Source organism: Cryptomeria japonica, chromosome 9 (assembly GCF_030272615.1).
Source record: "Cryptomeria japonica chromosome 9, Sugi_1.0, whole genome shotgun sequence".
NCBI lineage: Eukaryota > Viridiplantae > Streptophyta > Pinopsida > Cupressales > Cupressaceae > Cryptomeria > Cryptomeria japonica.
In genome coordinates, this window is record NC_081413.1 from 189,204,356 (window position 1) to 189,276,444 (window position 72,089).

At 36.1% G+C, this 72,089-nt stretch overlaps 3 protein-coding genes across 4 annotated transcripts; all 3 read right to left on the reverse strand.

The window, feature by feature from the left end:
- Positions 1–20,000: 20,000 nt before the first annotated feature.
- Positions 20,001–23,813, reverse strand: LOC131038385 (L-type lectin-domain containing receptor kinase S.4). Of its 2 annotated transcripts, none has more exons than XM_059210883.1 (3): positions 22,978–23,813; positions 21,635–21,789; positions 20,001–21,125 (listed from the first exon to the last, which is right to left on the reverse strand). In XM_059210883.1, the coding sequence occupies exons 1-3, from the start codon at positions 23,714–23,716 to the stop codon at positions 20,259–20,261; spliced, it is 1,761 nt and encodes a 586-aa protein (XP_059066866.1). In that variant the 5' UTR covers positions 23,717–23,813; the 3' UTR covers positions 20,001–20,258. The 2 variants fall into 2 exon arrangements, with proteins under 2 accessions (XP_059066866.1, XP_059066865.1); XM_059210882.1 differs by having other exon boundaries at positions 21,488–21,789.
- A 2,611-nt stretch (positions 23,814–26,424) lies between these two features.
- On the reverse strand, positions 26,425–29,893 carry LOC131038812 (L-type lectin-domain containing receptor kinase IV.2). The gene is made up of 3 exons (XM_059210903.1): positions 29,060–29,893; positions 28,114–28,409; positions 26,425–27,474 (listed from the first exon to the last, which is right to left on the reverse strand). Exons 1-3 carry the CDS (start codon positions 29,796–29,798, stop codon positions 26,641–26,643), a joined length of 1,869 nt encoding a protein of 622 aa, XP_059066886.1. The 5' UTR covers positions 29,799–29,893; the 3' UTR covers positions 26,425–26,640.
- Positions 29,894–63,186: 33,293 nt separating this feature from the next.
- On the reverse strand, positions 63,187–65,821 carry LOC131040945 (L-type lectin-domain containing receptor kinase S.4). The gene is made up of 3 exons (XM_057973909.2): positions 64,844–65,821; positions 64,403–64,704; positions 63,187–64,305 (listed from the first exon to the last, which is right to left on the reverse strand). The coding sequence occupies exons 1-3, from the start codon at positions 65,571–65,573 to the stop codon at positions 63,448–63,450; spliced, it is 1,890 nt and encodes a 629-aa protein (XP_057829892.2). The 5' UTR covers positions 65,574–65,821; the 3' UTR covers positions 63,187–63,447.
- Positions 65,822–72,089: the final 6,268 nt, after the last annotated feature.

Genomic DNA, 72,089 nt, shown 5'->3' on the forward strand with positions numbered 1-72,089 from the left:
CCCAACCTTGAAGCTTACGCTTCCCCGGAATTCTTGGTCAATCAAGAATACCCGGCCCTGCACGAATTGTTTTAACCAAAGAATTTGAAAGCAAGAGGGAATCTAGTGCATGCCTAGATAATATATGCATTTTTATTTTTCTACTTCATTCTAAGAAACAAACATTCATTATCATACTAGGATGTGGTAGAGAGCATAAATAAGGAATTTCTATCAATTTCTATGGATAATTCAAATAATAACTCGGTCGAGTATAATGCCATGCACAGCAAAATAATAGTTGGAAAAAGAAACTATTCTCCCTAAAAACATCCACATTCGGCACCCGTCCCAAAAGGTAATTTTCTAACTCAAGCTTAACCCTAGCTTGGTTCCCTCGAAAACAAATTCAATTGTGAATACAATCTTTCTTTTTAACCAAAAATAGAGATATCATTTTCCTTACTAATCATTACTAATATATCTATTGAGACAATCTTTTATATTTTGGAAAACGATAAACTTTCATAAGCAATAATCTCATAATCAATCTTTTAACTAAATAAGGTACATGCAAAAGAAGGTGTTATACATGTATGAATTTAATCTCATATATAACCAAAAAGTACGCAAACACATTTTTAATAGAATTAGAACTAATTATTTTGGACAAAATACGTTATTAACAATTAGTTAACATTTTTTTCTCTATATTCTTTTCTTCTATTCTAAAATGATTTACAATGCATTTCAAATAAGATAATGACATATGAAACAAATTTGGATAATCATACCTAATATCTAAAGCTTCTAATTCTATACATTCTCATACCAAATAATAACAAATAATAACCATAAACAAGGAATTCTGACCTCTTGTAAACTTGGTCCGGTTTGTACGACCTTGACGTTCTTTCGTCAAATAGTTCCTCGCCTTGTTCGCAAGTCTCTCTCAAAACTATTCCTATCAAATCTATCTCTATTTCTCTCTTCGATATTATCAAAGTATCTTCTCCTCTACTCTATCCTTCTCTTCTTGATTCTCTCGTCCTTTCTTGCTAGCAAAGAAAAGATGATCCTTTCTTCTATCTTCTCCCTCTATTTATCTAATTTTTCCCTAAGATTACTCCTTTATTAAGGGCTCGGTGATTGCAAAGGTTAAGAAATCTTTTACCTTCATCTCCTCTTACTCTTCCACGTCTGAGAGAGATGGCATCTTTTGTTATATTTCTGCTATTATTGTGCAAGATTAACACCACGATAGAAGTATATCTCTACGTTACCTCCACGATATGAGTTCAATTCTAAGTTGTCTGCTGCTTCTATTCTCCCTTGATCATGATTATAGCAGTTCTTATCGGTCGAATGGAGAGGTTGGAAGATGTAACAAACTCTTATGTGTTTGTATTTTGTAGTTTCCTTGCTATATATGCCAGGTCTATGCCACATTGAGGCTCACTTTGCTTGGTTTATGCCACCACTACGGTTCTTTCTCTTGCTGTGTGGAATGGAGAAGTAAACTAGGGTTTCAAACATGTGCAATGGCAATTTTATCGCTCCATGCATGGCCACGTTCCCTATCTTTGCTATGAACTGACTATTTTGTATTACACCCACATTGGAACTCTTAATTCTGCACTTAATTCCACTAGTCTATGCATATTCTAATGTTAACCATGGTCTATTTCCTTTGCATGCAAAGTTCCTACGTTAAAATCATCCAATTCATGCATTTAGTCGTTGATTTTTGTATCACTGATGTTAACTAAAGTCTTTGTTTTAAGTTCCAACGTTTGCATGCCATCAACTCCACGTTAACATCCTCAAATTTTTGCATTAAAACCTATATCTTCTACGTGTTAATTAATATAGATTTGTTTTATGCGATGTCACTCGACTCATATTAGTCGTTATTTTAACTCCATGTTGTTTGGCCATATGAATTTGTTGACTGCAGTCTAAGCGGCCACCTTTTGGTCATGCGACATAGTCATTTTTTTCTCAAACTAAATCCACCACCTTTTATTAAGTCATCATTTAACATGCGACTTTATGTGATATTTAACTTAGAAATATTTAAAGTTTATAATTTATGTTCCTAATTTTATATATATATATATATTAATATTCATAATATGTTTTATGTAATCGCTTTTATAGCGTATGACCATTTCCGTAATGATTAAATTTACAATTTCACCTATATATATACGTAATCGATAAATTTCAAGTTTCCTACCATCTATATAACAATGACTAATCAATTTATAAACTAGGTCATATAATTCAATTTATTCAATGACTAATTAATCATACTAAAATATTCAATATAAATCATGAACTATATTCACTTTTGAATATACAAGTTTATAATCTATTCCTAATTCCTACGACTTAAATGTAATTCCGAAAACCAAACATAATTGATAATTTCACACAAAGCAAATGAAATCATGGAATCGCTATATAATTCAATCATTAATAAATTTTTCATCCTATATAGTCGAATTTAACATAAAATTATCATTCATAAATGCAAAGATAAATGTATATGCAAATGTGGTGTGTGAGATTCCCTTTTTCCATCGAAGTCATTTAGTTAAAAACAAGTCTACCTGATTCGTGTTCTCGCCTTCGACCTCGTTCACCTGATCTTGCATTACTTGCACTCAATAGTTTATCAGTATTGACAAACCCAAAAGAATATTAAATGTCGAATTTCATATCAATTGCAAGAGTAAAAATGCATACAATATTTTCTCACAACTAGATTATGAATGATCAAATCTATTTTAATTTCAATGCATACATAAAAATCACATTAAATCTTTAAAATGCACATTATTAAAAAATACGATTCATGACAACCTACAAGATGAAAATGGTGTGTTTGTGGCTATATAGGGTTTTTCCTTAGTCAAACCCCTTTCTTTTGGTGATTTCCACCTCCACAAGTAAACAATGTTGTAATTGAAAATGTGTGTGTGCTCTTGAATCTTATGTGCCTATAGATTGCTATGAGCTAAATGCAAACTAGAATTCTACCATATGTTTTGAGCAAAACCCTAAAATGAGTGTAAAGAGAATGCTTTAAATCACAAATGCAATGCAGAACTAAAGCAATAGTGCAAATCCGAAAATAAATATTATGTAGATTTGAAACTCAATATAAAGACATGAAATCATACCAAATCCTAAAGAAGAGGTACAAGCCAATCAATAGTAAATGAATTCCTTATCATTCTTCAATATCTCCTGAAGCTTCCATAATTAATGAAAATATTGATGAAGACTTGATTGATGGATGAATTGTAGATCTGATACTTCATGAAACAAAAAACACTTTCACTTCACAACCTGATATCCTTTCGAATTGCTAGATTGTAATCCTCAAATGAGGAAAAGAAATTCCATATATATGAAACCCTAATTTTGAATTTGATAAAAGGCCAACTTAGAATTGATGAAATTTGACACCAAGCGGGATTTGAATATGGTAATACCGTCCAATTAAGCTCCCAAAACTTGGGGAAAAAGTATGGGACCAGGTGGTATACTACCTGGTCCAATCGAATTTTTTTCTAGGGATGTGAGCTATCATTAATGGCACAAAGTAAGATGTGTAGATGTGCGAAATATATCTTGAAGATTTAAATTAGGGTAGGATTAGGATTAAATTGGGATCAAATAAAAAGGGGCACACCTAGAATTAAGGGCACAATTTTAAGATATGTAAATTGATGAGAGAGAACTAGGGTTTAATTAAATTAATGATTTAATGCCTAAATAAGTCATATAATGTAAAACGAAACAAGACACACTAAGGCAGGTGCTAACCTAAGTGTAGTCACATAAATCTATCCAGTTTAATTAAATGAATATTTGCCATTTATTTGATTAAAAACCCACTAACCATCAGTTACTTAAATTAATATTTAATTAATTCATTTTGAAACATTCTCCTATTAATTAAATAAATTATTGAATTTATTTTAATTAATTCATTAAACCAAAATCACAATCAATTAAATGAATAAATTCTATTTATTCAATTTAATCCCCTTTCCTCTTTTAAATAAATTAAATCAAACATTTATTTAAATCATTTATCCCCCCCACTTGCATTTTCCTACAAATGCAACTTGCACACATTTATTGAAATAAATTAATTTATTTTAAATAAAAATCCTATTTTCCCTCACCCAATAAATCCACTTGCATTCCTAAAGCCCCTTCTAGATTCTTCTAACCCCTTCCTAATTAGCTTAATCCATCCCCTAATTATTGTCACATTCCTAAGCAACTTGGAGTCACTTCTCAAAGACTTCAAAGTCTTTGAAAAGCATTAAATGCTTTGTGTGTTCAACAATTTAACCTCCAAAGTCTTCCAAACTACTTATGGCTCTTACATGACCATTAATGGCTCTTACATAACCATTTATGGTTATTTCAACTTGCACTCATGTGTCTCCTCAAGCATTTATTGCTTTGACAATGGTTATCCCTTTTGCCTTTGCACAAAAGTTTACCCATTGGATAAAAGCTTTATTCTTTGAATAAATAATTTATTCATTCAACTAACCTTGACCTTAACTCTCATGTTAACTCTCAGGTCATGTCAAGCATTTAATGCTTATTCCCTCTCCTCTCAACCTATCTCACATTGACACTTGTCATCCTAGGATTGGGTTGAAAGCCTTCACATGGATTGAATATCATTCAATCCTGACCCTTGTTGAGATTACTCAATCTCAACCATCCATTGCTCCATTTTACCTATAAATAGAGCTCACATTCCTCATTTTCAAATCCTCAAGCATTTAGCATTCATAGTCATAATCCTGAAAACTTGTATGCATCTAAGATATAGAGAATTTTAGAGAGCATTTAGCATAAATCACTAAATATCTTGTCACCTTGGCTTAAAATAAATCATTTTAGCATCATAGCATCTAGTATTAGCTTTTTATTCACATTTAGAGCAAATACTTCAAATCTCAAACCTCCATAAGCATCCATAGTGCAAAAAGTTGTTGAGAGCTACACTAGTTTGGAACTTGGAGAGAAGAGGAACAAAGGAGAAGGAGCTAAGAGCATGTTAGGAGGCATTTGGAGATGCCTCATCATATTTACTTCCTTAGTTAAATATTCTCTCATGCTTTTAGTATCTCGCAAAGACATCCCTGTTTATGGAGAAGCACAGATAAAGACCTCTTGGGTTCCTGAGCTAGAAACTTCTTCCACAGACCCTACATCACATCCTATGCCTGATTCTGACAGGGAGAGTACCATCAACGACCTTCACCACAAAATCTTAACCCTCATTGACACGTCTCATGAACTTAACCTAATCGATGAAGTAATGCCCATTATCCATCCAGAGCTCATCGAATGGAACCAACCTAATCCCCCATGTCTTGACCTTTTCCAAAACGATGAGGCACTCATTGACTTTTTGGAACTACGGGATAACATACCAAGCGGGGATCACAAAGCTAGATTCGCCATTGAACTTAATAGCGTAGCATTCTTCGGGGCAGATGCCAAACCTTTCAGCTGCAAAAATATAACAATAAAACATGGATCTTCTAGTGAAAACCACATCGTGGCACTGTTTGATTCAACAAAAGTAAAAAGAAAGAGTGTATTCAATGGTGAAAACCTCTATGAGGCACCAGTGGATGAAAGGTTTGACATTCTCCCTGCTAATACACAACGGGAACGATCAACGATTCTCATCGAGGAAACAAAAGAATACAACGTGGGGACTCCTGAAACTCCTCATCACATACATCTGGCATCTCTTCTAACTCCAGAGGAACAACCTAAATTTGTAGAGTTCTTTCAAAAGCGTCAGATCAACTTTGCATGGTCATATGCAGACATGCCTGGGCTTGATCCTGATTTAGTCGTGCATCACCTCACCATAGCAGAAGGAGCCAAACTTGTCAAGCGAAGCTTCGCAAGATGCATCCTCAAATTGCAGTACTAGTCAAAGCAGAACTCAAGAAACTCCTAGATGTTGGTTTCATTAGACCAATTGATTATGTAGATTGGATATCCAATATTGTGCCTGTCGGCAAGCCAAATGGGGGCATCCGTATTTGTACTGACTTTAGAGATCTGAATAAGGCATGTCCTAAGGATGACTTCCCCCTACCAAACATTGACATCATAGTGGACCTAACAATAGGACATGCCATGCTTTCACTCATGGATGGCTTTTCACGATACAATCAAATAAAGATCACACTAGAGGATCAACATAAGACAACCTTTATATGTCCATGGGGCACATACTGCTGGAATGTAATGCCTTTCGGTTTCAAGAATGCAGGAGCAACCTATCAACGAGCAATGACCACCATCTTCCATGACATGATGCATACTATAATGGAATATTATGTTGATGACTTACTAGCAAAATCACTCACCAGAGAAGGTCATCTAGACATATTAGATAAAATCTTTGATAGACTGGAAAAATATCATGTTCGACTCAACCCAAAGAAATGTTTCTCTGGAGTAACCTCGGGGAAGCTTCTACGATACATTGTCTCAAACAAAGGCATTGAGGTCTATCCAGCAAAGGTCAAAGCAATCATGGACATGCCACCTCCAAAGAACATCATTCAGCTAAGGACATTACAAGGACGACTACAATCCATCCGAAGATTCATTGCACAACTGGTAGATAAGTGTCACCCCTTTACACATCTGCTACACAAAAACATCCGCTTTCAGTGGGATACCAGATGCCAGCAAGAATTCCAGATGCTTAAAGACTATCTCATGAATACACCATTGTTGATCCCACCAGATCCAAACAGACCTCTGTTACTCTATATATCAGCAACAAATACGACATTGGGTGTACTATTGGCACAACACAATGCAGAAGGGAAAGAGTGCGCTGTTTACTACATCTCTTGCACATTGGTTGGCTATGAACTCAACTACACACCTATTGAGCGGGCTTGCCTAGCAGTAATCTTGGCAACCACTAAACTGAGGCACTATCTGTTAACACACAAGGTACAACTCATTGCGAAGATTGATCCACTCAAATACTTACTTAGTAAAGCAGCATTGACAAACCGCTTGGCCAAATGGGTAATGATTCTCAGTGAATTTGACATCGAGTATGTGGACTGTAAAGCTATCAAAGGTCAAGTTATTGCAGATCAGTTGGCTGATGCACCACTCATAGCCGATCATCCTCTCATTTCTAATTTTCTAGATGAAGAGATCTTCATGACCACAACAACACAACCATGGAAACTATACTTTGATGGTTCATACACTAGGCATGGCTCGGGGGCAGGCATTTTGTTTATCACACCTCAAGGTGACAGCATCCTGAAGTCTTACAGGCTCACATTTCCATGCACCAACAACATAGCAGAGTATGAGGTCTTGATCACAGGGCTCAGGCTAGCCATACAATGGAAGTTACAAGAACTACAAGTATATGGCGACTCCCAACTGGTCATTCGACAAGCAACTGATGAATATCAGACTAAAGATGACAAACTCATGCCATACAAACAAATGGTCGACAAATTAAAGGCATCATTTACTACTATCACCTTTGAACAGATACCAAGAGATCAGAATCGAGCTGCTGATGCTATGGCTACTATCGTATCTCTCTTAGATCTTCTGTAGAATTCAACACGCTACGAGTTTTTGGTAGAACAACTTTGGATCCCCACTTATGATATCCCTGAATCTGAGATGATATGTCGCCTTATCGGTTCCGAATCCCCATGGTACAATGAGTTTTACACCTATCTCCGTGATCACACCCTTCCTCCTAACCAATCGAATAGATAACGTAAAACCTTCATTTGCCAAACTGCTCGATATACCATTATTGCTGAAACCCTATACCGACGCAGTCTTGATGGTACTCTCCTTCAATGTCTAGAACAAGATGAGATAACAAAGGCCTTGGAAGAGGTACATGAAAGAATTTGTGGAACCCATGCAAGCGGTCTGTCACTAGCCAAGAAACTCCTGCGCATTGGATACTATTGGCCATCCATGGAAAAAGACTCCTACTATTTTGTCAGAAAGTGCAAGAAATGTCAAGTTCATGGAGACTTGATACATGCACCAACACAGGAATTACAACCAATCAAAACACCATGGCCTTTTTATCAATGGGGCCTTGACCTTGTGGGTAAAATCCATCCATCTTCATCCAACGGCCACAAATTCATCATTATCGCTACCGAATATTTCACAAAGTGGATTGAAGCTGTTCCACTTACCCAAGTTATCGACAAGTAGATCGCCTCATTTATCCTTAATTACATCATATGTCGGTATGGTGTACCCATGTCCATCATCATAGATAACGGTCTTCCTTTCAAGAATCAAGATGTCTGTGAACTCTGTGAGAAGTTTCACATTAAACATCGCTTTTCCATCCCCTATTACCCACAAGGCAATGGTCAGGCTGAAGCATCAAATAAAAACATATTGAGAATCCTCAAGAAGACAGTCAATGATGTCGGTCGTGATTGGCATGTTCAATTGAATCCAGCACTATGGGCATATCGAACTAGTATTCGAACCCCTACAGGCACAACTCCTTACTCATTGGTCTATGGTGCAGAAGCTATTTTACCTATTGAGGTTGAGATACCATCACTACGAGTTTCCTTGCACAATCTCATAGATGATGAAGCATACAGAGTATCTCATCTCCAAGACTTAGAGCTACTTGATGAGAAGCGACAAGTTGCATACAATCACCTCAAGGCCTATCAGCAGCGCATGAGCAAAGCTATAATCATCGAGTTAGACCTAGTACACTTGAGGTAGGTGATCTTGTTCTTTGAGAAAATCCTCGTAACCAACCCAACCGAGAACATCAGGGAAAGTTTGAATCAAACTGGCTGGGTCCATATGTTATCACTGTTGTATTTGGGTCTGGGGCATATTAGTTGGCTACTTCAGAAGGAGAACCACTAGCAGATCTGATCAACAACATGCACCTCAAACGGTTTTATACATAAGCTGCACAGAGCATCAGGCTCCCATATATACTGGCAAAAATACCAAAAACATCCAGATAAATGACCTGAAGGAAATACAAAAACATCAAAATAGTAAAGAAAAATCATGCATCCAAATGGTGAACAACCACTCCGGTGGCACCTTGGGTAACTGCGATAGTGAAAACCTGGCAAATAGGTGCCACTCATAAAGGGTATGGCTCCATTATCTTTTAGACTTGTTGCGATCACATCCACTACATACACACATCCATCTGTCCAAACCATGGCTTGTTATTAATCTCCAATCAAGAAAGTACTTCATGCGTCTTGCATCCCTCTTTTTCATAATCATGTCTAAACTAGGGGCAATGCCCTTAACTTATTGATGGAAGTGGATTCTACCTTGTATTGTGATTCATTGGGTTCTTCATTCAAAACTATCTCACAAAATACCAAAAACATTCAAAACTATCTCGCAAAATACCAAAAACATTCAAAATGTCTCACAAAACCCAAAAACATCAGAAAACATCGAAAATCAAACAAAAAAAAACATGGCAACACATTGTACATACTCATCCGAGCCGATACCAAACAAGCATTGAAAAATACTTGCACGATGATCACTTCTCCAAATCAACCAAACAATCAAACATCAACACTCAAACTGTCTTCAACAAGGGTGCATCCTTCCTTACCAAAACAAAGACAAAATGACGTTTTCTTTGACAAGAAAATTCTATTTAAAAGCTATCAAAATACTTGATTGATTTGTGAGTTATTCATTCGTTTATATATATCAGGTTCCTACAACATTGTTTGTGTATCTTTTGCAAATTATTCCAATGAAGTTCTGGGGCATGTACTAATGGTGTCTACGTGGGAAGTTCACTAAGCTACATGATCTTATGCAAAATGTAGTCATAGATCACTATGGCTTGCTAACTACAGCATATACCTCGACCATATGAGCATGGACCATTACCAAGGATCCATATTCTTTATTCTTTATGTATATACTGTTTACATACAAGAACAATGCTCCTTCTTTGGTTCCTCCTCATCCAATTTGGATAAAGGTTTTTGTCTCTTATTAAGGTATGAACTTGTCTCAAGATATGATCAGCCCAAGATCAAGGAGGACGATCCAAGTCATGCATGAACGAAGATGATCCTTGTCTGTTCTGCAAGCAATACTCTGGTCAACTTGACCCATTATATCAAGTTGTTTGTATTAACTTGCTATATCAAAATCCATGTAAGGAATACTTAGGTCATCTTGAATCATTATGTCAAGTTGCTTGTATTTCCTTACAACATTTTAAAGCTCGATGATGAAAAATAAAGCACTATGGATCATCATTTCATCTCATCTGTTTATATTGCATTTTGTTGCATACCGTCCATCCATTTACTCATTTATTTTCATAATTTTGCATGACAATGTGAACAAAGTTAAAATGAGCAGTTCTGCGACAATTGAGTTGGTTTTTGGCCACAATCGCGACCGAGTACTCTGATACATCATCACGTGCATCATGCAAAGTATAACCAGCCTTGCATTCATCTATCACGATCATATCATCAGCATTACATTTAGTTGCATTTGCATCAAGTAAATTTCATATCATTTTGAAATGCCTATAGTTCATTATCATTTATTAACATTAGTCTTCTTATACCATTTCATCATTGCATAATCATGATGTTTAGATTCATTCATATAAACCAATTGTCCTTGATTGTATTAGCCATTTACTATGCATTCATTTAGTGTCAGTTATCAATTATCATTTTATCATCCTTTATTATCCTTTATCATTTATCATTGCATACATTCATTTATCTATTCATTTAGTAAAAAAAGTACATTCATTCATCCATTATTAGTGTTTTATTATACTCATCTTAGGATTCATTTAAAATTGCATTCATTATCCCTTTTTAATTGCATTAAGGTGAAGTTATTAACCATAAGTTGCATTATCATCACATTATCATTTTACTTCATCATATTTAGGCATTTAGAATCATAAAACCATTTGTCTCAAACATTGGTTCATACGATTTTATATATACATTATAAATATACATTCATTTAGAAATCATCATATAAACATTTGTACTTTACATTTGTTTATCCATATTACATTCATCTAAAAACCATCTAGATGCATTTACATAAAATCATTCATTCATTACATTAACATCATTGCATATCATTATCTCATCATTATATCGACATGACGCACAAGATCTTATCTATATCATCATAAGCATACATCATCATCATGATATTACATACATAAAGCATTACATCAAACAAATCATGCACACATATATAAATCTGCATTCATATGTTAGTCTCCAACATCATACAAACATGCATATAAACAACATATAGGAATCATCTCATCAATGCATACATATACACATATCCATTTAAGCATAAAATCCATACATATCAATATGCATATCATCACAAAAATATGGGATCTCCTCATATATATCATCTCATGTATCAGAGTACAAATGAAGTCTACAAAAACAGCTACCAAGAGCCATCCAAGACATAGTCCAAAAATGATCATATAAATACATGCATGCAAAAATGCTCTATCAAATGCCACTCTGACCAAATGCCGCACCACCATCACCATCTGCTCCCCCACTAGTCCCTACACCATCTGATCTATCTCTCCGTGGAGGCCCCATCAAACCCCCACTAGCTCTTACACCACCTGACACCTCTCTCTGTCATGGACCCATCACAACCCCACTGCTCTGCATCCTCTGAGACCACTCTGACCCGGTCTGCCGCATCTAGGAATAGCTCAGTGTTTGCTGACTAGCTGGCATCACCTGCTCATATAATCCCCACCAATACTCTATCTCAGCCTGTGCCCGTCCAAACTGTCTCATCACCTCCCCAATAGGACCCTGTGCTCCTACTCCAACCCGGACTCTCTCCTGCAGCTCCGCTAATCTCTCCACCATACTATCCCTCTCCCACATCACTACAAACAGCTCCGACTCGTGAAAATAGTTGCACATCTCTCCCTGCAACCTCTGCCTCCAGATCCTCCACCCGTGTCTCGGATGTTGTCAGTCAAGTCTGCAAATGTGCTAGCATATGATCCCGAAGATCACCACCCCCTGTTGCTCCCTCCCCTCTATCCATCGGTATCTCCCTCTCCATACCTCAACCACCTAATCTAACTCCTCTCGGCACCAACGGTCCCTGTGATATCCGCAGTGGAAATCCACCTCTCCCTCTCCATTGGACCCGACCACCTAAGCCACCTCCTCCGCCACCTCCACCGCCTCCACCATCTCTTCCTCGTCCACCTGCACCATCTCCTCCTCCTCGTCCTCCTCCATCACCACCATCCCCCCTCCCTTGTCCACCTATCATCGGTCCTCGACCTTCTCCCCTCCTCCGTCTTTGTCCCCTCTCCTCCTCAAAATCAGGAATCGACTCTGCTAGATCTGATATCCGCGAAATCGGATGAGCCGCCATATACTGCATATACTCCTCCGATACCCCTACATCTACCACCCTTGGTTGTATATCCCATGGCGTCACCTGAAGCATCTGGAACTCTACCAATGCCTGATCATAAGGAAGTACTGGCCCCCATGCATATCTCTCTCAGACCACTCTGGTGTACTCTCCTGATCCCCTCGGCAATACCTGTTGCCGTCCAAACTGCCTCATCACCCTGCCCGACACCTGTCTCTCTACATCATAGCATGTCTGCCCAATGAGGAATCGGGTCATGAATACATATGGCATCACCTCTGCATCATCCTCCCAAGACTCGCACTCAATGTAGGGTCTCCAAATCACTGCATCCATGTCATCTAACGCCTGCCGCCACCACTCTAGCTTCCCCAGGTGGGGCTGACTCATCATACCACTGTACATGACTATATAAGGCTGGTCAATTGCCTGAAATCTCAGACTCACTGGTTGAGTCATCGGTAAGTGCTCCCATGTCCAAATGTGTAGCAGTGTCACTCCCACTGCCAAGGAGCCTCTCCCGTGGTACACTACCTCATGAAACTCCTGATACATGTGCACTAACACACACGGTCCTCAGACAAATCGGGTCCCCTCTGTCATCATCTACTCTATAACCTGTGCCCACCCAATGGCCAAACCATGTGATAGTTTATCCGGACACAGTAGCCCTCCCACAATCCCAGACAAAACTGCTAGTAATGGCTCGTATAATGCTGCGATATCCTCCCAGGCTATGGAGCCATCATCAATGTACACGTCCTCATCGAAGAATCTCTGCATCGCTAGAGTCCCCCATGATCTATCATATGTGACCAGCTCACCCCGAATGAGAATATGCAGGATGCGCCACACATCTTCCAGTGTCATCGTCATCTCCCCCTGCGTTAAGTGAAACGTGCAGGTCTCACTATGCCAGCGCTCTGCCAAGGCTGTAATCAAACCGTGATTCATCCGAATCACGGGCATATACATCACATCATACAACCTAGTCGCTGCAATACAATCAATCTCGGCCTTTGTCAGCCCATCCCGTAGCCCCTGTGTAGCCGGATGTCTCTCACGCAACTGTAAGATGCATAGATCCTCCTGCACACGTGCATCAATCAATCATCATCAGTTGTTTTGTTTTCAAACTTTCTTAAGTTTAAACCTAGACTATCAACATATACTTTGATCAAGTATCTTCGGGTCTCAACAGGTAAGAAATCATGACACACCTAGACTTTAACAGACATTTATCCTAATGACCTAAGTCTCATCAGGCTGCTATGGTTCAAAACAACTTTCACTTCACATCCCTATCCATCCATCATTGGCATCAGGAGATTTTTGTTCACACAAACTGGGGCATCTATTTTCCTAAACAAAAGCACTATCTTGCAAACAATAGCGCTACTTTCTAAACAATAGTGCTAATCCCCTAACAAAAGCGCTTAATCAACCCTACAAAAGGGCTCAAATAACAAAAGCGTTACAACAGCTACGCAATAGCGCTACTTAGCATCAAAAGCGCTCAATTGACCCCTCAATAGCGCTACAAAAACAATAGTGCTCAAATATGCATACAATAGCGCTCATATTTTCAAAAGCGCTTAAACAACAACACAATAGTGCCATTGCGGCACAAAAATGCTAATTAATTGGACAACATCGCCAAAACATAGTTTCAACGCTATTGTCCTGACTCAACTTGGACTCAGCAAAAAATATGTCAAAAATGCATAAAAATTAAAATTTCAAATTTGCGTACCGTTGGTCCGTAGTCCTCTGGCCACTGGAATCGACGGACTCGCTCAAATCAGTACTCTGCTACTGGTACCAGCATCTTGACTGCTGCTCGCTCCTCCAAAATGTCACTATCAGAGCTCTGAATTCACTATGGTCACGGATTCAAATGACCCTGTTTTCACCCCTTTCTCCCCATATAAACCCTTCGCTGCCACCGTAATTTTCCCTCGCTCACCGCCGTGGTCCTCGTGAACTTCCTGAGTCTCCCATTTCTCCATTTATCTCCGATTTCTTCTATTTTTCACCCGTATTGCTACATTATTCTCTTCTATCACCTTGCCAATTTTCATTCTTTTTAAGGAGATCGCTCGATTTATTTTTCGAAATTTTTCGGCCCATCTCTCGAGGGGGCATACCACCCATTAAATTAACATTTTATGGGGCATTTCTTCACACCTATTTTTTTCTTTCTTTAAAATGACGCGATAAACCGCATCGTCTCAAAGAGGGGCAAATGTAGTCACATAAATCTGTCTAGTTTAATTAAATGAATATTTACTATTTATTTGATTAAAAACCCACTAGCCATCGGTTAATTAAATTAATATTTAATTAATTCATCTTCAAACATTCTCCTATTAATTAAATAAATTATTGAATTTATTTTAATTAATTCATTAAACCAAAATCACAATCAATTAAATGAATAAATTCTATTTATTCAATTTAATCCCCTTTCCTCTTTTAAATAAATTAAATCAAACATTTATTTAAATCATTTATCCCCCCCACTTGCATTTTCCTACAAATGCAACTTGCACACATTTATTGAAATAAATTAATTTATTTTAAATAAAAATCCTATTTTCCCTCACCCAATAAATCCACTTGCATTCCTAAAGCCCCTTCTAGATTCTTCTAACCCCTTCCTAATTAGCTTAATCCATCCCCTAATTATTGTCACATTCCTAAGCAACTTGGAGTCACTTCTCAAAGACTTCAAAGTCTTTGAAAAGCATTAAATGCTTTGTGTGTTCAACAATTTAACCTCCAAAGTCTTCCAAACTACTTATGGCTCTTACATGACCATTAATGGCTCTTACATAACCATTTATGGTTATTTCAACTTGCACTCATGTGTCTCCTCAAGCATTTATTGCTTTGACAATGGTTATCCCTTTTGCCTTTGCACAAAAGTTTACCCATTGGATAAAAGCTTTATTCTTTGAATAAATAATTTATTCATTCAACTAACCTTGACCTTAACTCTCATGTTAACTCTCAGGTCATGTCAAGCATTTAATGCTTATTCCCTCTCCTCTCAACCTATCTCACATTGACACTTGTCATCCTAGGATTGGGTTGAAAGCCTTCACATGGATTGAATATCATTCAATCCTGACCCTTGTTGAGATTACTCAATCTCAACCATCCATTGCTCCATTTTACCTATAAATAGAGCTCACATTCCTTATTTTCAAATCCTCAAGCATTTAGCATTCATAGTCATAATCCTGAAAACTTTTATGCATCTAAGATATAGAGAATTTTAGAGAGCATTTAGCATAAATCACTAAATATCTTGTCACTTTCATTTAAAATAAATCATTTTAGCATCATAGCATCTAGTATTAGCTTTTTATTCACATTTAGAGCAAATACTTCAAATCTCAAACCTCCATAAGCATCCATAGTGCAAAAGTTGTTGAGAGCTACACTAGTTTGGAACTTGGAGAGGAGAGGAACAAAAGAGAAGGAGCTAAGAGCATGTTAGGAGGCATTTGAAGATGCCTCATCATATTTACTTCCTTAGTTAAATATTCCCTCATGCTTTTAGTATCTTTTTTGATATGCCTGTTTAGAATAATATTTTCTTGCTAACACTAATGTTTTTCCTCTTGTGTGTGTGTTGTCATCGAATAGATATTCTAACCCTCTTTTTGCAGAGCATCACTAAGCATTGAATTGGACAACCTAATTATGGGTACAGTTTACGACACTACAATAGATCTAGGGTTAGTGGTTGGATCTTTAGGGTTTACAAATAGGTCAATATTTAGCACACACAATGCTTGTTTATGCATTGAGATTGATCTCTCAAAAGTCCTTTCAATAGAAATTTCACTAAAGGTAGGAAATAGACGATGAAAGCAACTTATATCTATTATGAAAAAATTGTGTTCAGGTTCAAAAAATGTTTTTCAACAAACCATGGTACCTCTCAGTGTAATAAGATACAAGTTGTTGTGTAGGATGATGCTGCCCCAAATAGTCGTCTCACTTGGTAGGAGGGGTTTGAACCCCACCATTATGTCATTTCTCCTATTGAGAAAGATGTTTATGTTTTTTCATATACACTTTAGGGAAAAGATCCCCTCATAAGCTCACCCCCTCATATAGAAGTGTAAGATCATTCTCCGGGGAACAAGACAAAAATGAGTCCAAATGGTGCTATCACAGAGGATTCCACAATCATGTTGGATGAAGAAGATTTATTGTCTAATTAAACACTGCAATCTCAATCAACTCATCGGATACTCCAGTTGTGGGTAATGATTGTGGAACTTTAAATGGGAAAAACATCAAAGAAGTATCTACCTCCATTGAGACAGAACAAAAGTGGACGAAAGTGAAGAAAAAGAAAACTCCTGGACAACTAAACTAAAGATTTCGATAAGATCTTCAAAGAAAGGAGATTAGTTAAATATGGGAATGAGTGTTTCTTGTCCTCCGTGTTTAGCTTGTAGATTAAGATAATAGTTGTCTCTTTGCACCTTTGTTGTAGGGATTGCAGCTCACTAATATGTGGTCAGATGAATTCTAGTGTGATCCTATTAGAGGGTTGTTGCGAATAATTATTTTTTTCTTCTCAAATTGAGAGTGGATCCCTTGTCCACAACTTACAAAAAAAAATAATATAAATTGTAATTATCTTAATTAGAAAAAATAAATATTAAAATAAAAAACCCTTTTAAAAAAAATTGTCATAGCATTTTCATATTAAATGTAAAGAAATGAATTCTTAATTCATTTGTCCCTATGTGTGTGTAATTCAACTATGTGCAATTAGTTATGTATAAAATAAAAAACCTATCAAATATTTGTAATTTGTATTGCACAACTAAAAATATTACTACATAGAAAAGGACAAGTTTTGAATGTTTCATGATATTGAGGTGTATTTACTACGAAGTCTTTTAGGTCTTATTTCCACACAACTTGGGCAATGAAGGCATATCAAATGAGGTATATGGAGAAACCATGATTATTTTAATCAAAGGAGAATAGATCAATGGACCAAACACATTTAATCATCTTGCTTCGATTTTGTGAACTATGATCTAAAAAAATAGCTCATCCCTCTCAAATAATAAATGCCTTTAGATTTAATGATTAGTATATATATCCTTACAAAATTTCTATAAAATATGCTATGTATTTTTTTCAAGACATCTTTTTTATAAATAATTTATCACATATTATTATTTATTGTTATTATTACTGTAGTCACATAAATCTGTCTAGCTTAATTAAATAAATATTCGCTATTTATTTGATTAAAAATCCACTAGCCATCAGTTAATTAAATAAATATTTAATTAATTCATCTCCAAACATTCTCCTATTAATTAAATAAATTATTCAATTTATTTTAATTAATTCATTAAATCAAATTCACAATCAATTAAATAAATAAAATTTATTTATTTAATCAGAATCCCCTTTTTCCTCTTTTAAATAAATTAAATAAAACATTTATTTAAATCATTATCCCCCCCCACTTGCATTTTTCTACAAATGCAACTTGCACACATTTATTGAAATAAATGAATTTTTATTTTAATAAAATCCTATTTTCCCTCACCCACCAAATCCACTTGCAAAATCTAATCCCCTTCTAGATTCTTCTAATCTCTTCCTAATTAGCCTAATCCATCCCCTAATTATTGTCACATTCCTAAGCAAAATGGAGTCACTTCTCAAAGACTCCAAAGTCTTTGAAAATCATTTAATGCTTTGTGTGTTCAACAAATTAACCCCCAAAGTCTTCCAAGACCACTAATGGCTCTTACATGACCATTTATGGCTCTTACATAACCATTTATGGTTATTTCAAACTTGTCTCCCCAAACATTTATTGTTTTGACCATATTCATCCATTTCACATTTGCACAAGAGTTTATCCATTGGATAAAAGCTTTATTCTTTGAATAAAGATTTTATTCATTCAACCAACCTTGACTTTAACTTCTAAAGTCATATCAGACATTTAATGCTTATTCCCTCTCCTCTCAACCTATCTCACATTGACACTTGTCATCCTGGGATTGGGTTGAAAGCCCTCACATGGATTTGAAATCATTCAATCCTGACCCTTGTTGAGATTGCTCAATCTCAACCATCCATTGCTCCATTTTCCCTATAAATAGAGCCCATTTCTTCATAATCCAGATCCTGAAAACTTGTATGCATCTAAGCTATAGACATTTTAGAGAGCATTTTTAGCATAATCATCTAATACTTTGTTATTTTGGTTAAAATACATCATTTTAGCATCAATAAGCATAGCATTAGTTTCTCATTTCATACTCGAAGCACAATATTACAATCTCAATCCTCCATAAGCATCCATAGTGCAAAAAGCTGCTGAGAGCTACACTATTTTGGAACTTGGAGAGGAGAGGAACAAGGGAGAAAGGAACTAAAACCATGCTAAGAGGCATTTGGAGATGCCTCGTTATCTTTGCTTCTTTAGTTAGATATATTAGCTTGTTTTTAGCATCTCTCTTGGTATGCCTTTTTAGATTAGTTTTTGATTGACTAACACTGACAATCTAACGTTTTTGTGTCTTTTTGTGTTGTTGATCATTCACTAACCTTGTGCCATTTAGGAGGGCATCAATTACATTAATTCAAGTTGAGACATTTCAAACATGACAAGCTTCAAATTTAAGCTTAAGTCATATATGGTTGTATTCCTATCTTTATTGTAGAAGTATTCTTTATTTAACTTAAATCTGGACCTTTTTTTGTTTCAACTTTGGCCTTGAATTGAATAATTGATCATTACCTTTTCATATTAGAGTCTACAATTAAATTTTCATTAAATTGAATTGCCACTTTCAAAGAATATTGGAAATGGCTCCTTGATTGCCTCTCTTTGCTACAGTCATTGTTTACCTCAATTGCTCCTCTTCACCTTGCTACCATTAACTAGATGAAAATACTTTGCCTTGCAGCAATAAATAAATAATGAGAGTCTTTAGTGGTTTCAAGGTCCATCAATATAAGCATGTATGTGTATCTATGTATTCAACTATACAATTAAAAAAGATAGGAAAACAGATCCGTTGAAAGAAAATTGGTGAGCAATGTCATTATGTTTACATTTATATGTGGATGTATAGTTAACAATAAAGTGTGTCCTAATTAATTATAATCTTTATTAGGCTAGTAAAATTACCATTCCGTTAACTTACAAAAAATTGGGTTTGGACCACTTGACATCTTTGATTTTAATGTACTATTAGACTATCTTCACAATTCCTTTGTCACATCTCATTTATTGATTGTAAACAAATGTTATTATTATAATACTTCAAAAATGAATACTTACCAAAAAAATCTACATTTTTTCATTATATTTTATTGTGTAATAATTTCATTCTATATTTTTTAATTTAAAAAAGAACATTTGATGAAATTAAGATAAAAATAAAACAAAATCTCAAACAATGTTATCATAAAATTAATGGTATTAACAAGAAATACAAATTTCATGTAATTAAGAGCTATTGCCATTATTGTACAAATCAGAGTTTTTCACCCACAAGTAGAACTCGAACTATTTCACTCTATACCTCGAGAACGGTCAAACTACATAGAAACAAAGGCAAACTCTATCCCCGATAGAGCAAAACCTCAACAACTAACACAATACTACTTTTCTCTGTAAATCTTTTTTACTATAATAGATAATCTAAGGTCTTCGTCATATGAAGTAGAAGATGTCTTTATTAAAGTCGATCCACATTGTTCGAAGCCGAGGGCATATGAAGAACCCCAGGAAGAGGAGCCTCACCAGAAAGAACCCGCAACACTTTTTTCATGCTAACCCTCTTCTCTGTGTCAGGGTTTGAACACACAAGCCCCAATACAAGCACAATCTCAGCCTCGCCCTTATCATAATCCCCACCAAGCCTCTGATCAACAACATCCAGTAATCTTTGATTTGCATACAAATCCCAAACCCACTCAACCAAAATCACACCTTGGGCATCTACAGGTTTCCTTCCGCAGGCAACTTCCAGCATAAGAGCCCCAAAGCTGAACACATCTGTGTAAGGAGAAGCCTTACCAGAATGTATAAGCTCAGGCGCAATGTAGCCCAGCGTGCCCACCACATGAGTAGTTTGGGGCTTTTCACTGTGATCATATAACCTTGCCAGCCCAAAGTCCCCTACTCGGCCATTCAGATCACAGTTCAATAATATATTGCTGGACTTAATGTCTCTGTGCACCACACATTTTTCCCACTGCTCGTGTAAGTACAAAAGCCCCGCGGCCACATCTGTGAGAATTTTATATCTCTGAGCCCATGTAAGATTCAATTTGGGACTGTACAAATTTCTTTCAAGGTTTCCGTTGGACATGTAGTCGTAGATGATGAAAAGGCGCTTGTGTTTTCTGCACCAGCCCCTGAGAGGCACCAAGTTCCGTTGCTGCAGCCGCCCAAGGCTGGAGATTTCTGCAATGAATTCCTTCATTCCTTCCGTGCAGTCTTTGTAGATGCATTTCACGGCGACTTGTTCCCCGAAGGGCAGAGTGCCCCTGTAAACCCGCCCAAAGCTCCCATACTCTAGAAGATTGTCGTCCCCGAAACCCTGCAATAAAGCAGAGTGGTAAATCCCTTGTTCAGGATTCTGATTCCCCGTTAAAGATTAACCGTTGCGTCTATATACTTTTCTATGACTACAATGGTGAGACTTCTAGCTACTTGGACTGATTTCATTTCCTAGTCACTAGGGATTTGAGCTGAAAGAAGGGCGTAGAAGCTCACTGAAGGATTTTGGCTAGCAAGTGAGTTCAATAGAAATCAAGGTCAAGAAACTAGTAAGCATGGGAAATAAAATTATCTTCTAATTAGTCAATTTAAGCTAAGCTCTCTTAGTTCGTTTACTTTCCAATTAAATGTGATAAACATTAAAATTATTTTGTAGAAGATATATTTTTTATTCATATTTACCTTTGTGGCGAGATAGAGTTCTCGATAACAAAATCTATGTGGCCAATATTGCAACTCCCATTTCTTGTAAGAATCTATGTAGTCAATCCTTTTAAGCCAGTAAAATGTGCTTAAAATGAGTCCCAAGATGATAATTGCTAAGCTTACTATAGTAATGGATATGAAAGTTGTAGAATGGTAGAATTTGGGGATTTTGATATAAAAGGATGGAAGATGCAAGATGTCTAGATCTGGAGCCTTGTTACCACCAGTTGCGAAGCTCCATGCCAAAATGTAATGATCCTCAATTACAGGAGAGTTACCTGTTAATGCAAGACAATTCAGTATTCTCTCAAAAAGAGGCATGTAAAGTTTACATTCACAAATCTTTTACAAGATATAAATTATATACACTTTTTTCTTAATTAAATGTAAATTGAAATTACATTAAAAGCCTGTAAAACATAAGAATGTTTTTACCTTTTAAGAAATATCAAATTTTTCTTTCACTAAAATATAATAAACTTTGCCATTGTTTTTCCTTTCTTTCTAACAAGTAATAGTCACGTATACTAGTTTGGCATATCAATAAGACAAAGATTTTTAAAATTTAAACAAAAAAAAATGAAAAGTGTAATGGAACTTCAAGGGAGTGGCAAAAGGTTTAATTACATATGAATACTATATATAATCATATGGAAGTAATCTAAAAGGTTTTAAAAAAGTGTCTAAATAAGAAAGTATCACAAATTTCAGTCAATGTTAAATATACTTTGATCTTAGATGAATTCGTTGTCACAACATTATAGACCTAAGAAAATGAACATTCAAACACGCACAACTAGATTCATTAACCTTTTCTAGAAAGAAAATTGAAAATACTAGAACAACATGATAGGGTAGACAATTTTGCCATGCCCCAAGCCAAGTACCTAGTAGATGTGCCTTGGAGTTTCATGGCCACCCTAAGGTAAAGCCTGACCTAGATGCAACCATTAGTACTTTCTAAAAGTAATGGAATAATTGTACCTAGTTGCAAAGTGATCTAATGTAGTGTTATACATATCTAACCAAATTAAACAACTGAATTGAATCAAACTAAATGTGTATAAGACTTCTTCTAAATGGTTGATATTTTTAACTAATATAGTTCATAAAAAACTTAAAACTCCCAAAACCATGTGTTTAGGTAAAACCTTATATAATTTATTTTCGTCCAACCTTATAAACCATTCTTGAAAGATATATCTATCAACAAAATGGTTCCATTGACACAATTATTATGTAAGAAAGTTAATTATATATATACTATATAATTTATATCTTATAGCAATTTTTTAAAAACAAATTTATGGATGTTGCGATAATTGAAAACATTTGATCTCATTTTACCAGTGATCCAATGTAACATTATTAAACTAGGATAGCTTAAAATCTTGGGTATAGGTTATATTATATGCAACAGACAATGAAAGAAATCGAATCAGAAATCAAGCGAAGGGAAACGCCACCTGTAGTCGCTGAAAATCCCACGTACATCTGGTCTTGTATTATCCCATCCAAGTCCAAATCTTTCTTCGACAGCAGAGCCTTATGCGGCCTCGCCTCTCCGACCACTGCAATGCTTATATCCAGCTGCTTCAAGTCCCCATCGTAGTCGATCCAGGCTCTTATATTGTGGCCGCTCTTGAGATCAATGGGCGTCAAAGTGTTCCCTTGCCAATAACCAGCAGGTTGTGCTACCACCGATTTGACGCCGTTGAGATCGATTCCCACATGGTTGCTGTCCTTGTCCTCGACGCCTACGCTCTCGATCGTGTCGAACTCTACAGCAAAGATATGATTGTAGTCTTTGCCGTTGCTGGATAAGTTGACGAGGCCTAAGTACTGACTAGCGATGGCGCCGTTGAGAAGTGGTGTGGGCGTCATGATGAAGCAGAGCCCGTTGCCACCGTCCGAGCGCGGCTGCGGAACCATGGCGAATATGAAGGTCGTACTGAACGAGATTACGGAGCCATTTCTTTTCGTGGGGACAGCCTTTTCAAAATAGGCACGCCCAATGGCACGCCTCGAGTGATTTGTGAGGTTGATTGCGTTGGATTGTATTGAGGTATCTGCAACATATTTTATTGTGCTTGTGACGTTGAAGTGGTTGAAGATGAAACTGGTATTCTGCTCAACACCCTCTGCAATGGTGAAAGAAGAGGAAGCTGCGAGCAGGCAGAGGCAGAGGCAGAGGTAAGTAGCCATTCGAGTAGATTATTACTTCGTTACCTTGTATTTTGTACCTGCGTTCGGCAAAGACAAAGCAAAGCACCAGGTATTTTGTATTATTACTTCGTTACCTTTTATTTTGTACCTGGGGTCTGAAACATTGGCAGGCAAAGCACCAGGTAATTAGCCAATCGAAGTACATTACTATTTAGGTGAAGAAATGACCAAGTTTGAAGTGTGAATCAATGGCAGAGGGAGTTCCGCACAATGTCGCGCGAGTTTGGAATATTGAAAGAAAAAACATTGTATAGGGGCCCCGGTACGACTAGTCTGGTCAAATCTGGTCAAAGATTGATATGACGGAGATTTTAAAGTGTATGGGCTCCAGATGTAGAGAACAATTGTGTGGTTTTAAAACTTGCCGTACGCGATTCTCCCGGAATTAACGTAAATCATTTTTTCGCCACAACAGGTCATCGTGTTTATTAACTGTCCTCCACTGCGCGCCATTTTTCCTGCTCTGTAAAAAAGTTAATTAACAAAAATCAATTTACGAGGGTGAAAAATTTATCCCGGAATTTACCGGCACTTCGGAATCTATGTTATTTGCTTACGAATAACGGAATAAATGGAAATAATTTTAATATTTGTGTAACATTGGATTATTATCATATATATCTTGAAGAAATTTCTATAAAATATGTGTGGAGATACTTTTTATTATAATATTTACTACACTGTAGAGAAGATGTGCATACCTTACCTCTTTGTAGTGTTTGAATTTGTGACCTCTTTTTCAAGAGCACAAGTTCTCCACCACTAGGCCAACTTAGGCTGTACACAAAAAAGGACCCAGAGAAAAGAAGCACATAGAGGAGAGGAGCGATAGTGCACACCCTAACTTTGGTTCAATTTTTCAACTCCGCTAGGTAGACCACTAAATTGACTACACCAAATCAAAATTTTATCTACTGACTTGATGATTTGACACATGTTTTGGTCACACTCATCCAACGTGTTGTTTTTTTGCCATTTCGATACATCGATAAGAACGTGGATGCATCCACACCTTCAACCAACATAACTTACCGTCTGTCGTAAACAGAATGTTCGTGTGACATTCCACTACATGGCCACCCAATCCAACACCTCCTCCGTAAAAACATCCCATCAACACCTTAAAACTTTAGTGGAACAATATAGTGAGTATACTCACAAGGCTTGTACCAAATTATAATGTAGCTTTCCATTTTCAAAAGTTTACAATAATGAACTTAACATCTTGTCATTGTTTATTTTTGAAATATGATAATGTAAAGATATTTTTGTCTGTCTAAATAATTATAAATTATGAAATTTAGTTTTGAATAATTTGTTGGAGGTATTCATTTTAATTTATGTTAAATAATAGATTGATTTTCAAATGGCAAAGTCATAATTAAGATGAGAGGAATAATAAAGTTTCGGGACTCTATCATATTAGATTTATAGTTTATTTAGTGATTTATAAGTTTATAAGCCTCCACTAAATACAATAGCACGAACATCACAAAAAAAAATTACTTCAAAATTATTTTTTTAAAAATTCAAAATTATTTAAGAATTATTTTACTTTATTTACTTTCATTTGAAGAATTATTTTTATTTATATAAAATTTATTTTATTATACTTCAAAATTATTTTATTTGAAGAGCTATTATTATTTACTTAAAGAATTATTCTATTTTAACAAAGAACTTTTATTTTTCTTTAGAATTATTTACAATTTATTTCATTTTATTTTTATTTGAAGAACTATTTTTATTTATTTAAGAGTTGTTCTATTTGTTGGATTTGTGTTAATTTTTTTAAAAAAATATGCAATATAGTAATACATAATTAAATTTAAAAATATAATAGCATCAATAATTATACATTTTTTATTTTTATAATCAAGATATTATTTATATTATTTTTAATTATTAAATCATATCAAATTTTTAAATTGATATAATACCTTAAATATTGTTAGGATATTATATCAAATATTCCTAATATTCATTGTGCTAATTTAAAATCACCATCCAATTTTAACACATTTAGGTTGTGTTAATTCAATTTTAAGATAGCTTCACCAAATCTTGTAAATAAAATCTATTGAAGTTTAAATTCACATTCATTAGCATTCGAAAGGGTTGAAGTGAATCACTTTGTTGTTAATATTTAACAAATTCTAGGGAACTAACTCAACTTCACTATGCTACTAGGGATCAAGTTATCAAACTTAAAATCAACTAATCAATTTACAAAGATTCTTTACTAAGAGAACACTTGCTCATCCATTGATGATATTTATTTCAAGGAAGAGGTTCAAGCTCAACTATGGTAGACAGTTGTGCCTAGTATGAATCAAAGTTGTAGTCAAAATGTGTCCTTAGTAATATCATTATACATTTAACTTGCAAAAAATTGATTTTTAAGTGTTATTAGACTAACTTCCTAATTGCTTTATCATTTCTCATGTATCAATTTTAAAACAAATACTATTAATACAATACTTTAAAGATAAGTACTTGCCACAAACCCAACTTTTTGATTTATTTTAATTTGTAATAATTTCTTCCTATCTTTTTAAATTGAAAAATAACATTTAACAAGATAAAAAGCTAAAAAGAAAATTTATTTCAAACAAATAATATATTGTTAAATTGATGATATTAGAGAGAAAAAAAATAAAATGAACATAATAATATAAATGTCTTTCTAATGTCTTTTTAATTATAATTAGATCTTTTGTCATTCTTGTACAAATCAGATAATAGACCATGTTGCACTAAATACTCCCACTAATAGAAAGAAAAGGAAACTGTATCACCAAAACCTCAAACAGTTAACGCAATAGGACGCTTCTTCTATGTAAATCTTTCTTACGACATCTTTTCCATCTTATTCGACAACCACAAAGTCGAGAACGTCTCAATTAAAGGCGATCTCCAGGCAAAGTAGCCTCGCCGCAAAGAACCTGCAACACTTGTCTTATGCTAAGCCTCTCCTGTGGGTTAGGGTTTGAACACACAAGCCCCAATACAAGCACAATCTCAGCCTCGCCCTTATCATAATCCCCACCAAGCCTCTGATCAACAACATCCAGTAATCTTTGATTTGCATACAAATCCCAAACCCACTCAACCAAAATCACACCTTGGGCATCCACAGGTTTCCTTCCGCAGGCAATCTCCAACAGAAGAGCCCCAAAGCTGAACACATCTGTTGAAGGAGAAGCCTTACCAGAATGTATAAGCTCAGGCGCAATGTACCCCAGCGTTCCCACCACATGAGTAGTTTGGGGCTTTTCATTGTGGTCATATAACCTTGCCAACCCAAAGTCCCCCACTCGGCCATTCAGATCACTGTCCAATAATACATTACTCGATTTAATATCCCTGTGTACCACACATTTTTCCCACTGCTCGTGTAAGTACAGCAGCCCGACGGCCACATCTGTGAGAATTTTATATCTTTGAGCCCATGTAAGATTCAATTCTGGACCGTGCAAATTTCTTTCAAGGTTTCCGTTTGACATGTACTCGTAGATGATGAAAAGGCGCTTGTGTTTTCTGCACCAACCCCTGAGAGGCACCAAGTTTCGGTGCTGCAGTCGCCCAAGGCTTGAAATTTCTGCAATGAATTCCTTCATTCCCTCTGTGCAGTCTCTGTAGATGCATTTCACGGCGAATTGTTCGCCGGAGGACAGAGTGCCCCTGTAAACCCGTCCAAAGCTCCCATAGCCCAGAAGGTTGTCGTCCCTGAAACCCTGCAATAAAATACAGTGGTAAAATTCTTGTTCAGGATTCTGATTCCCCATTAAAGAATAAGTATTGCGTCTAAAGATTTTGCAATGACCACGATGGTGAGACCCTAGGTACTTGGTCTGATTACATTTCCTAGTTGCTAGGGATTTGAGCTGAAATAAGGGCGCATAAGCTCTCCCAAGAATGAGATTTCAATTGAAATCAAGATCAGGAAACTAGTATGTACAGAAAATAAATCATCTTATGCATAGAAGATGTAATTAGGCTGAGGGCTTATGGAGGGGGCTTCCTTAAAACTAGAGTTGTTGGTTGTCTCATGAATTTTGTATTGCACTCCAGCTTAAAAATTTAAACTCCTAATTTTAAAGATGTTGATGGTGTCTTCTTAAGTTTAAAATCTTAAAATTAAGCAAGCTGATTGTAAATAAATTCAGTCTAATCTCAAACATTCAGATGACTGACAAGTGGCATAAAACATTCTTAAGTTGGTGGGGCAAGTCAATTTAAGCTAAGTCCTCCTAATTCATTTATTTTCCCAATTAAATATGCGAAAACTTTAGAAAAAGGACATTTCCAAACATTGAAAAATATTGTAAAAGTCTTTTGTTCATAGAGTAAGATATTTCTTTATTCATGTTTACCTTTGTGGCGAGGTTGAGTTCTCGATAGCAAAATCTATGTGGCCAATATTGCAACTCCCATTTATTGTAGGATTCTATGTAGTCAATCCTTTTGAGCCAATAAAATGTGCTTAAAATGAGTCCCAAGATGATAATCACTAAGCTTACTATAGTAATGGATATGAACATTGTAGAATGATAGAACTTGGGTATTTTGACATAAAAGGATGGAAGATGCAAGATGTCTAGATCTGGAGCCTTCCTACCACCAGTTGCGAAGCTCCATGCCAAAATGTAATGATCCTCAATTTCATTACCTGTTAATGCAAGATAATTCAATATTCTCTCTAAAAGAGGCATATAAAATTCACATTTGTAAATCATTTTCAAGATATAAATTGTATACAATTACTCCTTTATTAAATGTAAGATGACATCACTAGAATCTAAAAACAATTACAATAAAAACTTTTAAACATGAAAATATTTTTATCTTTTAAATTAAGAAATATCAAAATTTTCTCTCATAAAAGATAATATACTCTGCGGTCACTTTTTCTTTCTTTTATAAAATTATAGTCATTTACACTAATTTAGTCCATCAATAAGTCAAAGAGTTTTAAAATTTAAACAAATAAAAATGTCGTAGTGGGAAACTTTCTAGCATTTTCAAGGGAGTGACAAAAGATTTAAATACATATGAATACTATATATATAACCATATGCAAGCCATGTCAAAGGTTTTAAAAAAGTGCCTGAATGAGAGTATTTTGGAGTACAATCACTGTTGAATATATTTTTGTCTTAGTGAATTCATTGTCACAACATTGCAGACCTAAGAGAATAAACACTCACACATACATGACTGGATTCATTAACTTTTTCTTGAAAGAAAACACTACTACAACATTAGGGAGTTGTTTATCTAGACACCTAAAACACTACTACAACATTAGGGAAACGTCACCTGTAGATGCTGAAAACCCCACGTACATGTGGTCTTGTATAATCCCATCCAAATCCAAATCTTCCTTCGACAGCAGAGCCTTATGTGGTCTCGCCTCTCCGACTGCTGCAATACTAATCTCCAGCTGCTTCGAATAGCCGTCGTAGTCGATCCAGGCCCTTATATTATGCCCGCTCTTCAGATTAATGGGCGTCAAACTGTTCCCTTCCCAAATTCCAGCAGCTTCTGCCACAACTGACCTGACGCCGTTGAGATCGATTCCGACATGGTTGTTGTCCTTATCCTCCACGCCTACGCTCTGAATCGTGTCGAACTCTACAGCAAAAATATGATTGTAGTCTTTGCCATTGCTGGAGAAGTTGACGAGGCCAAAGTACTGACTGGCGATGGCGCCGTTGAGAGCGGTGGTGGGCGTCATGACGAAGCAGAGCCCGTTGCCACCGTCCGAGCGTGCCTGCGGAACCATGGCGAATATGAAGCTCGTACTAAATGACATTACGGAGCCATTTCTTTTCATGGGGACAGCCTTGTCAAAATAGGCACGCCCAATGACACGCCCCGAGTGATTTGTGAGGCGGATTGCGTTGGATTGTATGGAGGCAGCTGCAACATATTGTATTTTGCTCATGGCGTTGAAGTGGTTGAAGAGGAAAGTGGTATTGTGGTGGGCGTCCTGTGCAATGGTGGAAGAAGAGGAAGCTGCGAGCAGGCAGAGGCAGAGAATGAGGCAAGTAGCCATCAAGCAGATTATTCCTTTGTTACCTTGTATTTTGTATCTGTGTTATGCAAAGAAACGACCAGATTTGGAGTCTAAAACATTTGCAAGTATAAGTAGCCATCGAAGTACGTTACTACTTCTTGTGAAAAGGAATTGCGTAAAATGTCGCGAGAGTTTGGAATATTAAAAGAAAAAATTGTCCTAGGGGCCCCTCTGATCTGGTCAAATCTTGTCACATGGATATGACGGAAATTTAATATGGGGCCCACAGCCAGGTAACTAAGTCAGAAACTTGCCGTGGGCTATTTTTTCGTAATTCGTAATTAACGTAGATAATGTTTTCGCGACAACAGGGCGATTTTTTCGTAACTCGTAGTTAACGTAGATAATGTTTTCGCGACAACAGGGCGATTTTTTCGTAATTAAACGTAGATAATTTTTTCGCGGATTTTTCGCGATAACAGATCATCACATTTATTAAGGGAAGAGAGGGAAGTGTACCACTAGTTTGTTTGCGGCATCTAGAGGTTCTAAACAGACTCATTTTTTTATTTTTTTTTGTTGTTGTTGGGCATGAGATTTAATTATTTATAACTATTGTTTTGATTTTTTATTATTAATGACGTACATTATAAAATACATTTTGTAGACAAAAATAAAAAAATAATTGTTTCAAAATGTTGTCCTATACATAACTTATATAATACCAATACCCGTACATAACTTATATAATGCCAATACCCGTACATTTTATTCTCAATTTTTTTAATAATTTATTCAAGTATAAATTAACAAAACACTTATTCAATTTTATGAGGGGTGTGAGACTCTCATTTAATAACCTTAAAAAAATTTATGTGGGGGGCAATTTACACATCGCATCGTTCGTTTTGTGTGCAGTGTGGACCACATGACAATTTGGGTTGGAACCGGTGAAAGGGCATTTTAAAGCCTTTTTTCCATCATTCCGCGACATTTTGGGGATTATTTTCCCTATGGTGGTGATCTTCCTACTCTCATCTCAAACATTCGTGTTCTCTATCCTCAAGCGGCATGATCTCTAGATGGAAGGAAGGTAACATTGGCATGTCCCTTCAACCACGCCTGGAATATGACAACCACCCTTGTCTGTCATTAAGCCGATAGGCTTTTAGTGGGGACTTTTGCCTGCCGAAGTGTAAGACTCTCCGGTCGTTGAGTTTGCGGGGGTCGGATATTTTCCCGTGGATGGTGCCGACGACGAGTGTTCGTGGGTCCGCACGCGACGACTAGACTCCCTCTTGCCTTTGTCGGTCGACACGAATCTCGAACTGTCGAGGTGTTTGTTGGCTTGGCCTATGTCGGTGGGCACGAATCTCGAAGTCTTTGTCATCGCTTAGACAAAGGTATACTCACCAACTAACCCTAATTTCTTTTTGGTTGTCTTCATTCTGTGAATTATTTTTCTATGCATCTTATAGCGTGATGGTATGATGAAAGAATAAGTATCTGATCGAATCGGGTGAATTAGTATATTGAAAAACTGATACAAATTTCCCAAGCTCAAACTCAGTCAAACAAAGTAAACATATCTCAGTCAAGATCAATATTCTTACGAATACTTGGCATTAACCGATTTAACTGTGATGACAACTTTTAACAGTAAACACCTTCAATCTTGTAAACATCAACAATGCTTAATCTCAACTCAACATATTCATTTCTCAATGCTTCTACTTAACATGCCTTATCAGAAGTTAACCAAATCAACAAATAAGATCACAACCACAAAAGCATTCACCGCTTGACACAAATGTTTATACGTGGAAAACCCAAATAGGTAAAAACCACGGTGAGATGGGACTCACAAGGATAGATATCTGTACTCTTTCGAAGTTTACCCTGTTAGGAGCCAAAGCCTGTTAGAGCTTTACAATAAGTCATGTTAAGAACTAATTCCGGTTAGGAATCACCCGGTTAAGGGATTTACAAATATGCCTTGTTAGAAGCACAATACCCTGTTAGGAGTAACTTCGCTAGAGGATTTAAGAATCCAAGCTAATGGACGACCTTGTTAGAGGATTTAATGAGTAACCAAGCTTGTTAGAGCTTACCCGGTTAAGGGTTTTTACTTCTGCTGTAATTGTTAGAAAACAACAGGTTTTCTTGATCTGTCTGAGTAGCACTACATTTGCTTGATCAGATTCTTCTAAGCTTCAATCTGCCTTCACTCAAAGTGCAGATCCATTCATTGGTTGGGCAACCACACACTCAACAGGTTTTCTACCAATCTTTCCAACAACCTTTACAAACAACTTCATCGACCTTAAATACAAATCAATTAGGTTAGTAACACAAAAAAAACATAATTCTCATCATTGAGATTACAAACAAGTTGGTTCAATCTTGACCATTAGAAATCATGATAATCTCTTCACATTCTTCAAGACAATTCCAACTGCTCCATTGGACTTTGTAACTCATCACACGTTGTGCATTAAATGCAATCCACTTTGCTCCTTCCCTAGATAATAAGCAAACATGCCAAACCAATTTGAATTTATCCTCATGCGATGATCACACGTGTCTCCATCATTACCGCTCATTAGATAATAAACCAACAAACTTGATCAGTTAGGGTTTAATAGCTGATAGGGTTTACCGATTACATTACATAAAAGGTTTGAACGTTTACACCGGTTTACTGGTTCAACTCACAAACTTTACATACTAGTTACAACACCTTCTACAACTCTCTTCTTATCGGTTACTAGCCAATATAAAAAATAACAATATCAACAATAAAATGAATACCTTTTACCGGTTCAATTGACATCAATGACAACATATCAATAATGCAATCTCTATGCAAAATGGAAACATCGCGTTGTTAGGGTTAACCATGAAGTGCGATCTCATGAAGTCTGTTACTTGTCAGGTAAATTGTTTGGATTTTATTAGTGTTTGATTATTGTTTATTTTCTACAGAATGTGTTGAATTTTTTTTTGACCTTCTTGCGGTTTGTTGTTTTTCTGTCATTGGATTTTGTTTGCAAGTTACGAGTGCTTCTCATCTCCAAAACAAATGTATACTCATCGCATAACCCTAATTGCTTTTCGTTGTCGTCAACTCTGTTACTCTGCAAGGTATGTTTTCTTGTTTGTCTGCAAACTAATCTTCTTTCTGTTTTAATGAGTTTAGTTTTGACATATTTTAGGTTTAATTTTTTCCTGTTATTGGATTTTCTTTGCAGCTGGCAAGTGGTTATAGCTTTTTGGGTCTTCTTTTGTGACTGTTGCTTAATACCTTTAATTTTTAGGGTTATTTCGTATTGGTAGGGTTTTCTGTGATTTGCCACTTTGTTGTCGTGAAGCCTTTTACTCTGCAAGGTAAATACCTTTGTGGCATAACAGATAAGCTTAGCACAACATCAAAATCATTTAGATTAATGGCATTACAGTGTTGGAGAAAAACTTAAACAGAACCTTAAAACCTAAAAGCACTGTCAACCTGCAAACAAAAGCCAATGACATGAGGTGAATTAAAAAAAAAGAAAATTACTTTGTAGGAAATCAAAAATTGAACACAAATGTATTTACCTTGCAGAGTAAAAGGCTTCACGACAACAAAGTGGCAAACCACAGAAAATCCTACCAATACGTAATAACCCTGCAAATTAATGGCATTAAGGAACACTCACAAAAAAAACCTTAAAATCTATAAGCACTCGCCAACTGCAAAGAATATCCAATGACAGGAAAACAATAAACCTAAAATATGTCAAAACTAAACCCATTAAAATAGAAAGGACTTTACTTTGCAGACAAACAAGAAAACATACCTTGCAGAGTAACAGAGCTGACGACAATGAAAAGCAATTACGGTTAGGCGATGAGTATGCGTTTGCTTTAGAGATGGCAAGCACTCGTAACCTACAAACAAAACAATGACGAAAAAATAACAAACCATAAGAAGGTTGGGAGTGCTTTTAGGTTTTAGGGTTCTGTTTGGGTTGATGTCCAACACTGTAATGCCATTGATTTGTATGGTTTTGATGTTGTGTTTGGCTTATGGGTAAGTGCACCAAGTTGTGGTCCCAAAAAGGTGCCACTTCTTACTTTTTCATAAAAAAGCGTCATTGGCATGAAAAGGTTATCCAAACCTACGGGTTGGATGCCTAAGGCAAATCCAACCCAAAGGGTTGGTATTCTCCCAAGGAAACCATTTGGCGAGCGCCAAATATGGCACTCGCCAAATGCAAAATTTTGAATTTTTACATTTGGCGCACGCCAAATGCAAAATTTGAATTTTCACATTTGGCGCTCACCAAATGTGAAAAGTCATTTTTTTGCATTTAGCGAGTGCCAAATGTTCTGCATTGTCCAATGTGAAGGTTTTGTGAGTGTGTAGATTTTTCAATCTTGCCATAAATTAAATCCACCCTCGAAGGAGAATATATACATGAAATATAAAATTTAAGTATAGCTCTATAGGACTTATAATGTAGATTCTAGTTTTTAGAGGATCATATAAAATTTCAGACTTCGTCAAATTTCAATAATCGACATGTCAAATTTCAGTAATCAACATGATCCCATTAGCATTCTTTAGCTATGTATCTCACTCTCTTTATCTTCCCCAAACTCTAGACTTATCTCTCTCCCTCTCTTGTCTCTCTCGCTTCTTTATCCTTGACTCTCTCCCTCTCTCTTCTCTCTCACTCCCTTATTGTTTCTCTCCCCTCCCACTCCTTTCTCTTGGTCACTACCCATCCCTTTTATCCTCTCTCCCCCAATATCTAGGGTTGTCCCTCCCTCACTATTCACCTCACTATCTCTCCCTCCCTATATTATTACCCACCTTTCTCTCCCCCTCTAGGTTTCTCACTTATCTAATTGTCCACCCTCTAGTTCTCTCCCTCCCTCTCCACCTTTCTCTCCCTTCTCCTTACCTCTCTCTATTTATGAACTCTCTCCCTCTCTTCTCTCTCTCTCTCCAAACCTTTATATCTCCTCATTCTCTAGGTCTCACAGTCCCTCCATGTATACCTCTCTATCCATCTCCTCTTACTCATCTCTTTGTTCTTCTATCTCTTCTATTATCCCTCCCTCCCCTCTCCAGGTCTCTACCTTCCTTTCTTCCTCTCTCCCTCTCTATCTCCCTCTCCCACTCTCGTGTCTTCTCTCTTCCTCTCTTATTCTCTATCTTCATTGTTTAGGTCATTACCTCTCCATCCCACCCTATCTCCCCTCTCTATGTTTCTCCCTCCCTTCCTCTCCACCTATCTACCTCTACATATAGGTCTCGTTACCCACCTCTCTTTAGCCCCCTCTATCTATATCACTCCTCTCTGGCCATCTAGGTCTCTCACCTATCTATATGCCCCCTCTATAGTTCTCTATGTCCCTCTCTACCTCTCTCTCCCTCCTCCTTAACCCTATCCCTTTATGAACTCCCTCCTTTTCTCTTCCTCCCCTTAGCTCTTTATCTCCTCCTTCCATAGGTCTCTCACTCCCTCCATGTCTACCTCTCCATCCATCCCCTCTTACTCATCTCTTTGTTCTTCTATCTCTTCTCTTCTCCCTCCCTCCCTTCTCTAGGTCTCTCCCTTCATTTCTTCCCCTCTCCCTCTCTACCTCCCCATCCATACATACCCCCATATATATCTCACTCCCCCACTTTTTTATTCTCTCTCTCTACATTCTAGGTCATGCACTCTCTCTCACCTCTCTAGGTTTACCACTTCCTTCTTCTCCACCTATCTGCCTTTGCATCATGTCTCATTACTCACCTCTCTCTCCCCCCCTCTATCTATCTCATTCCTCTCTCTTGTCATCTAGGTCTCTCATCTTTCTTTCCCAATATAGTTCTTTCACCTATCTATTTGTCCCCTCTCTAGTTCTCTCCCTCTCTCTTCCCCTATATCTCCCTTCCCCTTTACCCCTATTTATTTTTGAACTCTCTCCTCCTCTTCTCGCTTTCCCCCCACCTCTGCATGATCTCCTTCCCTAGGTCTTGTAGTCCCCCTATGTTTACCTCTCCCTCAATCCCCTCAAACTCTTCTCTCTCTTTATTCTTTCATCTCTCCTCTTATCCCTCCCTCCCATTTATAGGCATCTGTATTATTTTCTTCCCCTCTCCCTCTCTATCTCCCTCTCCCTCCCTGTCCCCATCTCTCTCTCCCTTCCCTACTAATTCTTATTCTCTCTTTACCGTCTACATCATCAGCTTTCCATCACACCCTCTCTAACCCTCTCTAGGTTTCTCCCTCATTCCCTCTCCACCTCTCTACATCTCCATCCATATCTCATTACCAACCTCTCTCTATCCCCCTCCATCTATCTCAACCCCCTCTCTCTCACCCTATCTAGGTATCTCATGCCTCTCTCCCCCTCTAGGTATCTTATATCTCTATATAACCCATCTGGGTATGTGCAGGAGCATGGTGGGCCATATAACCCCTTAGGAAACCATTACTATCTATCTTAGGAAACCATATGACCTCTTCGGACAACATATGGTGTCACTATGGGTCATATGGTGTCCTAAGGGGTCATATGGTGTTCTATGACCCCTTAGGATACCATATGATCTCTTAGAACACCATATGAGCCCTAACGACGCCATATGGTGTCCTAAGGGGTCATTTGGTGTTTTATGACCCCTAAGGACATCATATGACCGGTTAGGACACCATATGACCCCTAATGACACCATATGACCCCTAACAACACCATATAGTGTCCTAAGGGGTCATATGATATTCTATGACCCCTTATGACACCATATGCCCCATAACAACACTATATGGTGTCATTAGGGGTCATATGGTGTCTAAGGGGTCACATGGTGTCGTTAGGGGTCATATGATGTCCTAAGGGGTCATATGGTGTCCAAATGGGTCATAGAATACCATATGACCCCTTAAGACACCATATGATCCCTAACGACACCATATGACCCCTTAGGACACCATATGACCCCTAACGACACCATATTGTGTCTTGAGGGATCATATGGTGTCACAAGTGGTCATGTCATGTACTAGGATGTTAGAAGGGGTCATATGGTGTCCTAAGGGGTCATAGAACACCATATGACCCCTCAGGACACCATATGACCTCTTAAGACACCATATCGTGTCGGTAGGGGTCATATGGTGTCCTAAGGGGTCATATGGTGTCGTTAGGCATCATATGGTGTCCTAAGGTGTCATATGGTATTCTATGACACATTACGATGCCATATGACCCCTCAGGACACCATATGACCCCTAAGACCACCATATGGTGTCCTGAGGGGTCATATGGTGTCGTTAGGGGTCATATGGTGTCATTAGGGGTCATATGATGTTCTATGACCCCTTAGGATATGGTGTCCTAAGGGGTCATATGGTGTCCTTAGGGGTCACATGGTGTTCTATGACCCCTTGCGACACCATATGAACCCTTAGGATATGTCATATGGTGTCCTAAGGGGTCATATGGTATTCTATGACCCCTTAGGACACGATATAACCCCTAATGTCACCATATGGTGTCGTAAGGGGTCATATGATATTTTATGACCCCTTAGGACATGATATAACCCCTAACATCACCATATGGTGTCATAAGGGGTCATATGATTTCCTAAGGGGTCATATGGTGTCCTAAGGAGTCATATGGTATTCTATGACCCCTTAGGACACCATATGATCCCATACACCATATAATTCCTAATGCCACCATATAGTGTCCTAAGAGGTCATATGGTGTTCTATGACCCCTTGGGACACCATATGAACCCTAATGACAACATATGGTGTCCTAAGGGGTCATATGGTGTTCTATGACCCCTTGGGATGCCATATGAGTCCTCAAGACACTATATGACCCCATACGACACCATATGACCCCTCACGACACCATATTGTGTCCTAAGGGGTCATAGAACACCATATGACCCCTAACGATGTCAGATGACCCCTTAAGACACCATATGGTGTCGTTAGGGGTCATATGGTGTCCTAAAGGGTCATAGAACACCATATGACCCCTTAGGAACCATATGACCCCTAACAACACCATATGACCCCTTACGACACCATCTAGTGTTCTTAGAGGTCATATGGTGTCCTAAGGGGTCAAATAGTGTCTTAAGGGGTCATAGAACATCATATAACCCCTTAGGACACCTTATGATCCCTTAGGACACCATATGGTATTGTTAGGGGTCATATGGTGTCCTAATGGGTCATAAAATACCATATGACCCCTTAGGACACCATATGCCCCTAATGACACCATATGACATGCTCTAAGGGATCATATGGTGTCTTAAGGGGTCATAGAACACCATGTGACACCTAAGGACACCATATGACCCCTTATGACACCATATGACCCCTTAGGACACCATATGGTGTTGTTAGGGGTCATATGGTGTCCTAAGGGGTCATTGAACACCATATGACCCCTTAGGACACAATATGACCCCTAATGACACCATATGACCCCTAACGATGCCATATGACCCCTAACGATGCCATATGACCCCTTAGGACACCATATGGTGGTCTTAGGGGATATATGGTGTCCTAAGGGATCATAGAACACAATATGACCCCTTATGACACCATATGACCCCTTAAGACACCATATGACCGTTAACGACACCATATGGTGTTGTTAGGGGTCATATGGTGTCCTAAGGAGTCATATAGCATCCTAATGGGTCATAGAATACCATATGACCGCTTAGGACACTCTATGACCCCTAATGACACCATATGACCCCTCAGGACACCATATGACCCCTAACGACACCATATGGTGTCCTAAAGGGTCATATGGTCTCCTGAGGGGTCATATGGTGTTCTATCACGCCCTAGGACACTATATGGCCCATTTTAACATCCTAGTACATGACATGACCACTTATGACACCATATGACCCCTCAAGACACAATATGGTGTTGTTAGGGGTCATATTGTGTCCTAAGGGGTCATATTGTGTCGTTAGGAATCATATGGTGTCCTAAGGGGTCATATGATATTCTATTACCAATTAGGACACCATATTATCCCTTATGACACCATATGACCCCTAACGACACCATATTGTGTCATTAGGGGTCGTATGGTGTCCTAAGGGGTCATATGGTGTCATTAGGGGTCGTGTGGTGTTATATGACCCCTTAGGACACCATATGACCCCTAACAACACCGTATGGTGTCCTAAGGGGTCATCTGATGTCGTTAGGGGTCATATGGTGTTCTATGACCCCTTAGGACACCATATGACGTGTTCTAATGGGTCATAGAATACCATATGACCCCTTAGGACACCATATGCCCCTAACGACACCATATGACATGCGCTAAGGGGTCATATGGTGTCTTAAGGGGTCATAGAACACCATATGACCCCTAAGGACACCATATTACCCCTTAGAATACCATATGGTGTCTTTAGGGGTCATATGGTGTCCTAAGGGGTCATTGAACACCATATGATCCCTTAGGACACCATATGACCCCTAATGACACCATATGATCCCTTAGGACACCATATGGTGGTCTTAGGGGACATATGGTATCCTAAGGGGTCATAGAACACCATATGACCCCTTATGACACCATATGGCCCCTTAAGACACCATATGATGGTGTCGTTAGGGGTCATATGGTGTCCTAAGGGGTCATATGGCATCCTAATGGGTCATAGAATACCATATGACCGCTTAGGACACCATATGACCCCTAATGACACCATATGACCCCTTAGGACATCATATAACCCCTAACAACACCATATGGTGTCCTAAAGGGTCATATGGTGTCCTGAGGGGTCATATGATGTTCTATCATGCCCTATGACACTATATGACCCATTTTAACACCCTAGTACATGACATGACCACTTGTGACGCTATATGACCCCTCAAGACACAATATGGTGTTGTTAGGTGTCATATGGTGTCGTTAGGAATCATATGGTATCCTAAGGGGTCATATGATATTCTATTACCCATTAGGACACCATATAATCCCTTATGACACCATATGACCTCTAATGACACCATATGGTGTCATTAGGGGTCATATGGTGTCCTAAGGGGTCATATGGTGTCGTTAGGCATCATATGGTGTTATATGACCCCTTAGGACACCATATGACCCCTAACAACACCATATGGTGTCCTAAAGGGTCATATGATGTTGTTAGGGGTCATATGGTGTTCTATGACCCCTTAGGACACCATATGACCCCTTAGGACAACATATGGTGTCGTGAGGGGTCATATGGTTTTGTATGGGGTCATATAGTGTCCTAAGGGGACATAGAACACCATATGACCCCCTAAGGGGTCGTTAGAGGTCATATTGTGTCCTATGACCATTTAGGACACCATATGATCCCTTAGGATACAATATGGTGTCGTTATGAGTTGTATGGTGTCCTGAGGGGTCATATGGTGTCCGATGGCCCCTTAGGGCACCATATGACCCCTTAGGATAAAATATGGTGTCATTATGGGTCATATGGTGAAGGAAACCATATAAGCCCTCATATGGTGTTGTTATGGGTTGTATGGTGTCTTATTACCCCTTAGGACACCATATGGTGTCATTATGGGTCTTATGGTGTGCTAAGGGGTCATATGGTGTTATATGACCCATTAGGACACCATATGACCCCTTAGGACACCATATGGTGTTATTATAGGTCGTATAGTGTGCTAAGGGGTCATATGGTGTCATATAACCCCCTAAGGGGTTGTTAGGGGTCATATTGTGTCCTAAGGAGTCATATTATGTCCTATGAACCCTTACGACACAATATGGTGTTGTTATGCATCGTATTGTGTCCTAAGGGGACATATGATTCCCTATGACCCCTTAGGTGTCATTAGGGATCATATTGTGTAATAATGGGTCACATTATATCCTATGACCCCTTAGGACACCATATGGTGTCGTTATGGGTTTTATGGCGTCCTAAGGGGTCATATGGTGTCCTATGATCCCTTAGGACACCATGTGACCCCTTAGGACACTATATAGTGTTGTTCTGGGTTATATGGTATCCTAAGGGGTCATATAATGTTCTATGACCCCTTAGGACACCATATAACCCTTACGTGTCGTTAGGGTTCATATTGTGTCCTAAGGGGTCATATGGTGTCCTATGACCCCTTAGGACACCATATGACCCCTTAGGTGTCGTTAGGGGTCATATTATGTTCTAAAGGGTCATATGGTGTCCTATGACCCCTTAGGACACCATATAGTGTCAATATGGGTCATATGGTGTCCTCAGGGGTCATCTGGTGTCCTGTGACCCCTTAGGACACCATATGGTGTTGTTATGGGTCGTATGGTGTCCTAAGGGGTCATGTGGTGTCCTATGACACCTTAGGACACCATATGGTATCCTTATGGGTTGTATGGTGTCTTAAGAGGTCATATGGTATCCTATGACCCCTTAGGAAACCATATGACCCCTTAGATGTTGTTAAGGGTCATATTATGTCCTAAGGGGTCATATGGTGTCATATGACCCCTTAGGACACCATATGACCCCTTAGGTGTCATTAGGGGTCATATTGTATCCTAAGGGGTCATATGGTGTCCTATGACCATTTAGGACATCATATGACCCCTAAGGACATCATATGGTGTCGTTATGGGTTGTATTGTGTCCTAAGGTGACATATGGTGTGCCCTTAGGGCACCATATGACTCCTTAGGTGTTGTCAGGGGTCATGTTATGTGCTAAGGGGTCATATGGTGTCTTGTGACCCCTTAGGGCACCACTTGGTGTTGTTGTGGGTCGTATGTTAAGGAGGAGGGGGAGAGAGATAGAGAGGGAGAGAGAGAACTATAGAGGGGATATATAGATAAGCAAGATATATAGATTTTGAGAGAGGAGTGAGATAGATAGAGGGGGATAAAGAGAGGTGGCTAATGAGACCTATATGCAAAGGTAGATAGGTGGAGAGGAAGGGAGGGAGAAACCTAGAGAGGGGAGAGAGGGTGGGTTGGAGAGTTAATGAACTAGACAATGAAGAGAGAGAATAAGAGAGGAAGAGAGATAATGAGAGAGTGGGGGAAGGACATATAAATGGAGAGGGGAAGAAAGGAAGGGAGAGATCTAGAGAGGGAAGGGAGAGAGAAGAGAAGAGATAGAAGAACAAAGAGATGAGTAAGAGGGGATGGATGGAGAGGTAGAAATGGAGGGAGCGAGAGACCTAGAGAATGAGGAGATGGATCTAGGTTTGGAGAGAGAGAAGAGAGGGAGAGTGTTCATAAATAGATAGGGGCAAGGGAAAGGGAGAGAAAGGTGGAGAGGGAGGGAGACAACTAGAGGGTGGACAATTAGATAAGTGAGAAACCTAGAGGGGGAGAGAGAGGTGGGTAATAATATAGGGAGGGAGAGGTAGTGAGGTGAATAGGGAGGAAAGGAGAGCCCTAGATATGGGGAGAGAAAGGATAGAAGGGATCGGTAGTGAACAAGAGAAATGAATGGGAGGGGAGAGAAATAATAAGAGAGTGAGAGAGAAGAGAGAGGATGGGAGTCAAGGATATAAATTAGGGTACAAGGAAGGGATGAAAGGTAGAGAGGGTGGGATATACCTAGAGACGGGAGAGAGAAGTGAGAGAGACAAGAGAGGGAGAGAGATAGGTGTAGAGTTTAGGGAAGATAAAGATAGTGAGATATGGATCTAAAGAATGCTAATAGGAGAATGTTGATTATTGAAATTTGACTAAGTATGAAAGTCAATATGATCCTCTAAAAACAAGCATCTACATTATAACTCCTATAGAGTTGAAACCACTCTCAAACATCCTACCAATATATACATGAAATATAACTTAAAGTGACATACTTAAATATTATATTTCATGTATATATTCTCCTCTCATGATGGGTATAACTTGTGCCCAAGTTGAAGAATTTGCATCACATAACCTTGAAATTGGACAATGTAGCACATTTGGCACTCGCCAAATGAAAAAAGTTGACTTTTCTCATTTGGCGCACGCCAAATTTGGCACATGCCAAATGGAAAAAGTCAAATTTGTTAATTTGGCGAGCGCCATATTTGGCGCTCGCTAAATGGTCTACATTGGAAACTACCAACCCTTTGGGTTGGATTGTACTTGGGCATCCAACCCAAAGGGTTGGACGACCATTTCAGGCCTAAGACATGTTTCTAACAGAGGATTAGAAAATTTTCACATATTTTTGGTCGTGCTCTCCATCAGGTTTGCACGTGTTTCAATAAAACTAAAAAAAATACCATAGAGGCCTCGATCTCTCTCTTAGCCATCCAAGCATGTAATTATTTTCACATTTTGATTTCGTTAAGGCTTTCATCTATAATTTCTTTTGATAGTGTGTTCGATTTTGGTCAAAAACCAACATGCACTATTTTGGGTATAGTTTTTTACACGTTCATAGGATTTTGAAGAAACTTACATTTTTAGAAACTAGACTCCATTCTACACAATTTAAAAAAAAAAGTTTTGATTAGTTATCAATGATTTTAGGGGGGAGCACGCTCAAATTTCTGTTTTTCAGGATGTGTCCACTTCAAAAATTAGTAAAAAATCATATACTCATTAAAAAATTAGCTGAAAAATATAGCATAAACTACAAGGTGTTAGCCAATTTCTCACCGAAGCGATTTTAAAAATTAAAAAAAAAAGTTAACATTTTAGGGGGCCACAACAGACGCTATGTTATGTTTTTTGCATAAAAACAGTACCACTTTTTGTGGCCCCCCTTTTTGAAGCCCTTAATCTCCACCATTTTAAAAAAAATTAGTAGTTTAGAAAGTAGACTTGAAGCACTCTGACTCTTGTTCTTGTTGCATCTTCAAATTTGGAGTCTAACTATCTTCAATTTGTCGTTGAAGTTCAAACTTTGTTGATTTCAGAAAAAAGTGGCATCTTAAGACCTCCTTTTGGTACCACAACTTGGTGCACATACCCTTATTTGTTATTTTTCTATTGAATTTGTAATTAGAAACATAGTTTTAGAGCGTGCATCCCTTCAGATTAATGACATTAGAGTGTTGGATGTCAACCACCACCGAACCCTAAAATGTAAAAGCACTGCCAACCTGGAAATTTTAATGAGGGACATTAACGTATATGGCCGGCAGGAGTCCTGAACTGTTTGTTGTCCTGGTCCTGGTAATGTGTTAGCAAAGTGCAACATAGTCCACCGTGCTTGTATTTGATTTTTCCTGAAATGTATAGTAAATGTATAATTTGTTAAATGAAATTCATTAGTATACTTTTCTTCTCTTCTTGTTTCAGTTCTTATTTTCACCTGAATTCTTTATATTGTGGGAGTTTTCGATTTTTTATGTTTTCAGTTAACGTTTTTCATAACCAGTCAATAATTTATTTATTTTTGAATTTTCCAAAAATGTTTTAAATTTCTTTCACATTGGCTATGTTTTTCTCTTGTATTCACTTTTTAAATGATCTATTTTGATTTGTTGCTTCCAACAGAAAAGAGCAACATTAACACAATCAATTTTCTAAAATGCATAGAGAAATCAAAGAAACAAAGGATATTAACAGTGTCATTGCGAAGCTGTTTCAAGAGAGCAACAAGATAAAGGACAACATGAGAAAGCCAATTCATCAGTATGAATGTAAAATGGCCAAGCAATCAACAAACTCCCCTTCTATTTCTTCCACTGTTGTTACTTCCATGCATAATATGGTATTATACCCTCTTGCAATACCAACTGCTGAACAGTAAATGGATCCACTGGCCATTTTCATGCTAGGAGACAAGATCCTTAAGTGGAATGGTAACCAACTTGGATGGGTTGCATGGGTAGATTCTATCTATGTTTAATTACTGAGAGTTTGATTAGTTGAACTCATCTTTTGATTATATTTTGAGATTAAAAGTAAACTTTTTCATCCTTGTACTCGATTGTTAAATGTCTGAATCGTAAACTGCAACTTTGTATTTTGGTACTCGTATACCTATTACAAGTAACCTAATAGAATCATCCATGCACCAAAAGTGTTGATACAATTTTACTTTTATTTATGTTAGTTTTCCAGTTTCTTTTATTGATCCAACCTGATGGATTCTTAAATACCTACAAATGTGAATACCTAAAAGACGTTTTAAAATTAGATTGAGATAATAAAACCACAAAAAAAAAAAAAACTACAAATTATGATTTCTTTTTGTCTACAACTTTCGTATTTACTAGGATTTAGTTAGGTACTTATCGTCGGCAGTGAATTACTCAATCCATTATGCTGTTCAATCTCTTCTAACAGAATAGTTGAAACGTCATAATAGGATCACAATCAACTTTATTCTGCAAGGCAATATACTATTCTAGACGACATGACTTCTTTCGTCAGACTGAATCTGAAACCATTTCTACTATAACAAACAGGTAAATTAACCTTCTCTTGAAAAGTACATCTCTGTTCGCTGCAAATTTGATTCCCTCATTTTCTATGATTTTTCCCAAATATGAAAAATACTTTCAACTCATTAAGATTTTCATTTATGAACATATATTTACGTGTCGATAGCTTTATTTGACGATAATCTGTATAATATTGCATTCTTCCAATAAATTTTACTTATACGTACAAAATAAAATAATTACTTGTTAATAACCTGTACTGGCATGCACGTTTAGCCTTGATATTCCTCTCAAATTTAAAGCTCTCTATCCAAAATGTCATCTGCACCAACCACCTCTGAATTTGTAAAACAATCAACAATGGATACTTTGGTAAGCTAATACATCATACCTTTTCAAAAAAATACTTTGTTGTCATTACTTTCATAATATATATTTCTTTTTTATTTCATCCCTTCCATTTTGACATGTACCCTTTATTCTAACATACACAAATATAGTTGAGGATTCTATAATTTACATAGCTGAATTACATACACTCCAAAATAACAAACTATACATTAAGGAATAACCACATATATGTCTTCGTAGCCCTTGACATTAAGTCCTCAATATTGATATTATCTTTTTGTAGGAAAATACCCAAGAGTATGCCCCTACCCCATTTGCAATTCAATCTATCAATGTTGGGGATAAGCTTCCTTCAGCATTGCTCCAAGTATTATCATTCAAGAAAATGCAGGGTAACAAAGATGATACAAACAGATATAAACTAGTGTTGTCTGATGGGACATACATGCAGTTAGCAATTTTTCCTTATAAGTATGCCACTCTGATAGATTCAGACGCTCTAAAAATAGGCTTGATAGTCCTGTTGTCCACTTATACTTGCAGATATGTATGGAACACAAGGTAGGAAACATATTATATTTATTAAATACAATATCATTCTTTGCTATTTAATTGTTTCCAGCTACAATTCAAAGAAACTTAAAATAAGTATTTTCATTCTACATGACTATTATAATACTTAGTTTACAAGTCAAACAAAGCGATTGTCAATTATTTGGCAAACCAGTATACCGGTTCAAAGAACAACAACAAAAAATGATGAGTGAGGATACACCATCATCGTCTAAACGTTCTCTTCAATTTTCTGCTGAATTACCAACCCCACAAAGTGCAACCTCTGAAAATATAAGCCCAATCAAAAGTTTAAATCCATACCAAAATAAATGTACAATAAAAAGTAGAGTTACTCATAAACAGGCTATAAAGTCATACAATACAACTACTAAGAATGGCCATGTCTTTAGTTTTGACATTGTCGACACTGAGGGCTATGAAGTTAGAGTTACATGTTTTGATGAAATAGCTCAACTACATTCTGATCGTGTGGAGGTGGGTTCACATTATGTCATTTCTAAGGGGTCCATTAAGGAGGCAAATACAAGGTACAACAAATTGAACAACCATTTAGAGATCATCCTGTCTGATGCCTCCATATTTAAACACTGCAGCCATGACGAAGTACCAAATCAAGAGCACTCCCCTTTCATTCATATTAGTGAAGTGTTTCAGCTAACTAATAATACATTAGTTGACATCATTGGTGTTGTTGTACATGTTGGAGATATCGTTCCAATCCATAGGAAATATGGCACTCAAACACAAAAATGAGTTGTTAGAATTAATGATCTCTCAGGGTCAACAATTGATATCAACCTATGGGGCCAAACATCAGAACAAAGAGGACTAGATTTAAAAAACATGTTAACCGATGATAGTGTTCTTATACTTGTTGTACGTAATGCTCATGTCAGTTATTTTAATGGTAAGGTTGTTAACATAGCAACTGCAACAACATAACATATTAATCCTCCATTCCCAGAGGCAGAACCCCTAATATTAAGAGGATATATTCCCTTGCTTACTCTAGAATTTTTTGCAGCAATTGCCCACATTGATGGCAAATACACTAGAATGAATATTTCATCAATCCGTGAACGTATGAGTGCGAAACCATAAACTATTCAAATGACTTTACTGGTTGTTCAAAGATTTTTAAACGTAACAGATAAAACTTTCTGTTACGCAACTTGTCCACTATAAGTAAATGGAAAGCCTTGTAAAAAAAAATGCACTCAACGGGTTGATGATTCATGGTTTTGTCATAGATGTGAAATGACCATGGCAGAATGCAATTACAATTACCTTTTACCAACGAAGCTACAAGATGCAACAGGTACTATTTGGGCTACTGCTTTTGATGAGGTTGGAACTCAATTGATAAAAAAAACTGCAAAAGCGCTTTGTGCGCTACAAAATGATGCCACAAAAACACAAACACCTTGCTCTATGATTAATAAACTTATCTCGCATCGCTACTCACTCACACTATTGGTTTCTACTGATACGTACAACTCTGAATCAAAGATGAAAGTTACAATCAACAAAATCTGCTCTGTTGATTGTAATTCTAAGTGTGATGGATTACTTGTAGAGATTGCTCGCCTCTCTACACAAGCTTAGCTATATTAGGCATTTTGCCTAATTACAAAGTTTTATGTTCATGAACAGTTATTACATTCCAAATTTTACATATTTTATTCTACTACAATCCTACACATAACTTTACATATGGAGGTCTTGATAACCTTATTGCTTTTCCTTTAAATACTGCATTATGTACAACTTTTTTTGTATATTGAGACATTCTACTTAGAAATACAAACGATTGTTTTCTATGAATACATGACTATATATATATATATATATATATATATATATATATATATATATATATATATATATATATATATATATAACAGATTGCATTAAAATTTCTCTGTTATCTCTTTGCAATTCTTTCCTTTCCACATAAACTTTCCTACTGTCATTCTTATTACTTTTGCATGTCCTATTATAATTAAAATTAGTCCATTTATGTATGCAGAAATATTATAATAGAGAATTCCTATCTCAATAACTATCTATATTTAGTTTAAAAATTCATACACACATGTCAACAATCACATATACAATTGCATATTGAACAGTAAGAATTTGCATCTCTACATATAGATATATTTATATGTTTATGGACAACTAACTATACAAGGTTTCAAAGTCTTCTGGAAGTACTCACCGCTGCATTGCACAATATGTTTAACTGCATACTCATCTATGTTGGTTAATTGCCCTGCAGAATAAATTTGCTTTCCTTGAGATTCCTCTTGTATACAAGTACTTACTATTCATGTTTTGTTGTACAATTAGATATTTACATTTATCTAAAAATTCCAATTATTTCTTTCTTTCATACATTAATGATTTTCAATTAATTAATTTCTTCAACTGTGATCTTTTTACAAAGTCAACACACTATTTGATATCTTTTTTCCCTTGCATTCTTACTTTAATTGCTCTCTTCACCTATGATGTAAAAATACTTATTCATATTCCTATATAGAGACTGCATCCTCATGTATGCTGGTTACTTATCTTCCAGAATACAAAATGGTTTCCTTCAAATTGCTTTCATATAAAAGTATTTACAGTTCAATACACTTTCCTATTCATTTCATTACTTGCATTTTTATCTTTGTTTGCACTCTTTCTGTATCATATGAACATACTTATCTATATTTCTATATACAAAATACAGTCTAAAGATATGTACACATATATAAGTATCTGTAAATAAATAAATATTTATAGAAAAATTATACATATATACACATATATATGTATTTTTATTTCTGCATATCTATTTCTACATATCTATTTCTACAGATATACACATACTTATATATATATATATATATATATATATATATATATATATATATATATTTGCACATGCACATATTTGTATATATATCTATATATATGTATAAATATATACATATGGAGAAATATATATCCATAATCATAGTCTCAACATGTTATCGTACCCAAAATTATTAAAAAATACCAAATATACAAAAAAATTTATACAAAAAAATATTTATACACATTTATAGAATTATATATATATACACATGTATTTATATATGTGCATATCTATGTATACAGATATACACATATTTCATTGATATGTATATATACATACATTTGTATGTAAATAGAATTTTATATAACTGTGCATATGTATATTTCAATAATGCCTTTGGGAAGGGAAGTCATAGGTAAACAATACAGTCAACAAAATACACATTAGTAAATTGAATACTTGCACAACAAATACATCTCGCAACAAAATGACCACCACAAAACTAAACAAAAAAACAGTATAGATTAGATTGACCAGTTTCCAATACCCATACATTTCTAAATACTACTCAACACAAATCAAATTCTATACAAAAATATATTTATACACAATTTTATATATATATATATTCGTGTATCTATATATGTGCATATCTATGTATACAAATATACTCATATTTCATTGATATGTATATATACATGTATATATATATATACATACATCTGTATGTATGTATAATTATGCCGAAGGTGTCTCCTACTATGAAATGCATCGAGCTAAATTCGGGCATCAACGATCCAAACTGTTTGAGAGAAGGTGCAAGACGATGCAAGCCATCTTGACCGTCAATACATCCAAATAGTCGTTGCTTGCAACTTGCCTACCGATTCTCTGACAGTACTAGTATCAGCGTCAGATTAAAAGGTTTTCTCATCATCATTTATTTCAATCAACAACTTGTCATGTACGGTTTGTAGAAGGCCTATGCTTCCCTACGGATTTGATTATTCCTTCCTATTGACGAGTGTTTTGACACACTCACCAATAGTCAGGTAGTTTATGCAAACACTCACCACCTCTCCTGAAAAGTAACGAGTTTGGAAGAACTCACTACTCCAAGGTCTCTATAGTCGGGTCTCGATGGTGATGGGCAGTTCAATGGTTGATGTGGTTATACCTGTAAAGGGGCCTGCTGGTTAGAACTAAATCTCGCTGGTTACAGATAACTGCACTTCCTCTCTATTTGTATTTTTATGGTTTAAGATTCTCTGGGAAATAAAATGCGAAGCGTAAAGGGAAACAAGAAAATAACAATAGAGACCAATATAATGACAACTTAATGAACTACTCAATTAGTTCCCTGCAATCCAAGCAATTATCAAATATTATCCAAGTTAGCATTCAACAACGGACCTCCAACAAACCTACAAAATCATCAATTTCACAAGTCTATGAAATGTAAGAAAGAAGGGTCAATCATGTAATTAATTTTATTCTTTTGCACTATTAGTGATGATTGCACTATTAGTGATGAATGTTTGTTAATAAATAAATTTATATGATTATTTTTATTTAATTTATTATATCTAAGGTTTTAGGATCTATAATTGATAGACATTTCTAATCATACAAGAATCTTGAAGATATCTTAATCATCTATGGCTACAAAGTGCATTTAGTTGTCATTGGTCAATGCATAGTGTGATTGTAATATTCATGTTCCATGAGACATTCTCACCAACCAAGATTAAACCACAATTGCACCTTACTATTAAAAACAATTTGATGCAAACTATAGTCACCTAAATACATTTCTCCTCCATCATAAATATATATTCATCTATATCCTTTCCCATATCCTTTTCTACTCTCTTTATTGATCTCTTCTTCTCCCTCACTGCCTCTCTCCCCCTCTACCTCTCCCTCTCCCTCTCCATCTATATCTCTATCTTAATATATTCCTCTCTCTATCTCTCCCCTATCTTTATCTCGTTATCTCTCCATATCATTCCATCTTTCTATATCTCTTGAATTATCCTTTATCATCTCTCTACTTTTGTCCTTCTCTCTCACTCTATATATTGACCCTTTCAATCTTTATCTATCCCCTCCCCTCTTTCTCTCTTTCTCTCTCTTTCATCTACTTCTCCATCTCCATCTCTATCCCCTATCTCTTTTGCTTGTCCCCTCTCTATATCTATCCCATTATTTCCCCCTTTGTCTGTCCCTTTTTATACATCTATCTCTCCTATTCCCTCTCTCTTTATTACAAACATTACAGGATCTTGTTACTAATGGAGCTTGATTATCATCCTAATTCAAAGGTTTTATCTCGGTTATGTTTGGATCCTATTTCCAAACCTTTGTTGCATAGACAATATCATTTGCTAAATTATGTACCATTTGCCCTCATGTACACCACATAATTATATGCAAAAATAGACCATTTTTTTTCTAAAATTAATCTCCCAAGCCTTTTCGGCATACCCATTGCACACTAAGGTGCAATTGCTAGTTTTATATATCTATGCATATGTATATTTCAATAATTGCTTTGGTAGGAAAACTCATAGGTAAGCACTACATTCAATAAACTATACATTAGTAAATTGAACACTTGCACAACAAATACATCTCACAAAAAAATGACCACCACAAAATTAAATAAAAGAACATAACAGATTAGATTAAGCAGTTTTCAATTCCCATACGCTTCTAAATACATACTTCAATGCTTTCTCTCTTCAATTGTTAGAATTCTAACATACCTCTATTCTCTTCCAACTATTAGATATCTATTAAACCTTCCACTCAAGAAGGCGATGCCATCAAATGGAGGAGGAAGCAAACAAATAGAAGTTACTATGCAAAGAATAGAGGCAATATCTCCAACAAACGCCAAATGAAGTGTCGTGCACAACAAACATCTGATAGTAACTCAGAAATTCTATTACAAACAGAAAGAAATGACCTTGAGAAAAGTAATGTGCCTCAAACACATTCTACTGCTCCTGAACTCACCCTGCAGACTCCTTCATTCCTACATGCTTTATCCAACTTCCGAAAAAGAATTAATATGTTGGAGCTCACAGAGGCATGTTCTATTTGTAAAGAAAACTATGTGGGCACGACTATTAAAAATATCAACCATGCAGTTATATGGATGAGATGTTATGCTGAAATAGGGATCCACCGTTTCTCAATATCAAACAATATGGACCCAGGTGAGCAACCTTCTATTTTAAAGTGTCTTTCTTAAGTAGAAGAAATGCTCATAGCAACGATTGCACTTGTTTTGCAAGTTAGTCATGCAAGGGGAGGACAATATAAGTATTCTGGTCACACAATTAACTTCCCACAAGATATTTCAGAAATTGCATTATCCTTTCCCCACAAAATTCAACATTTAAAAAATCCTTATTTTCCACAGAACTAATCTACAAGGTTTAACTTATGACTGTTACGTGAATAGGTTTCACATCATGAATGCATTGACTTACAAAATTAATCATGACCAATACTATAAAGATGTTGTCATTGATTTAGATGTGGTACATCTATTACCTGAGCACAACACTGACATTTCAGACCTTTTGCATTCAGTACCTTTACCTCAAGAAGAACATATATGAGAAATTCCTGATGTGGCCAACATCAACAATGAAGAAGAAGTAATAGAAAACTCTTCTTTATTCATTCCATGACTTCCTTCCTCAATACCTAAACTTGATGCAATCAAGACAATCCTACATCTAGATAATACCGACAATAATGTTGTCCCTTGGCCACAAATCAGTAGATCACCTATAAATAAGTACAATACGAAAGGCCTACTTTCAATGGAATTCCCCACACTGTTCCCTAATGGATTGGATTTACCACTTCAAGACAAAACAAGGCATGCACATTTACATGACTATGCTTTGCACTTGATAAAATATTTTGAGAAAAGATTTGGCTAGCATGTCCGTTTTAGATATTATATCTATAACCTTATGATGAGGCATCGATCTCAACAATCAGCTGTTGTTTTCATAAAGAAAAATTTAGAAGCTTCTCTTCTACTAAATCTTCATGGACTAAGAGAGTACTTACAGAACACACCATCAAATTAATTGCCAAATCATATCATGCGATATGTTTCCTCCTTGTGCGGAACGTGCATTTTGGAGCAAATCCCGTAGAGACCTTACGACAATGATAGAATAGTTAGGTCCACCTACGCTTTTCTTTACTCTAAGATCGGCTGATACAAAATGGCTTGACCTGCATAAGATGTTCCCAAAAACCCATTCAAATACTGTGCACCACAACATAAGGCAGTCTATTGAGAATTTGGTCAATAACCCACATACAACAGCTTTATACTTGCACTTAAGATTTCAGATCTTTCGTGATGAAGTCATTGTCAAATAGTTGCATGCCACTGACCACTGGTACAGATATGAATGGCAACATCGAGGCTCTACCCATATTCATGGCTTTCTTTGTTTGCCACAAGCACCTAATATTGAAAACCTTGATTGGTCAGACCATGAAAGCATTCAATCAGTTAAAAAAATATTTGACTAGTACATCACAACATGGAATCCACGCATTGAAGTGGATCGCTTAAACAAGCAGCATATACCTGCAATTTTAGATCCATGTCTTTCAAATACAAATGTCATTTTCAGATCTAATACTTGCACTGATTACACTGAATTAGTGAATGTTGTTCAACACCATGCAAAGTGTTTAGAGTTTACCTGCTTGGAAAAAAAAAAAACTCAACACTTGAATGTCGATACAAAGCACCTTGGCTTGAACAACATGACTCATCATTGGCTTTAGACCATAATAATAGCCCATCATACAAGCCAACAAGGAATGATAGTCACCTCAATGTTCACAACAACGATGCTCGCCATATGGAGGGCTAATGTTCATTGTCAGGCAGTATGCTACAAAAAGGCAGTTCTCCAATATATCTCAAAATACACATTGAAAACTGAACGTAAATCACAAAGCTATACTAACATGTTAAAAAGAGTTGTTGGATCAACAAATTCAGAAGATACAATTCTCTTAGTATATCATAGATTCGTGATGGGAATTGTTGCCGATAGGGACATTAGCACTCAAGAAACTTGCCTCACGTTGCTTAAAATCCCCTTGATCTCTTGCAGACGTCAGTTTGTGACCCTCAATGTTGGGAAAAAAATATTTAAATGTATAATAAACTCTGATGAAGGTTCACATACATCCATTTCTTTCATTTCTAATTACATGAAAAGACCATCAGAGTTAGCAACCTAGCACTGCTCCATTCAGCTCAACAATATACTTATTGTGGATAATGCAAATCATGTAAATGGATAAAAAGAAAGCTATCGACAATTGTAAATGTCTACCCCCAATATAAATCCTTACCTTCAGAAGATGACACTACTTTTGAAACTTTCTGTTGGAGTGAATTACTTTTGTACAAACCATTCAACAACATCCCTCTACATATAGGTATCTCAACTGATGAAATTATAGTCAATTGGAAACAACTTCAAAGTACTCATTACATCTGCTGGCATGTAAATGGTATTGGAGAACACTGACTACAAAAAATAGTGAAGACCTATAGTCATAAGATATTCCACAATCTACTGATCAGGACCTCTACGAATGGGAGTTCTTGTCATAAATGAGAGCCTCAAACAACTTTGATGTTGCTACTCTTCAAATGCTTGGCAAACGTGATTTTGATCTTCAATTTAATTGGGATGCTTCCATACCTAATGAAATGTTGCATACAAAAGCATCTCAATTCATTTAACAGAGAAAAGTCAATCAACTCACACCCTTGGCAACATACATTCAAATGCACCTAATACCTTTGAGCTTGCAGCAAACCAAAATACTGTGCTTGATATTATAAATTTGCACGCTGCACAATATTTGAATTCCTCACCATTACGGTTAATTATTCAAGGCACAGTAGGTATTGGAAATTCATTTCTTATTGATTGTATACGTAGGCAATTAAATTTATATTTAGATCCTACACAATACCCACTGCTTGTACTAGCACCAACAGTTGTATTCGCATATAATATCCAGGTTGCCACAATCCATGCTGCCCTCTGTATACCTATTCAAGAATACATACCCTTGACAAGCCACTCATTATTAATGTTTCAAGAGCAATGCAAACATTTACGCTACATTTTGATAGATGAAATGAGATTTGTTGGTCCTCAATTACTGATCAAGATTGATAACAGATTGCGAGGAGCTTTTCCCACCAAACAACATGAATCATTTGCAACACTCTCAATCATCTTGGTTGGTGATCTTGCACAACTTCCATCGGTTATGGATAAACCATTATATGCATCCCACTCAACAACACTCGCTCTATGATACTCCTTCAATAATGTTGTCACCTTGGATGTTTCTTTTCGACAACAAGGTACAAGCCCCTCCCAAATGCACTTCTATGAGATTTTGCTTAATACATGCAACACAACACCATTGCAAACAGATTGGGAAAGTCTACAGATGCGCTCAACCTATTCTTTGACACTTGATCAGAACAACCACTTCAACCAACAAAAACATTTGTTTGCAACAAATGCAGCTTCAAACACAACTTCAAACACACACAACATTAAGATGTTGAAGCAATTTCACTCACCCATTGCGCATGCACCAACAATCATTGCACACCACAAAGATAAACAAACACACCAAGAAGAAAAACTATCATTTGAAATCCTTCTTTCTATAGACTAGGAAGTAACGCTTATTGTAAATTTATGGATAAAGTTGGGCTTGTCAATGGTTCTTTGGGTCAAATCAAAATGATTGTCTACGATGTAGGTTCTTAGCCACCCGATCTGCCAAAATATGTGGTGGTCCTCTTCCAACATTACACGTGCCCATCATGGGATCCAACAAATCCAAAACATGTTCTCATACCACCAATTACTAGGGGAAACCGCACACAAATTCCATTAACAATGGCATGGGGTATTACTATTCACAAATCACAAGGTCTGACACTAGACTTTGCAATAGTTGACATTGGCAAAACAAAGAAACAAGGCCTTACATTTACAACGCTTTCCAGAGTCAAATCAATTAACCACCCGCGGATTCACCCGACTTTCACCTATGAAAGGTACTCAAGATTGCAAGGTGTTGCATCAACCATTTTAAGAAAAAAAGAAGAATCTCGTTTGCTAAAGCTTTCCTAGATCATGAAAGAAAATTATTTGCAAAACAAACATAAATAGGTACTGCAAACACATCTTCATTGTGATTTTACATTCCATATATTTTATGTCAATTATTTCAATGCATTACAATAGTCATGCCTTGCAGGATCAACAACAAATGTAACCAATTGCATCTCAACAAGCATTTTTAATTACTATTCAGATTCAAATAACAACAGGTACACATCTGCCATCCACTGTCTTCTCAACTATTTAGCTTCCTTACAAATATGCTTCTTCTAATGGTTACCAAACTTCTTTTCTCTTCTTCTACTTGCAGGTCTTCTTCTACTTGCAGGGAATCAACAAAGACACCATTTCAAACAAAAAAACCTACAAGGGTATCCAAATAACTCTAACTTTTACAATCAATGATACGAAATTCTGTTTCTACCATGTACTTTGCAGATTGTAGAACCACTACCAAAGATAATCCTACTATTAATAGATGTAACTACAATCCTTTACAATTCTTTTCAATCTACAAACATTGCAATTTAAAATACTTTAACTTTTCTGATACAATGTTATTTCTCACATGTATCAAATGGCAGGCAACGAAGCAACCTACAAAACAAAACAAGCACATAAACCAAATACAACATCAACAAAAACTACAAGTACCTTCCTTTAATATTATTTATATTCTACAAATGTTACATACATTTACAATTTATTACTCACAAGTTTATCTTCATACAATTATAATTTCCTAATACAATTTATTTCTCATAGGCTGTATAACATGCTACCGTTACCAACATGGGCGATGGAGGGTGGATAACAAAAAATTTCTGGGTCCAACAAATACTATTGGTTGAGATTAATACAGTCTACGATACAAACCATTTATAATAAGTACTCTTTATAGCACTTTCATTCTCTACAACATTGGTTGAGATTGATACAATCTACAATACAAAGCATTTGTAATAAATACTCTTCATGGCACTTTCTTTCTGTACATCATGCTACATTCAACAACATGGGGGATGGTGGGTGGTCAACTTCTTATTTTGGGAATAACTATAAACTTTGGTTGGTTTTGTACAGTGCCAATACTATATATCAATAAAATTATTCAATTTGACTTTAATTACCTTCTCTCATTATGATGCATCTACAAAGCACATTTCTATATTATTCATTTTTGCTTTCAATTACCTTTTCTCATTATGATGCATCTAAAAATAACTTTTCTATAAATCAAATTCCTTCAAAAAAATCAAGAAAACCCTCCTTGTAATGTTATAATACCTTTAGAATCAGACCTGTCGGCCTCCTGTTGCAGGCACTCCCCCTGCAACTGCTAGTATAATTTTTGTATGATGGTTTAGTCATTTTAAGTTTTAAGAAAAATATTAAGTGTCAATTTTTTTTAATTTGTAAATAGTTTAATATACATTTTTTAGATTTAAACATTTTTATCAATTTAATCAAGGAAAATAATTCAAGGAAATACACATTAAAAAAGTACTTACAAAATAAATACCTTGAGCTTCACAAATACTTACAAAATAAATAGTGAAGCTACATCAAAATAAATACTTTAAGCTTCACAAATTGAAGTGACAGTAAAATAAATACTTTTAAATTTCACATATTGAAATTGAAGCTACAATAAAATAAATAATTTAAACTTCAAATTTTTTTTTTTAAAAGAAATAAAAATCCAGTTTTATTGAAAAATAAAAATAATTAAACTTACAAAATAAGTATCTTAAGCTTATTGAAGCTACAATAAAATAAATACCACATAGTAATATAAATACTTTAAAAAACAATGGCCTGAAAAAAATAAAAATCTATATAAAAAGAATGTTAAAATTTAAAAAACAATGATAAATTAGTAATGCATTCAAAAATCTTAAATTTACATGTAAGTTTCTAAATTCACACCCGAAAAATCTTCTTTATAATAAAAATATAAATTGTTCTAAATTTTTTTATTACAATATTATAAAAATTAGAAATGATTATATCTTATCATTTCAATTATAAGAAATTTCTAAATTGATATTCAAGACAACTTCATAAAAAATATTTAAAAAATAAATTCACTAAGTTTCTAAATTTATATAAGAAAAAATATACTAAAAATTCATACAAAAATCATATAATATTAGAAACAATTTATATGTTAATCCTACCATTTTAAAATATTTTAAATAAATTTATATATTTATAATAAACTTTGTAAAATAATATATACCAATATTATAAATTATAATAATATATAATATATTACGGTTTATTAATAATTTTTTGAGTCATATATACGATTTCCGCAAAAAGTAGTCCGTCCGTCATGCATACAGTCCATTAATTTTATTAGTTGTCATATACGATCTAAAAATACAAAATTGGCCCGTCAAATTCTAGGCATGCCTTCAACCTTGCAGTTTGCTTGTTGTTTTTACTTGCACTCTGGTATATTTTTCCATTTTTCGCATCGAGAGTTTCCTTTTATTTTCCCTATACAGTCTTTTTCTACAACGGTTGCTTCACTTCAATTTGATTATTCTCCTCTCGCCGCCATTAGAGGTTCCCTCCATAATGCGTAACGTGTATTCCATAATTGGTAAATGAAGCAAACTATGCATTTTTTGTTGTTATTATGATCTTCTACCTGAATTTGTGGAATTTATCGTTGATTGTTTGTTAGTTTGAAGTCATGGTTTTGATTGAGTGATTACTTGAGGGCATTTATCAAACAAAGGCTATGATATCGAATTGCAGGGGGCTAGTTTGTTTTGTGCCCTAATTTTGTACATCTTACAATTTTTACTTGTAAATTTGGAAGTATCAACATTCTTGGAGGTGTTAGCTTTTTCTAGTGTGGTTGTTCATTGGTTGGTTTAATTAATGTTGTGGGGTCCTTTAGTAAATAATTTTCGAGTAACTTTCAATGTGTGGACACATACTTGGATTTCATGGATTTACCTCATGTTCTCATGTGATTGCTTAACTCCATTTTCTGCTTAATTTTAAGTTGTTGGAGTGTTCCCATGCAAATTTAAAATTGTTGGTAAAGGATAATTTAGAATCTTTTGCTATTTAAGTGGACCAGCTAATATTTAGGAATTGAAAATAAGCTATGGGAAAATGGGGGGGGGGCTGGAAATAAGCAGCAACCACATATTGCCAAAAATGCCACATGGCTCCACAAATTTATTTCCCTCTTTTTTTTTAACATTTTATTTCTATTTTTTCTTGTGCTCAAATTATTACTAATATTATTAATACCAATTTTAAGATTTCTCTTAAAAATAAGCAGAAAAATAAATACTCATGGGGCCACCAGCTCCACATATATTTCCTTAAAAAGTTGAGCAGCTGTTGCTAGCAAAAATAAGCTAAGCAACTACATGGGAACATGCCGTTAGTTTGTTTTAATGTCCTAATTTTACTCTATTTTGCAAGTCTTACCTACAATCATGGATTTCAAAATAATTATGGAACACTGTAACTAGCTTTGTTTTGGTAGTTTCATGTGTTGGTGAGTAGTGTTTATTTTGGATGTAATATACTTTTTTGTGTTTTGAGGTAGTTTTCTTTTAGCATGAATTGAGTTGTTGTTTGTTTAATGGGGGGACAATGGATTTTGAATTTTTCTGAACTATAATTTTTTCTTCTTGCATCTATTGATTTGATCAACTTGTCCACTTGAAGTATTTTTTGCTTCATAGTTGAGCACCATGATTATGGGCTTCCTCATTGCAACATGGGGTAAAGATCATGTACTATTTACCGCAGATTGGTATTGAACTTGGATAATAGCTTGATACCACAATCTTATTTACGTTGATTTTAATACTCCACAATCTTTCTGACATGTCCTCCAAGTTAATGATTTCTTTATCGTGTTGTGGGGATGTAGAGAACTTCATATTTTTAAAATAATATAATATACATAATTAAGAATTGACTTTATTGAATAATCTATTATGCTCAATATAACAAAAAGTAGTTACATAATGATATAACTCAACACAATGTTTGATTGCATAAGCCAAGAGATTGGCTAAACATAATGAAAATTACTTATGTTCCAAAATAATATAAAGTCAAACACAATGAATTATATAAAACAAGCTAAATATCATCCTGATAGGGACTCCCATCATCTATCTCCCATGCTCACATCATGAGAAAGAACACTATCGTAGCCCTTTACCGCCCAATCGCGAAGCATTACAATGTTTCTTCGGAGTTCTTCCTGACATGAAGAACCACCGACCCTACACGAAGAAGTCTAACAACTCAAAATTGATAGGGGATGAAATCTGGTGTAGCTTAGTGTATCCACAATCTATGATGCTATTGTAACGACACTAAGATATGGAAGAGAGTGAAAATATATTGATTCACTTAGCAAGCATATACTAAGTAATCAATAGAAGTTTGGCCAAAGATCTTTTAGGGCAGACTATCAGCTAATGAGTTAAAGAAAATACTTAAACCTCTCTTGAAACTCACCCTTCTCTTTTACTCCATATTCAACAACCATCCAATACCCACAAATTATACATTGAAAACACAACAGTGCATATAAAATAGGCACCAAGCATACATATCACTCATTGGAACACAACAAAGAATACATGAGCTTGCAACATGCTAATGCATCTATGCAATATGAATACAAATGCACATAGGAACATACATAGTCAAACAAGAGTATACAAGAACATTCAAGTCATACATGAGTGCATAAAAACATATAGATGCATTAGACTAGAACATGTCGATAACTCTACAAAAGCACCCATAGGTTGCAAAAGAATCTTCCCTATGCAACATCATATAATGTTAAAGTCCGCACATGGATACCATTCGACCTCATTATAATGCGAGATAGAAAAACACATCTTTCTAAACAAGCACAAGAGTTTATGAAATCTACACGAGCTTAGAAAAATGTACAAAAGCATAGTAATGCATGAGTCTATGTACATTCAAGATCACAAGACACTCATGAGCATATAAGCAATACAAGAGCAACTAGAGCATACAAGTGCAATAGTCTCTAAGACATATTTGCAAGTCTACAAAAACACTCATTGGCTTACAAAAGCCTCTATATATGTATGTCTTATCTTCTTGATAAATACGTTCTTGCATGAATACCGGTTCAACCATTATTTACAAAAGAGAACCTAATCATAATGTTTCTTGAACACCTGCATGAGAGAGTATATAGACTTGTGGAAGCATTTATAAACATACTAAGCATAGGTAAGCATCCTTCTTTACTTTCTAAATTAATTCATAAATTTGTGTTCCATCTTAATCATAAATGTTTCAAGAGTAATAAGTATACAAATCATCTCAAACAATAAGAACCTGTAGTGTCTTTGTCATGATTCACTAAGAATCATTTACAAGGAAATCTTGTTTCTTTAAGATAAAGTATTACTCTAATGAGATTTGTATTCAACAACATACAAAATCATAGAACGACCATCAACCAATGGATCATGTGCACAACCACAACAATTGTACAACTAGATTCTCTAAACTAGAATCCAATTCTCCATCTTGTTGCAATCCATATAAAAAAAAAAAATCACGTACACATTCCACTTAAATACAGATTAATATCACTAGGAAAGTGTCCCCTTGTACAACCAAAATCGGGTTGTAATACCAAATAAAAATAAAATCCATGTGCATGTACTTATAGTATTGAAATCTCAAAGATAATGTTGTGATACTGAATCTAAAGGAAACTATGCCCATATAGTAGAAATAATGCACAAACATCTCCTACATTAGTTTTATGAGAGAGTAATTGCCAATGATTCTAGATCTATACAATACCATTAAATAAAACACAAAATACAAGATATATCATATATCTTGGGAAAACCCTTTTGGGAAAAATGCATCCTCTAAAGCACACCTAATTTATTATTCAACAACAAAATGATTATAGTATATTTACAAAGTAGCAATGATCTATTAGGATAAAGAGAAGATTACCATTGACTTCTAGAGTCAATCCAACAACATGTTCCCCACCTCTAATGCATGCTTTATAAGCTACACCCATAACCATACTGCAATGCCACAACCATAGGCAACAAGACATCAATTGTGGAGTACAATTGATAAAATAATCCTATAATAAGAAATGCATAATGCCTCAATCTCGAGCCTTCAATATATAGACTTAATGAGGCCCTCAATGGGCCCAAAGATTGTCCTAAAATGTATTGGTAAGAATTATTATGACCCAAAATAATTTGAACATTAAGAACTTCAAGGTGTGTGACATCCGATCCCAATGAAAAATATGTTGATTGTATGGTAATCTAAAAATGTAACAACACATGTATTTAAATGTAGTAAATTATCATTCAAAGATTATATGCTTTCAATAGTATTTAAAAAATCATATATGCTTATACTGAGTTGGCAATAACATAATATATTGTTGCTTTTTAACTATAAACATGCATGATATTAAGCTCAACTTGTCAAACTACCACCAAATCTACTAACACAAGTAAGAACGCTACTACGCTACCACCGCACAATATTGTTATCACAACTTTAGTGACGAGCAACAATAACATGACAAGCTAGGAATTAAGCCTATTTGAATACTAATAGAAAGATCAAAAGAAAATCTTCACACATCTAAATTTTTTATTAAATCTTTAGTCAATCAATAGATATAATTTTACATTCTTTTCAATCTAATCTCCATGTTTTTGCATCTATTTATCTTCATTTATTTTAAAAGTAAATCAAACACACCTTTCTTTTATTAAATAAATATGATTTTCCATAAACCATAAAATAGATAAATACAAAATTGTTACAAAATCTAAATAACAAAAAATATAGTAATTAAAATAACATCAATTAAACTTATTAAGAGTATAATTAAACTAAATTTAAAATTTAATTTTCATATAAAATTTTAATTATAGATCATTACTTTATGAATTTTCTTTTTAAGATACAGTAAATATGAAAAAGTTCACTTATTTATCAATTCTTATTGAAAGCTAAAATTTTCAACATATTCTTATGAATTATGAATGTGCACTCATTGCTCCCACAAGATGATGTACAATGAAATATGAATGTACTCTCACACGAATGATGTGCTTTCCAATTGGCATCCTATGCTGTGATTGCCAATTCATTTCACAATTTTAATTTCTCAAAAAATTCACTCGCTGTTTGATGTTGCCAAATGCAAAACGGTTGGAAAAAATCATTCTGACAGCTCCAAAGAAGTAGCACTAAACGAATTGAATTCTGCAATGTACATTAAGATCCACAGGCAAAGCAGCCTCACCAGAGAGGATCTGCAGCACGTTTCTCATGCTAAGCCTCTCCTGCGGATTAGGGTTTGAACACACAAGCCCTAATACAAGCACAATTTCAGCTTTGCCCTTATCATAATCGCCTCCAAGCCTCTGATCAACAGCATCTAGTAATCTTTTATTTGCATACAAATCCCAAACCCACTTAACCAAAATCATACCTTGGGCATCTACAGGTTTTCTTCCGCAGGCAACCTCCAGCATAAGAGCCCCAAAGCTGAACACATCTGTGGAAGGAGTAGCCTTACCAGAATGTATAAGCTCAGGTGCAATGTATCCCAGAGTGCCCACCACATGAGTAGTTTGGGGCTTTTCACTGTGGTCATATAACCTTGCCAAACCAAAGTCACCCACTCGGCCGTTCTGATCAGTGTCCAACAATACATTGCTGGATTTGATGTCCCTGTGTACCACACATTTGTCCCACTGCTCATGTAAGTATAGCAGCCCGGCGGCTACATCTGTGAGAATTTTGAATCTGTGGGCCCAAGTAAGATTCAATTTTGGACTGAACAAATTTCTTTCAAGGCTTCCGTTGCACATGTAATCGTAGACGATGAAGAGGCGCTTGTTTTTTCTGGACCAGCCTCTGAGGGGCACCAGGTTCCGGTGCTGTAGCCGCCCAAGGCTTGAAATTTCTGCCATGAATTCCTCCATTCCTTCTGTAAAATCTTTTGTAATGCATTTTACGGCGACTTCTTCGCCTGAGGGCAGAGTTCCCCTGTATACCCGGCCAAAACCCCCATAACCCAGAAGATTATCGTCTCTGAAACCCTGCAATAAAACTCAGTGGTAAATCCCTTGTTCAGGATTCTGTGAGATATTGAAAGCTTTTGTAGATGTAATAAGATATTCCTTTATTCATAGTTACCTTTGTACTGAGGTTAAGTTCCCGGTAAGCAAATCTGTGCGGCCAACACTCTAACTCCCATTGCTCAGTGAAGTCTATGTAATCCGTTCTTTTGAACCAATAAAATATGCCAACAATGAGTCCCAAAATGAAAGCTGCTGAGCATATTACAGTAATGTATATGAACTCCATAGAATTATAGAATTTGGGGTTTCTGACATAAAAAGAAGGGAGGTGCAAAGTATCTAGATCCAAAGTCTTATGATTGCCGGTTGCAAAGCTCCAGGCCAAAATGTAATGATCCTCAACCAGAGGAGAACTGCCTGTGATGCAAAACAATTCAATACTCTCCTACAAAATTACTGAAAAAGACAAAAAAAATTCACATTCAAAATTTATATCATAATTTGCAATTAAACAAGGAAAGATTAACACAAGGAACTGTGTAAAGGGGAATTTCACCTGTAGAAGCAGAGAACCCCACCCACATCTGGTCTTGTATGATTCCATCCAAATCCAAATCTTTCCTGGCGAGCAGGGCTTTCTGCGGCCTCGCCTCTCCAACCGGTGCAATGCTTATGTCCAGCTGCTTGGATTCGCCATTATAGTCGATCCAGGCCCTTATATTATGCCCACTCTTGAGATTAATGGGCGTCGATGTGTTCCCTTTCCAGTAAGCAGCAGGTTCTGCAGCCACCGATTTGACGCCATTAAGATCGATTCCGACATGGTTGTCATCCTTATCCTCCACGCCTATGCTCTTACTTGTGTCAAATTCTACTGCAAAAAGATGGTTGCAGTCTTTTCCATTACTGGATAGGTTTACGAGACCCAGATACTGCGTGGCGAAGGCAGCGTTGAGAGCCGGTGTGGGCGTCATGATGAAGCAGAGACCGTTGCTGCCGCCCGAGAGCGGATGCGGAACCATGGCGAATATGAAGCTTGTGCTGAATGAGATTACAGAACCGTTTCTTTTCATGGGGACTGCCTTGTCAAAATAAGCACGACCAATGAGACGCTCTGAGTGATTTGTGAGGCGTATTGCGTTGGATTGTATTGAGGCATCTGCAACATATTTGATTGTGCTTGTGGTATTGAAGTGGTTGAAGACGAAACTGGTATTCTGCTGCACACCCTCAGCTTCAGTTAGAATGATTAAGAGGCAGAGAATCAGAATCTGCATCATCGCCATTGAATTAGCTTATTCTGAGCAGTGTGTCTTTTGGGTGGGCGGTTTTGTTTTCTTATGGGGACTGTGAACAGTAGTTGTGGAGTCTGAATTATTCATAGGTTAATCCATATAAATTGGCATGTGCAGGGCTAACTTTTCATTTGAGAGTGAAGTGAGGACTTAAAATCAATGGATTCTTTTGACCAATGAAAAACGTGAGAAGAAGAGTGTTGGAAGAGGATTCTAAATATAAGTTGAATGATATATAATTGAGGGTGAGTTCCAACTCTCTCTAATGACATAATGTAATTTAATAGTGAATAGTCAATTTTGGTTTATAAAAGGAATACAAGATTTAAATATTTTTATATAAATGAGGATGTCATATTATAATTGATTATTTATAAAATTATTATATTTGTATATTTTTTATATTCACTATTGTGGAATCTGGAGGTGTCCTCACCTAAGTGAGACTAATCCCCTAGCCGGGGACTCAAACTCAAGACCATGGGGAGCATACCCATGCCTTAAGTTGCGATCCACAACCAGGTGAGCTAGGGCCGAAGCCCATATATTTGTATATTTGATTTTGTATTATCAAAATATCACTTATTAGAAACACAATTGTTTCAAAAATTACAACAACAAAATTGATCGAGTTTCACAATCACATTTTGAGTTTTGGAGGTTGTATTAACATTTAATCAAAGTCATTTTTTTAATAAAGAAAATAGATTTATTAATTACCAAAGCTAGGAGGTTGTAGATGATTTAATTTATTGTATAAATGATGATTATTTGAGTTTTGATTGGACTTATCATAAGTCTTACACACCTACATTAATTAAGTTAAAATAACTTTTGAATATATTTTCCTATTGTTTTTCATTTTCAACAAAAATAACTTAAATGCAATTCTTAAAGGGTAATGCAAGAGTTTGACTAGGGAAACATTATTTTGCAATGCATGCACACTTCATGAACACTTCCATAGAAAAATAAGTGAGAAGAAGGATGCATAATAGCACTTTCATACTCACCATTAATGATAGGTATATCTTTGGAAAGATATTAGTTTCTTGCTAGTTTTCAAATCTCCTTTGTTATTGTTGTTTGATTATGTGGGGAACCATTCTATAAATAAGTATTTTTTTAATTTTTAAGTCTTTTTGTTAGCATGGTCTCGTTTTTGGGGAATTTCTTAACTTTACCATTAGTACTTGATATATCTTTGATAATGGCACCACTTAGCTTTGGATATTTTTAAGTTAAATATTTACCTATAATACCCTTGTGCATTAGCTCAAATCCTTTGTTGTGTATATATTTATATTCTTGTCACCTTTCCAAAGTTCATATTCTTATTGTATTAGGGTTTAACTATTTTCTTTAGGATTTTATAAATATGTTACAATTCCCTACAATTTTAGATCCCTAACATTCAAGTGATTTTCAAAGTTTTGAGGTTTTCATGTAATAAATGCAAACTAACATTTAAAAAATAAATCTCATTGAATATATGCTTAAGATCCCCACTTTATTGACATCACAACTCAAAGTTCCCATGTTACTTGATGCATTTGTAGTGGTATCACTATAGTTTAAGTAACTACATTGAATTTTCCTACAAATCTCCTACAAAACTCTTATGTATTAGTTCAAATGCATTAGCATCACTTAGCATCCATATTTTTTCATTATTGTCACCTTGTTAGCATATATATATATATATATATATCGTATTTTGTACTAATGTGTACATTACTTATTGTTGATAAGTAGAGATACAATCTATTCTTGAGCACATGAGGTTTGATTAATAGAAACCTATTGTCAATTATGAGATTGGTTCTTCATCTTCCTAGTATGATAAAAGAGGCGGATTGTTCAATTATATTTTATAGTCATTATGTTTAGACATTTTTTATATGTCTCATTACATGTAGGTACAGTGGTAATAGTGTAGAGTTATGTAACACTCTTGGCTAGCAAAATATTTTATAGACAAAACACATCATATGTCAGGTTTACAACCCATTATGACCCTATAAAATCCTAATTTCTTGAGATGAATTTCCATTTACATTTCCACTCATATTAATTAAATGAAGTTAGGATTAGGTCCTTATTTGGAGAACTTAAAAAAGGGCACAAGATAGCCCCCCTTGATTTGATTGTGACGAATGTTAGGCCCCTAAGAAAAAATGGAAGTTAGTTAAGATAGGGTGCACAAATTATCCATTTATAACATGTATAATTTTATATTTCTTTTTATAAAAGTGGCTATTCAAATCTTAATTATTCATGAAAATTGGATTCCTTGAAAAATTCTAATAGTTTTCAGAGACAAATTGCAAAATTTTGTTAATTTAGGAGAAATTTGTGGTCCATTAAAATTTAATGTAAATGTAAACTTTAAAGGCCAAAAAAATAGTTTAAAATAATGTAATTTTGAAAAACTGATTGTACCCTTATGTTTTTTATGAAAATAATTTTTTGTTCACTATAAATTTGTAAAAAATGATATGTTAACAATTTATAGAAAAAAGAAGCTCCTTTTCAAACTTTGAGAAGACTAGTGATTAACCAATCATGACCTAGTGGTTAGGTAATCATGATTAGGAAATTAAGAAACTATAGCTTGACAGTGCACTGAGGGTGACCAAGTGGTTAAGGAACGATGACTTGATTGTTAGGAGCTTCATTTGAGTGATTACTTGGTGGTTAGTAAATTAAATAGCTATTTTGATTGCTTCTTGGTGTTGGAGTAATTAGGTAATCACATTTGTAATTATTTAATCATTCATTAATTACGTAGGCCCCCTATTGCTTTATTACACTTAAGCTAAACATAAGAGTGCTTTTCTATAGTTAGATTAAGCTATATTTAGGTCATTTTGTCTTAATTCATTAGATGAGGACAATTGTCATTATCTAACTTAATCCTCATCTAGTTGAATTCAAATAATTATTCAATATAGGTTAATCTATTATTAAATGCTTGTGTGGATCAACTCATCTTTCTCAAGGTTGCATAATACTCAATCATAGATTTTTTTAGATGTGGTAAGTGTGTAAGGTGAAAAATGATGATGACAAACTATTGCGAAACCACAAAAGATCCAACCACAACAAACCCTAGTTTTACAATAAAGCATTCACAATACACCAATGAAGAAACCTAAGAACATGCAAATCAACAAATTGAAACAATAACACCATTCACATGCCAAGTAGGGTTTGATCTCCATTGTCTCCTATCTCCATTGATCTTGTTTGATATATTGACTCTCAGATATTTGTATTGTGCACAAGAGCTCAACAAAGAACGAATTTTGGTTGTAAAGTTGCTTGATCGCAAGAAATCTTGATAAACACATTAGGATTAGAAGGATAAAATTATATAGAAGACACTTTAGAAAAAGGAGGGATAGGATTAAGAGGTGAAAGAAATAAATGGCTGGCTAGGATTAAAGGGTAGGCATAGAAAATGACAAAATAATAAGAGGGTAATTAGGAAAAATAATAAAATAATGAAGGGGTAGGTAGAGGAAAATTAAGAGATAAATGACATGTCTCATAGAATGAGGGTAAGTGCACAAAGTTGTGGTACCAAAAAGGTGCCACTTTTTACCTTTTCATAAAAAATGCATCATTGGCATGAAAAGGTCGTCCAAACCTTCGGGTTGGATGCCCTAGGAAAAACCAACCCAAAGGGTTAGTATTTTCCCATGCAAAACATTTGGCGAGCGCCATATTTTTGAATTTTCACATTTGGCGCTCCACAAATGTGAAAAGTCATTTTTTTCATTTGGTTGGCGCCAAATTTGGCATGCGCCAATGTGAAAAGTCATTTTTTACATTTGAAGGTTTTGTGAGTGTGCAGATTTCCCATTTTGGGCACAAGTTATACCCATCCCGGAAGGAGAATATATACATGAAATATAACATTTAAGTATAAGAATCTTATACTTTAAGTTATATTTCATGTATATATTGGCAGGATGTTTGAGAGTGGTTTCAACACTATAGGAGTTATAATGTAGATTCTAGTTTTTAGAGGATCATATAAAATTTCAGACAACCAAATTTCAGTAATCAGCATATCAAATTTTAATAATCAACATGCTCCTATTAGCATTCTTTAGCTATGTAGATCTGACTCTCTTTATCTTCCCCAAACTCTAGACCTATCTCTATCCCTCTCTATCTCTCTCTAACTTCCCTCTCCCCTCTTTAGGTATATCCCACCCTCTCTATCTTTTGTTCCTTCCTTAATTCCATATGTATCCTTGACTCCCTCCCTCTCTCTTCTTCTTTCTCATTCTCTTATTATTTCTCTCCCCTCCCTCTCCATTCTCTTGGTCACTACCTATCCCTTCTATCCTCTCTCTCCCCATATATAGGGCTTTCTCTCCCTTCCTATTCACGTCATTACCTCTCCCTCCCTATATTATTATCAACCTCTCACCCACCCTCTAGGTTTCTAACATATCTAATTGTCCACCCTCTAGTTCTCTTCCTCCATCTCCATCTTTATCTCCCTCTCCCTTACTCCTATCCATTTATGAACTCTCTCCCTCTATTCTCTCTCTCTAAACCTATCTACTTCATCATTCCTTAGGTATTTGAATTCCTCCATGTCTACCTCTCCATCTATCCCCTCTTAGTCATCTCTTTACTCTTCTATCTATTCCCTCTCTCCATTGTCTAGGTCGTCACCTCTCAATCCTACCATCTCTCCCTCTCAAATTTATAGGTTTCTCCCTCATTACCTCTCCACATATCTACCTATCCATCAATATCTCATTAGGAACCCATCTCTATGACCCCCCCTCTCTCTCATCTAGGTATTTAACCTCTCTCTCACACTCTACATATCTCATCTCTCTATTTATCCCCTCTCTAGTTCTCTCCCCTCCTCTACATCTATCACCCCTTACCCATCTCCCTTTATAAACTTTCTCCTTTGTTTATCTCTCCTATAACCTCTTTATCTTCCATAAACTCTAGACCTATTACTCTCCCTTTCTCTCTATTTCTTCTCTCTCTCTCTTTCCCTCTCTAGGTCTCTCTTATACTCTCTCCCTTTCTCTCTCTCTCACCTTACCTCCTTATCTCCATATCTATCCTTCCCTCCCTCCATATCTCTTCTCCTCCTATTGTTTCTCTCCACTCTCTCTTTGTTCTCTTGATCACTACCTATCCCTCCCAACCTCTATCTCCATACCTGTTTTTATCTCTTATTTTCTTCTCTCTCTCTCACCTATCTACCCCATCCCTCTTTAGGTCTCTTAGTCACCCCCTACCCAACTTTCCATCTACTCTTATCTCTCTCTTTCTCTTTATTCTTCACACTCTCCTCTTCTCTCTCCCTCCCCTCTCCAGGTCATCACCTCTTCCTCCCCGATATAGTATTTAGATAATGGGTTGTAGGATATAAGATTAACGGTATAAGATACAAGATTGATGATACATAGTTTAGGGAACATAGGGTTGAGGGTAGTGGTCATAATTATTCCTCCCTCTATCTCTCCATCTTCCTCTCTCTCTTCTCTCTCACCTCTCTCTCCTCTCCCTAAGTATCTCCCTCCCTCTCTGTCTCCCCGTTCCTTACCCTCATATATATCTTCCTTACTCTCATATATATCTTCCTTACTCTCGTATTCTCTCTCTCTCTCTCTCTCTCTCTCTCTCTCTCTCTCTCTCTCTCTCTCTCTCTCTCTCTCTCTCTCTCTCTCTCTCCTTAAGGGGTCATATGGTGTCCTATGACCCTTTAGGACACGATATGACCCCTTAGGACACGATATGACCCCTTAGGACACCATATGGTGTCATTATGGGTTGTATGGTGTCCTAAGCGGTCATTAGGTGTCTTTTGACCCCTTAGGACACCATATGACCCCTTAGGTGTCGTTAGGGATCATATTGTGTCCTAAGGGGTCATATAGGGTCATATGGTGTCATATGACCCCTTAGGACACCATATGACCCCTTAGGTGTCATTAGGGGTCATATTGTGTCCTAAGGGGTCATATTGTGTCCTATGACCATTTAGGACACCATATGACCCCTGAGGACATCATATGGTGTCGTTATGGGTTGTATTGTGTCCTAAGGGGTCATATGGTGTGCCCTTAGGGCACGATATGACTCCTTAGGTGTCGTCAGGGGTCATATTATGTCCTAAGGGGTCATATGGTGTCTTATGACCCCCTAGGTTACCACTTGGTATCGTTATGGGTCATATGGTATCCTAAGAGGTTATATAGTGTCTTATGAACCCTTAGGACACCATATGGTGTCGTTATGGGTCGTATGGTGTGCTAAGGGGTCATATGGTGTTTTATGACCCCTTAGGACACCATATGGTGTCATTATAAGTTGTTTGGTGTGCTAAATGGCCATATGGTGTCCTATGACCCCGTAAGGGGTTGTTAAGGGTCATAGTGTCGTAAGGGGTCATATGGTGTCCTATGACCCCTTAGGACACCATATGACCCCTTAGGACACAATATGGTATCGTTATGGGTT

What these genes read in the sequence shown, in the direction of transcription:
- LOC131038385 (XM_059210882.1), bottom strand. Translation starts at nt 23,716, where the DNA reads ATGGCTACTTACCTCTGCCTCTGCCTCTGCCTGCTCGCAGCTTCCTCT. An exon ending in GGGATTTTCAGCGACTACAG is followed by an intron (nt 21,790 to 22,977) that starts GTGGCGTTTCCC and finishes TTGCATTAACAG; the next exon opens with GTAACTCTCCTGTAATTGAG. An exon ending in AACTCTATCTCGCCACAAAG is followed by an intron (nt 21,126 to 21,487) that starts GTAAATATGAAT and finishes GCTTTATTGCAG; the next exon opens with GGTTTCGGGGACGACAATCT.
- LOC131038812 (XM_059210903.1), bottom strand. Translation starts at nt 29,798, where the DNA reads ATGGCTACTTGCCTCATTCTCTGCCTCTGCCTGCTCGCAGCTTCCTCT. An exon ending in GGGGTTTTCAGCATCTACAG is followed by an intron (nt 28,410 to 29,059) that starts GTGACGTTTCCC and finishes TTGCATTAACAG; the next exon opens with GTAATGAAATTGAGGATCAT. An exon ending in AACTCAACCTCGCCACAAAG is followed by an intron (nt 27,475 to 28,113) that starts GTAAACATGAAT and finishes ATTTTATTGCAG; the next exon opens with GGTTTCAGGGACGACAACCT.
- LOC131040945 (XM_057973909.2), bottom strand. Translation starts at nt 65,573, where the DNA reads ATGGCGATGATGCAGATTCTGATTCTCTGCCTCTTAATCATTCTAACT. An exon ending in GGGGTTCTCTGCTTCTACAG is followed by an intron (nt 64,705 to 64,843) that starts GTGAAATTCCCC and finishes TTTGCATCACAG; the next exon opens with GCAGTTCTCCTCTGGTTGAG. An exon ending in AACTTAACCTCAGTACAAAG is followed by an intron (nt 64,306 to 64,402) that starts GTAACTATGAAT and finishes GTTTTATTGCAG; the next exon opens with GGTTTCAGAGACGATAATCT.